Source organism: Eretmochelys imbricata, chromosome 1 (assembly GCF_965152235.1).
Source record: "Eretmochelys imbricata isolate rEreImb1 chromosome 1, rEreImb1.hap1, whole genome shotgun sequence".
Taxonomy (NCBI): Eukaryota; Metazoa; Chordata; order Testudines; family Cheloniidae; genus Eretmochelys; species Eretmochelys imbricata.
Window position 1 is genome coordinate 222078529 of NC_135572.1, and position 71826 is coordinate 222150354.

The window sequence follows — 71826 nt, forward strand, 5'->3', positions numbered from 1 at the left end:
CAGCTGAAACCCATCCTGACTGGTAGAGGGCGGTGGGCGGAGTGGTTAGAGGGGGTCACATGACCCACTTCTGGATGGGTCAACCCTCCCTGAAACTCCCCCTGATTGGTCAAATCACTTCTTGGGGCAGTCCTACCAGGGCAAAACCCATTCTGATTGGTAGAGGGCAGTGGGAGGATTTCTTAGAGGGGTCACATGACAGACCTGGCTTCTGGTCATGTGTCCAGAATGACCCCGGAGATAATACCCCATAGGCGGGACTTTTGGTGACAAGTGGGCGGGACTTAAGGGTAAAGGGGCGGGGTTAAAGTTTGATTGATGGTAGGCCACTTATACTACTTTGGTGCCATTTCCTTTTTGTCATTACTGTTTGTTTAAGTAGTGGGAGGGGAGTGTGAGGGGGAATGGAAGGGTTGGGGCACAGAGTTTCTTAAAAATAAGGAGACAGAAGGAAGGGGAAGAGGCACATAAACACTTCCCCTGCCAAGCGAGTCACTCACTGTCAAGTGTTTTTCCGGAATCACAACACAGCAGAGTCTCAAGGAGGGATTCAAAGGAGGATCAGGTGTTGGTTGCACAGATTTTCTCAGGCAATTTTCTCCATACAGATAGGTCAGCAGGGGAGAAAATGCAAAGGTAAAAAGTTAAAGACGTTTCCCTTAATCCAAGTATTTGTAACAGTTCTCTTGAGGAAGAGCAGGAGGTAGGTGTGGTGCCAGCCAGTCATTATTATGTGCTCTTCCCTTGCCTTGAGCCTGTTCCTTTAATTGTCTGTGTCCCACGAATCAAGTACACTTGTTTCCAAGGAGCCCTCCTGCTGCTGATAGCACTGATGGGCATGGTGTGTGCAGGACCTCCTGCTACTGCAAGAGAGGGTCATGGCCTACTCAGGAAGCCCTAAGCTCTGCCTCTACCACTAAGAATCATGGTCTAGACAGGAAACCCCAAGGCTGGGATGAAAGTAACATTAAGCACTTACCAGTACAGGGGCCTGACTCTGAGTCCCTGAAAATGATGGGGCCTTGGGCAGAAGGGGTGGGGCTGAGGGTCAGCCTCCCACAGCCAGCCCATCTGCGCTCCCTGGCCTGTGCTGCCCGGGGCCCTATCGGTGATTTAAATTTTAAATTGCTGGCCCCAGGGCAGCTGCCCCTTTTGTGCCTCCCTTTGGCAGCCTGAGCGGGGGGACAATGATGTTAAAGCGCTGCCTAACATAGTCTGTGTACGGGCTGCAACTGGCAGCCACTTTTTACTGGTATGTTGTACCGTCCCACTTTCACCCCTGCCCCAAGGCCTATTAATAGAAGAATTGTCAATATTTCAGATGCTGCTCAGTAATTCTTCTTCTATAAAGCTGATCTGAGCAACACAACCTGGTTCTAGTGAGTTGTCCTTGTCTGAAATTGGGCATGTCCTATACTGGGAATTGGTCTTGTAATGATCACCTTTTCCACAAGAGATTTCTTTCCTAGTTTATAAAATAGCCTGCCTCTAATGTCTCCCAGTTCATGTTTAATATGATATAGAATCTATCGGGGCGAGAAACAGCACGGATACAGTTTGTGCAGAACTTTTCCTTCCGGCTCCGGAGATTGGGGGTTACCCGATGATCTGAGGCTGTGGTAAACCTGACATCAGGAGGGGGCTCATCACTCATATATGGTGATGTTTGTTGCTTTCAAGTTTTATTGGATGTTTTAGCTGCATAAAGTCACAGGTAAAACCACTGATAATAACTAAAAAGGCAGATGGGTTTGCTATTGGTTCCTTCCCACAGCTGATGCCAGACTCTGAATCTATATATTTCCCTTCCACTGCTTTGTTGTCACTTGTCAGACACAGAGGAGCCCTGGCAGGTGTTTAGGGGCAGCCAGTACAGTGAGCGAGGGGACAGCAAGTCAGGCTGGCAATGAAGGGACATCTCTCCACTCCGGTGCTGTGGCTTCTTCTCCTCACAATTCAGGACATTGCAGGTAAGTCTCCTCAGTGTTTCACCAGGGGAGCTGGGTCAACTGGAACAAGGGTGGTAACTTTTACAGTCCACTATTTACCATCGGTACCTGGCTTGGACGTTATGACTTTTCCTTTCGGGATTAGACCTTGCCACTCTAATCAAGGCATTTGTAACCTTGAGATTGGATGATTCAAATGAGCCTAATGTGGGGCTGTACCTTAGAACCATTCAGAGAACGAAGCTGGTGCAAATGGCAGCGACTCACTGATCAGCACATCTCGCTGGGAGCATGTTACAGCCGTGCTGGAGGGTCTGCACTAGCTGCCCATCTCTGGGTGGAGGTTAAGGTGTTGGTGATGATTTATAAAGTCCTGAATGGTCTGGGATCAGCTTCCCTGAGAGATCCCCTCTCTCCCCGTGACGTACGGCCACAGCTCTGGTTAGCGGGGGCACCTGAGCTGGTTCCCCCTTTTTATAAAGGAGAGGGGTGGCTGGCAGGGTGCTGTCTGTGAGGCCTCCAGGACTCTGAAACTTCTTGTCCCCTTTGGGCCAAAATAGCCCAAATCTGGTGACCTTCTGGGCACACTGCAACAGACACTTGTTTGGGGGTGCGGGTGGGAAGGACCCAGGCTGTGCATCACATAATGAGAAAAGGGTGGGAAGGAGTTTCTGTGGGTGTCTGTCTGGCTGAGTTCCTGTTGAAATGGTCACTTCATGCTGCAGGGATTTGAGTGTTATCCATGCCGTCCGCATGCCTAGAGACGTGGCTGGGCATCGCTTTAGTAATTTCAATCCCAATAAATACCTCAATAATTTGGGATCCAACAGAAATGTCTGTTTGGTCCAGAATCCCACAGCTCCAAGGGCCAAGTCCTGGCTCCTCACTGCACCATTCACTCACTGAAGCCAGTAGAAGTTTTGCAATTTTGAAGTGAGCAGGATTTATCCAAATAAACCCAGAGCTGATTCCTCCCAGAGAAGGGGGGTGTGCATGTGTTGAGGTGCAGTGTGCAATGCCCTGTTCCCAGGGGGGTATCGGAAGCTCTGCCAGCAGGAAGATTTATCCTGCAGGAGCCCTGCCTCACTCCCCCAGGATTTCTGCCGGAGCAGAGAAGGTTTGAATCCTAGTTGGAGACTAGAGAAGCCCGACCAGCACAAGCTGCATGGCAGAGGTGCTGCATCAGGGCCTCTCACGGCAACATTGGTTTCATTCCCTCAAGGCTGCCCCTGCCCAGTTTCAGGGCTGCTCTCATTCCTCCAGCACAGAGGGGACTGCAGGCTCCTTGCCATCCTGTATCCCAGCTCCAGGAAGACTTAACAGCAATGGGGGAGGGGGGAGCAGATCATGAGGTACATCAGCATGTGCTGGTACATCTTGGGGAGTGAATCTGGCCCAAAGACTCCAAAACTGATCAGCAATAGGTTTCAAATTGAATGTGGGACCCAGATATGATTCAAATAATGCAGTGATTGGAACCTGCTGGGCTGGTGTTAGCAGCACGAGAATGATCCATGTGTCTAGCAGGGCAGTGAACTGCTCAGCAGTAGCTGGTTCATGGGAACCCGATGTGCTGCTGCGCCAGCCTGAGAAACTGACCCTGACCTTGATAATCAGCAAGGTCAGTCTCAATTATTGTCTTAGAGAAAAACCTGCCCTGATGTATATTTCACAGCTCAGTCACTGTGCAGTGAGTAGGGGGCTGGTACCTAGAAAATCCTGACAAAACCAACCATCTACCAGGTGACTTGGACTTTATATTTCAGATTCCCAAGAAGTTCCTATATAATGTGCTGGGATTAGAGCCCATGACACAGCTGTACATGACCGGAAAGCATGGTATTCCGTGGTGACTTCTGCTGATCAGACTGACATTGCAGGGGATGGACAATTATTACCACGTGAGGGATAAATTACTGCACGATTGTGGGATGGTGTCATATAGTGATGCCAAGCACATGTTCAGCTCAGTGTATTTTTGTTGGATTTATGAGCAAATGTGCATCATCCCCTGAATATTTTTTATTTTCTATGGGAAATTTGACTGCTTCACATGATGCAGACACAGTGACATGGGGAGCATAAAATACTCTCCAGCTATTTGTGGGATAACTTCATATAGTGATGCCAAGCACATGCTCAGCTCAAAGTATTTTTGTTTGATTGCTGAGGAAATGTGCATCATCTCTTTCATATTTTTTTTATTTTCTCTTGGAAATCTGAGTTTGCTTTACATGACACAGACACAGTGATGTGGGGGAGTTTACAATATAGGGGATATGACCATGTAGCTACTCTTCCATTTCCCTCAGTGCCCCAATTCTCCTCCTTGAGCTCTAAGTAGAGGCCAGGTCAATCTTTGCCAGAAGATCGTGTTTCACAATTATTGACCTCTTTACATTGTGTGGGAAAACAAACTTGTAAAATTCAGTGGGATTCAGGCCAACAAATGAGAATATATCAGGGATGGGCCAAAGCTGCAGGTTTCACTCCCAAACCCAGATCTGAGCTTCCCCAACGTTCAGAGTTCCGGGTAGGGTCATTATTCGGAGTTGGGTCACAGAAGTGGAGCCAGCATATGAGAGGTGCAGTATGTAAATGTGATTGTTATCCTGAAAGGTGCTGATGGCTGCTATTGGGGAGTCTTCGATCCTAAGACAATCACAGACCTCATGAAAGCCAATGGCAGGGCGAGAACTCTCTTTTAGGCTCAACAGACGGAGCAATCAAGATCCTTTAGGTAGTAAAAACAGCTGCAGACAGTGGGGGCTACTGCCAAAGGCACTGGGCACATGGGCAGGGCAAAGCTAAGCCAGGAATTTCCATTGTTGCCAATGCAGGGGCTAAGATACTGGTCTCAGACTGTGTCTGTTGGGGGAGAAGCCAGTAGAAGGAGTTGTGACCCGGATCTTGGAAACAGAAAAGAAACTAAGCCAGTTGGAGCTCACTGGAGGGGCAGGCTGGGGGATTTCTGAGCAAGGAAACTGCCGGCTGTTCTTAGTTTCTACTGGGTGCAGGGAAACAGAACTGTGTGTGCACTTCGCTAGAGCAGTGTTGCAGCCTTGGGTCCTGCCACAAGTGAACATCACGGAGTTAACTCCATTGAAAAAAAGCCCCTATTTTTCTTAGTGCAGACCAGCCCCGTGGGTTCCCTGTGGGACTGCACTGAAGTGAGCTGTACCTGAATAAACACCCCTGTGGATTGCAGCAAAGTGAGTGTTTTGTATTTCCTTGGCATTAAAGGAGCAGGATGGTCTGTCCACGTACTGGTGTGAACTGCACTGTTCTCTGAGCTCCAGGGAGGCTCCATAAATACGGTGTCCCTGGCTCAGCCATCCACCGCTGCAACCAGCCTGTTCCAGGGGTCACACTGGAACTCTGCATGCAGCTGTAACTCCTGGGCATTTTAACGATCCCCACACTTGCTCCCAGTCTCAGGGACAGTCCTGGCTCTTCACACTCTGTCCTGTGGACCAGTTCTCCCAGGCAATATCCCAGTATTGTGTGGCAGGCAGTGGCCCTTCCTCTCATTCCCTGTTCACTGCCTCCCTCCCAGCAGCCAGTTTTGCCTCTCCACAATCCCCAGAAATGCAAACAGCTGTAGAGACAACTGGGGGCAGGGGTGCAGCTCAGAGCTACTGGGAGAAAAGCCAGTGTCAGGGAGTGGGGGCAGAGTCTGCTTCTCATGTGGGGCAGGAGCAGCCTGTAAATGCAGGGCAGAGAGGCCAGGTAGAAAGGGGAGAAGAGAAGGGGGAAGAGCCCAGGGGAGGCGGGTGGGAAGAGACCAGTGGAAGAGGGAAATGTGTGGGGAGAGGAAACTCCTTTGGGGAGCACAAGGCTGCAATGCCAAGCTCCTCAGAACAAAAATTACGGGGTTATAAAAACCATCCAGTCATGTTACTCAGTCTGTCTTTGGACTGTAGAAGCCCCCTCTATTCCTCGGCCAGCGTGGGGGTGAGAACTACAGACTGAAAAGTCACCATTTAATGCACCCAAACTGCACGACTCCCCCTGGCTGCTCAGCTGGAGACTGTGCTTACTCTCCCCTCACCCCTGAGATGGGGAACTGCCGTCCATTGCCCAGCACTGCCTTCGCTCTCCCCTCCTGCTTCAGTTCCTCCAACAGACGAAGGGCTGACTGGGAAATAGCTGGACAGCCACTGAGCTAATTCATGCAGCGTAGTTCACACTCGCACACAGAAGTTCTGTTACTGTTCAGGGGCGAGTTACAGATATTGGAGACCTTCACACTGACATCAACCATTCACATCCACTATAATGTCACCGTAACGGGACAGGGTTGATTTAGCCGTTTAAAAACAGCAACACTTCCCAAGCTTCCCCCACCCCACCCCTGCAACTTCTTTGCCTGAGGCGGGAAAGCACTGCTCCCATTCTAGAGCCCCCTCCCCTTCTCTCCTTTGCTCCTGCCCCCTCCCACTCCTGACCCCATCCCCTGCCTACTCCAGACTCCAATACTCCCTCCTGCCCCCCTGCTCCAGAACCCCTCCCCTACCTCCTGCCTACCAGCACCAGACTCCCCCCACTCCATCCCGATTCCTCCATCCTCCCCAATTCTCCCTCATCTCCCCCTGCTCCAGGCTACCTCCCCTCCCTCCCATCCTCTGCTCCACACCCCGCCTCACCCTCTTGCTGCCCTGCTTCAGAGTCCCTCCCTCCTCTCTTACACATGATCACCCCTCCCCACTCCTACCTCCTTCTTCCCCTCTTTTTAGAACCCCTCTTCTCCCCATGCCTCCTTCTGCCCCCTCTCTCCTCTCTCCCCCTCCCCCTCTCTCCCTCCTGCCCGATTCCTCACCCCTTCCTCACTTCTCACTCCTGTCCCCCACTCCAAAACCCTCCTCTCTCCACCTCTCCATGCAGACCCACTTCTCTAAACCCCCTTCTCCTCCCTCCTGCCCCCTGCTCAATAACCACTCCAGCCCTATGCTCCCTGCTCCCCCATCCAGATCACCCTGTGCTCCATCTCCACTGCTCCCTCCTGCCCCAATTTCAGATCCCTGTCCCCTCACCTCCCTTCCGACTTTCTCTCCTGCCTCCCTGTTACCCCACTGCAGACCATCTCCCCATCATCTCACTGGCTTCAGCCCCAGTGACAGTGACAGCAGATGGTGCCATTTGGAATAAGGGAAACTCCATGAGTTGGCGCCTTCCATCGTGTTCTCACGAGACAGGTAAAAACTCCCCAAACCACCAGAGTGGGGATAAAATGGGGAGAGCTGCAGCAGTGACAGCCCTGAGTGCGAGGCCCTGAGACGTGAGAAGGTGGCGCCATGAGGCAGCTCTGGGCAGATCCCATTCTACTGGTTCTGGGTGCGGATCCCCTGCTGTCGAGCGCGGACTCTGCTGTGATAATGCTGAGGAGGGGGCTCCCTGCTGCTCTGACCCTGCTCTGTGTCTCTCTTTGAAGGTGCTGAGGAGCTGAGGCTGGTGGATGGAGGCAGCCCCTGTGCCAGGAGAGTGGAGGTTAAACACCAGGAGCGGTGGGGGACGGTGTGTGATGATGGCTGGGACGTGACAGATGCTGGGGTTGTCTGTAAGCAGTTGGGATGTGGAGCTGCTGTCAGTGCCCATGACCAGGCTCATTTTGGAGCAGGATCTGGACCAATTTGGTTTGATTACGTTGCCTGTGCTGGTACCGAGTCTGCTCTCTGGCAGTGTGGGAACAGGGGATGGGAAGTGTATAACTGCGGTCAGGGAGAGGATGCTGGAGTGACCTGTTCAGGTAAGAATCAGCCAACTCTGTCCTGAAAGACAAATCCCCTGAGACAAAAGGGCTTGAACCCAGAGGGCATCCTGTGCCTGCGACCCTAAGGAGAAATTAATAAAAAGCAGAGCAAGTCCTGTAATTATTGTTATTACTGAACTGTAATTATTACTGTTCATGTCTCTGGCCACTGAGGAGCCCCCTGTGTGACTGTGAAGCGTTTTCATTATCTCATTTCCAGTTGCTTCAATGCCACGTTGTTCCTTTCCCTTTCCCTCTGAATGGGTCTAAAAATGCAGATTTTGAAAATGTCACGTAGGCTCCTAAGTCACTGAGGCACTTTTGAAAATGTTACACTCATGCTAAAATCCAGACCCAGACACCCAACCGCAGAGGTACAGAGGCTGGGGCATGTACGTAGCCCTCTTGCCACCCTCATAGGGTGACCAAGGAATGGGCAGATTCTCCCAGCTTGGCCAGAATTAGATTTTGCCGAAAGCACTCCCCCGTCTGCTCTGTTAATTCTCACATTTTGGACCAACCAGTAACAGAAAATTTCACAATCTCTGATACCCTTTATATCAAGAGTAGAATAGAAAGCTCAGCCAAAAATATACCTCAATCCTACACAGCACAGTAATATCGTATTATGGAGGCATTTGTTGTAACTGAATCGTTAACATTACAGCTACAGACCCATTATAAGTTTTATTTTTAAGTTCTCTCTTCTTAACAGTAGGAATAATATCTTCCCCTGAAATAGCACAAGGTAGAGTGGAATCTTTTCCTATAGTTCCAAAAGTTTTAGCAGCTCCCCTTGGCGATGGGAGCTCAGGGCAGTGTTTAATCTCAACCCTTTCCTGGAGTTTGAGTATTTCAGTGACACACCTAAATATTCTTTTCACACGGTTCGCGGGAGTGTGTGTGTATGTGTCACCCTCCTGCCAGGTGGAGCCAGCAGCAACCAGGGCTTGGTTCAATACCCAGGGGTTCCTTTTCAACAATATGACACAGAACCAGTTTGAGCCCCAACCCAGTAATCTGGAAAATTACACACCGCCCCTGGGTGCCTTAGAGAGGCAATACTTCCCCACTCACAAGCAAAGTCTGCGTGTAGAAAAGAAACTTTTAATGAAAGGAGGGAAATCAGCTGATTTTAATTAGGGAAAATGCTGCAAACAGGATTCATAAACATAAAACTGTGAGCAGGGCACCCACCCCAAAGTGCACGGGACTGTGCTTTCCACCTCATGTTCTTGAGTTCTACAACCGAAAGATCCTTTTCTGTGCCCCTCTCTGCTCTCTCATCACACCCTAGTCACAGTGGTTGTCCTTGGTCGGTGAGGACCCAGAGTTCAGAGGTGCATCTGTAAAAATTCATCTTCTGCCCAGGGAAAAAGGCACCTTGTTTGCTCTGCCACCTGAACACTTGCTCTAGCTAGATAGTTTACTAGCCACTGTTCCTTTCTGTTGGATACCTGGTGTCCATACTATCACCTGTGCGTATCAGTGTTTTGAGAGTTCACCCAGATCTTAGTGATTATCAGCTCTCAGTAAAGCAGGCTGGGTAGAAATACTACCCCACCACAAAAGTTTTTAGCTCTAATAAGCACTTAACATAGTCAAAAACTTCTAATAGAACTTCTTTAGCTCTATTTTTAAACAGTAGAGAGAAATAGGTTAAACCAGACCAAGAACCCTTCAGAAGAATCCACACCCTCTGGTTAACACACCTGTCTTTGATTTACAGAGGTCTAGCATTCAAGTCCCTGACTTAACAAGTTTCTTTCAGCTGAGGGTAACCCCCTCATCTGGGACAGGTTAAGCACAGTTCTGCTCCCCTTTACTCATACAGTAAAGACAACAACACTGATAACAACATTTCACTACCCCTGCATTCAGTACTAAGGTGATTTGTAACCCAACACTCACCAAGTTGATCACTTTGAGCAACATGGCTCTATCTGCTGATATCTAGGCAGAGGAGGTGTGTTCATGTAAATACAGTTTGCTCCCAAAGTCTCTCCTCCTCCCAGCAGCTGCTAGGGGAGAACTCATTCAGACCCTGCTTACAGCTGCCATTTCCGAGTATTTTTAAATAATAAAAAGCTGGGTTGGGCAGGAACTTTTCAAAAATGAGCTCCATTGTCAGGACTTTGAAACTGCAGGAAACAGATCGACCTTCACCAATGTAAACCCCCTAACCTGGAAATAACAACTACACAATGCCTTGTGCTGCCCACCTAGCAAGTACTTAGTAAAGAGTTCTTCTTTTCTAAATTTTACTAGAAGGATGAGGGAGTTACACACAAATAAAGGGGTATTACAGCAAAAGTTCTATCTGTGAATCTTTCTGTAAAACTGTATCTGTATCTCAGCTAGAGTTGTATGCTTGTAGTAAGAATAAAGCTCAGGTTTGTAACATGGCCCTTGAAGGGCTATGATTGCTGAGTGGTTAGTGCTCCTAATTTCCAGCTCTTTGTTTTGACAGTCAATTTGTCTTAATCTTTTGGGCAAGTAAACCTAGGTTCTTTCTTTCCACCAGGTCCTAGCCCATGGTCCTGCATGTCTCAACCCATGAATAGGGAAGATCTTCCAACAGAGAATCTAAATCCCCTTCCCTGGGCTATTTCCTACCACTGTCCTTTTTGTTTGGAGCCTGGTCCATCTAGTTCTATTTGCTAGGTGGTTTGCATCCCATAGCACCCTCTTGTGGATCTTGGGTGGCATCATGCTGCAGTCTCAGGCTCCTTCAGATGGGGAAGCTGTAAGTTTGGTGAGACTGAACCCCCACCACGTCTCTGGGCTTCAGGGACCCAGTTACCTCAGTTGCTGGAGGCTCCTAGGTCTCCTTCACAGTCCCCCTTGGCTGGGGAGACTGTGATTACTCCCTGGTGGCTGCCCCAGCTGGCAGGCTAGTGACCCTTCCCCTCAGGTAGGGAGGCGGATAGCTCCTGTCTCTTCTCCAGTCAGCCCTCAACTGAGCCAGGCTCTCTCCTTTTCTCCGCCCAGGCCTGGCATTGGCTGCATGTACAGCGGTGGTGGGGCTAGCTGGGCCCAAAAGCTCCCTTTAACACCTGCCGTGCTGGCAGGGTAGCTCCACATGGCCTTATATAGTCTTTCTCTTGTGGTTGGTAACCCCCTTGTGCTCCTGTGTAAAATCCCCTCCACAAGATGGAGTTTGCAGTCACCTGGGCAAGTCACGTCTATGAATGATTCAGCTTTTTGCAGGCCAACGCCATTGTTTACACGTTAGTTTGAATGTTCCCAGGAAAGCTCAGATGTGGATTGGTGTCTCCCAAAGTCCATTGTCAGTTAAGTGTTTCTTGATTGGGCACTTACTGAGAATAGTCCTTTCTCCAGAAGCCGACCAAATGCTTCACTGAGGCTACTTAGAATCAAATAAGTACATAGCCAATATTCATAACTTCAAATACAAAAATGATACACACATACAGGCAGCGTAATCATAACCAGCAAACTACAACCTTCCCCTAGACAATGATCTATACGGTCACAGTTCATGACAATAACGTCACAACTGTAATGTGAGTTTGCTTTGTACAGACTGAGTAGAAACAGAACAAAGGACTCAAGATTGGGTCCATTCAGAATTATTCCAGAAATAACCAGTCATCTGTCGACAAACTGCCCTGTGCACTAGATATCACTGAGAACAAACACCTACGGGAGCTGTGATGGTTCTGCACCAAGCGATTTTTGAGAGATGCTGTCCTGACAGAACACTCGAAAACTTCCCCAAAAGTGACAGTCGTCTTCTGATATGCAGCGTTGCTGTAGCCGTGTTAGTCCCAGGATATTTGAGAGACAAGGTGGGTGAGGCAATATCTTTTATTGGACCCGTTTCTGTTGGAGAGAGACAAACGTTTGATCTGACAGAGAAGAGCTGTCTGTAAGCTCAGAAGCTTGTCTCTTTCACCAACAGGAGTAGGTCAAATAAAAGCTATTACCTCAGCCACCTTGTCTCTCTCAACCCCTTCTCGTCCAGCTTTCCCTTCTCATTTCTGGTTGGATTAATACCAAACTTGGCCAAAACATTCTCCTCCGCCAAGGTCCCTGCCACAGTCAGTGCACAGGCTGGATGGTGCCCAGGGAGTGAATCAGGGATGCACAGTGAAAGAGGCTGTTGTCTGTAGGCCCACAGCCTCACTGGTTGCAGCAGCAGCATCGTCATCATTGGCGATCCCTCCATTCCAGGATGATCTCCACCACAGTTTTACATATGGGTCCTGAGACGACTCAGGAGTCCGATCCTGGAACCATAGATCTGCCCGCAGTAGGTACAGATGTTTCCTGATGGGTCAGCTGCCTGCTGGGAGAAAGTTCTTTTTCTTTCCTTCCTTCCCTCTCTCTTTTCAACTTCGAGGGCAAGGCACTTCTTCTTGAAGCTGGCCACTGCCTGCTGGAGGATATGGCATCATTGAGATCGGTTGGTTGCTTGCTCCTACCAGCTTGTGATGTCCACATGAGTTTTCTTGTGTGGAAGAAAACGAACTCCACTCTCAGGTTGGAAGCAACAAAATTAGAGACAGCTTTTTTCAAGCAATTGCAAGGGAAGAATACAGCTGGCAGAGAGCATCTCTGCCTCAGTTTCTTCAAAGTACCAGCAAAATCAAACAAGCATTTATACCTCTTTGTGACGTGCATAAATTAAAAATATCTACATTTTATTTATGCTATTTACTATCTATTCCAGTATTTTCTCACTTTCTCTTCTCAAAACATCGTTATTTCACGGCTAGGTCACACTGACTATTCTGCTGTTTCCCACTCGCTTCTGACATGAGCCCTGCTTCTACAGGTCTCGCGATATTAGGCTGAGAATTAGCTCAACTGTTGCTCTGTCTCTGACACTTAAATGCCTGCACTTAAATCCTCTCTTTCTTTCCCTGCTTCCACACTCCCCACTTTTCTGCTTCCTTTAGCACAACTAACATTCTTAAACCTCCAATTGCATGAAGCCTTCTATTTCTGTTTCTAGCTCAGGAGGATCAGAATCAGCCCTATAAGTCTTAACTGGATATAACGATCATGCATGATTAGTATGAACATGAAAGGCATTTTTGTTAGTACATCCCTTACAACAACAATAACATATTCCTAGACTAAGCAAAAGCAATACAAGCATTAATGTCCCCATTGTAATAATATGCTGGGGTTGTTTCATTGCCTTAGTTACATAGCAGATTACATCATAATTAGTACACAAAGTAGACACTCTATAGGCTGTATGAAAAGCATGTTTTTCAATTTGATATATATATTCTGAAGCACATGGATTTGACCCTGTAAGTCAGAAATTTTCTGAACCTCTGGTAGGAGTGAGCGTAAATTTTGAAACCGGTCAGGTATCAAAGTGGTCCAATTAAAAGAAATCTGATACTCAAGGTCCAATTGTAGGGTTTTGTCTGCAGGCCAAGAAATAATGTGATTTCCTGGGGCCCTAGTGAGATTAAAATATAAGTCTTGCAAAGTGGCAGCCTTAACATATATACAGCTATCATTAGCTTGGAAAATTAACTTTCCTTTCAGGGTAGTTCCTTGTCCCATACCTTCCCAACAAACTTTGTTAAATACTGTGACAACTTCCCTTGCTTCAATTTCCTTACGCACTGAAACTGCAGGGGTTATAAGGGACATAATGTCCACTGATTCCCTATTCCAATCCAAATATCGGGTGTTATTCCAGGAGCACTAACAACAAATCAGCTAGGCATACCAGGTAGTCTAATCGCCCAGACGTCACGGTGAATAATCGAGTCCCACATGCATCCTCCCCACGGACCAGGCAGGATTAGGTATGTAGGAGCACACACCCCTCCTACCAGCCCATATGCCTGGAAGGAGCACTGCGAGTACTTGCAACTCCATCGTGAAAATCTCCAAGTATGTCTCCATGGCCACAAATCAGATGGTACTGCTGAAGCACTAGTAAGGGCAGTGGGCCAAGCCTGATGCTCAAGATCACTCCAAATGGCCATTAGCTGGTCATTCAGGAAATCCAGCAGCTCTGAACATGCTACATCCCACTGCAATTCCTTTCCTGCCTCAGTGATATTCAACACCATTCCTGTCAACAGCCCCTGGGTCATCAAACTAAGGCGGAAATAATATGTAAATTCACCAACTCCAGCTTGCATCTGGGTCAGTTGTGCTCCAGTAATAAGACCAGTGGCTGTCTCTAGTTGTCCAAATTTCTCATCATGTTGTTGGCCCTTAAGAATATTCCAAATTGCTGCTGCACTATTTGCACCATCCCATAAGTGTCCAGCTAAGCCTCTTTTCTTCCTAGAGGAGACCCATGCTCTTTGCTGTTCAAGCTGGATAGCAGCTCCCTTGGAAAAACTGGGATACATGGAAGTGATTTGAAAACTGGATAGGGGCAGGGTGAATTTCACAGTCCCAAATGTGGCATTAATTATGGTTATTTGATGTCCTAGTACATCTCTTTCGGGGATAGCATTATACCACATCTGTTGTTTAACTATTTTCAAATACTTTTGAGTGGCATTAACATCAATAGCATAAGAAGGGGTATATTGTAAGATGGTACAGGTTAAATTGTTAGTTACTGGGATCATTTCAGTACAGGTAAAATTTCCAGTGGCAGAACATACTCTCTGAGTATGATTCTGGTTATTTACTAATTGGGTAACTAAATAACAAGGGCCCCTTTCTCCCAATACACTACAGACCCTTGGAATGGCCATCATATCAACCCCTTCATAAAACCCATCTATCTCAAATTCAAATTCCCTAGAGTCATTTGTGGTAATGTCATATACTTCTATTTCTACTGATCCGTTTGTTCTCCATTCATTTGTTCGCTCATATGATATGTCCTGAACCTTAAAAAACAAATTTTCCAAACAATACTTAAGTAAATCACTAACACGTGAAGGCCTTGGCCATTGAGTTTCATCAGAATAGATAGTATTGTCTGTATCTGGCTATGTTTCAGGAGTGGTAGTGGTAATGGAGATAATGGCAGGGGTAGTGGTTGTGGCAATAAGGCACTTTTGATATTCTTCATCTGAAAGCCAATTAGGGAGAGCAGTGCATTCCCAGGGTACTTGTCCAACAGCACAGGTCACAGTCGATGGAATAAACCCCAAAATCCAATGAACACCACACTCCCAAGACTGGTCACAGTTTCCTCCCTGCCAGCCTACAATACTCCGTTTCTTCCACAAGGGCCAGTTCTTAATGTCCTTTGTAGTCAGGAACTCCTGGGCTTTGGCAGGTTCTGCGGAGCGAATGTTTCTTTTTCTTCTTTCCTGGAACAGTCGTGTTCCAGCTTCATACAGGGGAGACATTACCAGCACATCACCCTGTAGTGCTGTGGTTTCTGTAGCAAATGCTGATGACACAATGATTTCATCAGCGGACAAGAGAAAGGTTACTAACACTTCACCTTGTCCTTTTCTCCTGCCATTCAGGAGGAGGAACAGAAGTAGAAACAAGCTGATCAGCAGTTGATGTCGAATCATCTCACGGCAGAGAGGTCTTTTTGCAGTGAGAAGCATGGGTCCAGGCAGTCAGTCCTTGGCACTTCACAGCGGTGTTGGTAGTCAACAGGATTTGGTAAGGGCCTTTCCAGCGTGGAGCCAGAGCATTCTTTCGCTGGTGGACCTTTACATAGACCCAATCTCCTGATTCCAAGGAGTGGCAAGGCTGTTCAGGGTCCTTGGGTAATGCTTCCTTCACCTGTGAGTAAAAAGACTTAACACATTTCATTAGTGCCTGGCAGTAATTAACATCATATCATCCATCAAATGAATGTCCATCTGAGCAAGGGCCAGTGGGGTCGCAACTGGAAGTCGCATCGGGCTCCCTGTCAAAATCTCATGTGGGCTAAGTCCAGTCTTTTGGTTGGGAGTGGCCCTCATGCTCATCAATGCTAACGGCAAGGCATCTGGCCATTTGAGGTTTGTCTCTGCACAAATCTTAGCCAGTTTGTTTTTCACAATCCCATTGTGACGTTCCACTGTCCCAGCAGATTGTGGATGGTGAGGGCAGTGGAGGTTGTGTTGAATCTGCAAGTCTGCACATAATTCCTTTACAATCTGTACAGTAAAATGAATGTCATGGTCACTGTTGATACACCCAGGTATACCAAATCTTGGTACAAAGTCTTTGAGCAAAATTTTCACAACAGACTTGGCATCTGCCCTCCTGCAGGGGAAGGCCTCAACCCAGCTTGAAAAAACATCAACTAATACATATTCATAATTACAACATGTGTGTCTGTGTGTCCGTGTGCGCTCTCTGTCCCCCCCAAATACAGCAGTCAAACTACGCCTGTGCTCGACAGGGCTCTGAATCAGGGTTGGTTGTGGCACGAAGGAGGCTGGTCTGTGTAGGACCCTGCCTCATTGGTTGCAGAAACTGCAGAGTGTGCTGTGTGTGAGGCAGGGGATTGCAGAAAGAGAAAGGAGGGTCTCTTGTTAAGGCAGCTGAATCCTGCCCTGGGGAATGGGATTCTCTCCCTGCCTTTGCCACAGAGATCCTATGTGATGCTTGGCAAGTCTCTGAAACCAAATATTTCACAGGTGGTCATTAATTGTGTGTTCCTCATTTTATGGGTGGCCCCCTTGTAACCGTGGGGGTCTGGTTGCAGAAGTGCTGAGCATATGCTGCTGTAAACTGAAGTCAGTAGGTCAGGGGTGCGCAAACTACGGCCCATGGATCGGATCCGGCCCCTCAGGGCTTTGGATCTGGCCCGCGGGATTGCCCTCCATGGTGCCACAGGCCCCACAGAAGCAGCCAGCACCACGTCCCTGGGACCCCGGGTGGTGGGGGGGGGGCGGGGCAGAGGGCTCTGTGCATTGCCCTTGCCTCTAGGCACCGCTCCCCACAGCTCCCATTGGCCGGGAACGGGGAACCGCAGCCAATGGGACCTTCGGGGGAGGTACCTGGAAGTGTGGCAAGGGCAGCGCACGGAGCCCTGTGCACCCCCTCCCCCAGGGGCCGTGCAGGGATGTGGTTCTGGCCGCTTCCCAGAGCGGCGCGGCATGGGGCCAGGGCAGGCAGGCAGGTAAGCGACGCCAGGCCGGAGCCCGATCCCCTCCTGCACCCCGCCCCCAAACTCCCTGCCTGCACCTCGCACCCCTCCTGCACCCCAACCCCCTTCCCTGAGCCCCCTCATACACCCGCACCCCTCCTCTGCCCCAATCCTTTGCCCTGAGCCCCTTCCTGCACACCGCACCCCCTCCCACATCCTACACTCCCTCCCGCACCCCAACCCCCTGCCTCGGCCCTGCATAAAATTTCCCCACCCACAGGTGGCCCTCGGCCCAAAAGGTTTGACCACCCCTGCAGTAGGTGTTCTGCTCTGAACATACTAAGTGCTGTATAATGCTAAGGAATCTGAAAAATCAGGACCTGGGTGTCTCAAGTTGGGCACCCAAAATCAGTTGACACTTTTGATCATTTTGGCCATAGTGTCTCTGGGCTTCATTTCCCAATATGTAAAATAGAGATAACAACATTTCCCTGCCTCCCAGGGGTGTTGTGAAGAGAAATTCTTTAATGTTTGTGAAGCACTCAGCTACCATAGGAATGAGCACCATAGAAAAGCCCATGAGTAAATGAACATTTCTGTTTCGGGAGTTCAGTTTGGATGACGTGCAGTACATAAGGGCTGGGGCCAAACATTGCACAATGAGTATAAAAAGAACGATTGACCATCCACCCATTCAGTCAGCACCACGTGTCCTGTGCACTGAGTGAGGCAGGGATCCTGGGGCAAAAATAGCATTTGATCATGTAATTAAAGTCTGTATCACAATGGAAATACAAAAGGGACTAATTAAGGTTACAGAGGACAACACGAGTCTGGCATTCTGAATGTTTGAGTGCTTGACTTCCTTTTAGATACATAGCTTTATACATTTTAAGGGCAGAAGGAAGCCTTAGATCATATAGTCTGGCCTCCTGGGTAACAGGCTACAGAATTTAATCCAGTTACTCCTGAACTGAACCCAATAATTTTTGTTTGGCTAAAGCACATCTTCCAGAAAGGCATCCAGTCTTCATCTAAATACTTCAGGAGGTGAATAATCTGCTTCCCTTTTTAGTTTGTTCCAGTGGTTAATTGTCCTCGCTATGGAAAATGTATGGCTTACTTCTAATATGAATTTCTCTGGCTTTAACTTCCAGCCATTTGTTCTTGTTTTGTCTTTTTCCACTAGAATAAGGAGGCCTCTACATACCAGTGTTTTGTCCCTGCGCAAGTTCTTCTACACTAAAGTACTTATACAGTATAATCACATCATCTCTTGGTCTTCTTAATTAAAAATAAACAGACAGAGCTCCTGGAATCGCTCACTACAAGGCGTATTTTCAAGCCCTTAAATCATCTTTGTGGCTCTTCTCTGCACCCTTTCCATTTTTTTTAATATCCTTCTTAAAATGTGGACAACACACTGGATGCAGTATCGGTCTCACCATACTGTATACAGAGGTAAAATCATGTCCCTGGTCAGAAATTATCCAACAAAATAGAGCTTCATTGGAAAATGCTGGTTTGTTGAACTCGACATTTCCCATGAAAGTGAGTCGGGTGCAAGGATCTTTCTCTAGACCACAGGCAGGGTTGTGGCAGAAACCTGCATGGTTAAGTGCCAGCTGGCTTGGGGAGCTCCAGCCAGCCCTGCCATGCAGACTGCCTTGGGGCCAGGTACCCCAGTCCTCTCAGGTCAGCTGCTCTGGGATAGCTGCACCCTGTAGACTGCCCCAGGACCAGAGACCCTGGTCTTCTATAGTCTGCAGCTCCAGGGAAACACTGCCATGGAGAAGGGAGTCCCAGCTTTAACCAGGGCTCAGCTCCCAGCTCCACAGCAGGGAATTTAGAAATCCTGGGATGGGATCCTGATTCCCAAGGTCTGCGGCTCTGAGGCAGCCCTGTTTTGCAGACTGCCGCAGACCGGGGACCCTAGAGCTTCGGTACTCCCAGGCCAGCTGGCTATTTGGGACACCAGCTGGCATAGGAGTCTGGAAGCCCAGGGGTCCCCAGCCCAAGGCAGTCTGCATGGTGAGGCTTCCCAAGAGCCACAGACCCTGGGATCCCCAGCAGCAGCTGAGAGAAATTGACATTTTTGTTTTTCTCTTAGCACTGGAGGTGAAACTGACAAGAATGTCAGTGTCACTCAGAATTTGCTGGTGTCCCTGGGAACAAATTTCATGTCGGACACACCATGTGTTGGTCTTTCCAGAACAAATTTGAGGGGATTTCTGGTTCACAGGAAGTTTTGAACTAGCAAAATTTCCTGTGAGCTGGAAATCCTGCGTTTCAGCCAGCTCTTCTCACTGCTCCCCTGTTTAAACCGCCAAGGATCACCTTAGCCTTTTCACATTATCACCCTGGAAGCTCTAGTTCTGTTGCTTGTCCACTATGACCCTGCCTAGACCATGGGAAATATCTATATTGTTATGTATATTATGTGTACTTCTGTTTCTTTTATTGCTGTTTTGCCATTTTTTACCAGGTTCAAACAGTAACTCCTGCTGGAGCTCCCCACATGTCCCAGCAAGGCAGACAATGGCTGCAGAGAACCCAGTCACTGGTGCTTAACTGACAATACGGGTGTCAAGGCCTTTGAACTTTTGCCTCTGACCAAGCTGGGCACCCCTCCCCCGCTAGCTTGGGAGAGGGGAGGGGCCCTTCAAGTGGGAAAATTAAACAAAGAGCTTGGGAACTATGAAAAGGGGAGCCCTGATGAACAGAGAGGGAGAGGCAGGGTCTGCAGGGAAGGAGATTGAAACCCAGTCCCCAGAAGCAGGGGTACCTGGGATAGGTTGGGCCAGCCCAGGTTTCGAGGGAAATGCTGAGGATTACATAAGACATATGCCCGTTGGCCTTTAGTTGCCTTAACACTTTTCTCTCTGGTCACTGTGTTCCTATGGATACAGAAATAATATCACTCTCCTGGACCTGGTACTATTCAATATATTCATTAGTGATTTGGATGATGGAGTAGAGAATAAACTCATAAAATGTGTGGATGACACAAACCTGGGAGGGGTCACAAGCTCTTTGGTGAGAGTATTAGAATTCATAATGACCTTGATACATTGGAGAATTGGTTTGAAATCAGTAAATTAAAATTCAGTAAAGACAAGTACAAAGTATTAGACTTAGGAAGGAAAAATGAAATGCAAACAATCCAAAATGGGGAATAACTGACTAGGCAGCAGTACTGCAGAAAATGTTCTGGGGTTATACTGGATCACAGACTGAAATGGGTGATGCTGTTTTGAAAACAGAAAATGTCATTCTGGCTTTTATAAACAGAATTGTCATATGTAAGACATAGGAGGTAATTGTCCTGCTGTACTCAGCACTAGTGAGGCCTCAGCTGGAGCAGTGTGTCCAGTTTTGGGCTTTCTCTCTACAATGGGTAGGTAGGACAAGAAGTAATCCATTTAGATTGCAGCAAGGGAGAGTCAGGTCAGATATTAGGAAAAACTTTCTAACTATAAGGATAGTTAAGTACTGGAACAAGATAACAAGGGAGGTTGTGGAATCCCTGTTGTGACATTGCACTCCATATGTTTTATGGAAATATGCTTATGAGTGTGAATATGATGTAACTGGAATATGCTTTATGCAAAAGGTCTCATGTAAGGTATCAAAACAGAAGTTATAACCTACTGAATATATTCCTCCTATTTGTATGTATGTATCATTCTTGTATGTGAAGCTAGACATATGAAGTATGACTCTGAGGTCTAATTGTAATTATGCAAAGTGTGGGCCATTAATGGTGGTTTAGAATCTTGATGGCTCCCATTGACTACGACAATTGGTTGTAGATGGTTTATTTACCTGCACGCCTTCCTGTGTACGTGTGGGCCAGCCTGTGGGTAATGAACAATGAGGTCTCACAGGACATCCATCTTAAATCCATCTTAAATCTGGTACTTTTCCATTTAGAAGGAGGGGTAGGGACAAAAGATTCCTACCTAGTGCCAAAGCTATAAAAAGAGGTGGCGCAGGACAGACGGGACTGTCAGTCATGAGAAAACCCCTGTTTTCCACCTCAGATGTCTGGTGGAACTAATAAGGACTGTACAAGGGGTCAGGATTGGGCTCAGACTAGAAAGGAGTCTAGTCTGTGAAAGAAGCTTATTGGAACATCTCTGAGGGTGAGATTTTACCTGTAATCAGTTTCTGAATGTATTAGCCTTAGACTTGCATGTTTTTTATTTATTTTGCTGGATGACTTACTTTGTTCTGTCTGTTATTACTTGAAACCACTTAAATCGTTCTTCTTATTCTTAATAAAATCATTTTTGTTTATTAATAAACCCAGAGTAAGTGATTAATACCTGGGGGAGCAAGCAGCTGTGCATATCTCTCTGTCAGTGTTATAGAGGGTGGACAATTTATGAGTTTACCCTGTATAGGCTTTATACAGAGTAAAACGGATTTATTTGGGATTTGGATCCCACTGGGAACTGGGTGTCTGGATGCTGGAGATAGGTGACCTGCTGAGCAGTTTTTGGTTGAAGTCTGCAGCATTCGGGGTGTGGACCAGATCTGGGTCTGTGTTGCAGCAGGCTAGCATGTCTGGCTCAACAAGGCAGGGTTCTGGAGTCCCAAGCTGGCGGGGAAAATGGGCTCAGAGGTAATTTCAGAATGTGAGGTGACTGTCCCAAGGGGGTGTCTGTGACCGAACCCGTCACACACATCATTGGTGACTTTTAAGAACAAGTTAGACAAACATCTATCAGGGATGGACTAGGTATACAAAACCTGTCTTGGTGTGGGGGGATGGACTAGATGACTTTGTGAGGTTCCTTCCAGTTCTACATTTCTATTTATTCCAAGATTTTATAAGATATTCAGGCCTGATGATTTTTTAAAAAAGTCTATCCCTACTAGATACTGTTTAACATCCTCCTTAGTTACCAACAGACTGCAGAGTGGTTCACCCTCTTCACATACTTTGAATACACATCCTGCTTCTATTCAAAACTGGAAATGTTTATTGAACACTTGTGTCTTATTTGCATCATTATAAACTATTTTACCATCTCCATTTGTAATGGGCTACACCTTTCTTAGGATTTGTTTGTTTGTTTGTCTTTACTCGTAATATAATGAAAACAATGGTCATTATTGTTCCTAGCCCTGCCAACTGTGGAGTTTTCCCTGATAGCTGTAGCTTCCCTTATCAATTTTCTACATCTCAGAACTTCCAATGTATATCGATTGCTATCGAACTCCCCTCTCTCCATTTGTTGTACATTTTTTTTTTAAAAAAATGTCTAATTGCTGCCTGCACTGTCCCACTGCACCAGGACGGGCTTTTGGCCAAAGTTCTAAGGCAGTGGAACACCTAACTCCCTAAGGCTCCTTTGTCATTTTCATCCTTCATTGGCTTTCTAGGACACATTGAGCTCCAGCTGGTTGGAGGGAACAGTGCCTGCTCAGGACGTGTGGAAGTAAGACATGGAGACACCTGGGCTACAATCTGTGATGCACACTTTGATCTCAAAGCTGCCAGTGTTATCTGTAATGGACTAGAGTGTGGAACAGCTCTATCTATCCCAGGAAGAGCTCATTTCCGAGAAGGACATGGACCAATCTGGACTGAGGAATTCCAGTGTGTAGGGAATGAGTCACACCTCGTGTACTGTCCCAGGATATCACACGGAAGTCAGACGTGCTCACATGCAAATGATGCAAGTGTCATATGCTCACGTAAGAATTTGGCACAATGTCTCTAAAATCCCAGTCGTGTGTATTCAAGAGTAGGGTGCAGCAAAAAAAATGATCTCACTCTGTAGGGAGCTGGGATAACAAAGCTGCTATCAGCTTCCAGTAAAACCTAAACAACTCAATATAATGGGAATGGGTTCAATCCCCCCAACTTTCCTTTTCTTTATTATTTAATATAAAATATCTTAAATGCTCCCTCTCTAAACCCCTTCTCCCTTCTCCCCTGGGCACACAGGGTTCCGGCTGGTGAACGGCAGCACAGCGTGCTCAGGGAGGGTGGAGATCCAGGTTCTTGGTGCCTGGGGAACCCTCTGTGACTCACGCTGGGATTTACCAGACGCCAACGTGCTCTGTCGTCAGCTGGACTGCGGATTTGCTGTATCAAACCCAGGAGGAGGGTATTTTGGGAAGGGAACTGGCTCTGTCTGGACAGACACATTTCACTGCAAAGGGACTGAAACCCATTTGGGCCATTGCCCTGTTACTGCCCTGGGGGCCTCTCAGTGCTCACACGACAATGATGCCAGTGTGATTTGCTCAGGTAAGTGCAAGAGAGATGTTGGATTAAGGACACCTGCCCCTCAGTGTGTGGTGCTGCCCAAGAGCAGGGGAACCTCAGGACACAGCAAGGGGAGGGGGAGCTAGATCCTAAAGCTAGATCCTAAAGCACAGAAAATAACAGTAAATGTATTAAAGATAACATTTAAGTCAATGATATCATCAGAAAAGAACAATTGTGACTGGGGAAAGCCCTGGATTCTCCAGTAAAAACATCAGCAACTCTGTCCTCACTCAGGGCAGCGGAGCAGGGGCAGCACTTTGTCCTTCGGGTTACATCAATGTCACCGATTCATTGTCCCCAGCCTTCTCCAATACTAATTAGAGGGGGAGCTGGTAGTGACTCCCCATATGGAGCTTGCTTCACACTTTCTATGATAAAACATTCTCAGCACCTTCTTGAGAAGCTCTCGCACCTTCCTTGATGGCTGGAGCCTTTGCAATTTGGGAAGGGGTCAGTGCTGGGGCCAGGGAGGTGCCTTCTCCTCCTGCAGTGAGATTCCTTCCAGGTTTGGCTGAATTATAAACTGCTGACAATCAGCATTTCCTTTCTCTCACGTGAGTTCCTGGGGGTATTTTTGGTAGCCCACCACAGAGAAAGTAGTGCTTTCACTCACTGAGGTTTTTTTTACTTTTTTCACACCTTTCCAATTGAAAAACTCCAAAGATTTTTTCCCCTGCTTTCTTACACATTTTTACCTTTTTCTAACTTTTTACAGTGGAAGAAAAGATGAGCAGGGGATTGGACTAGATGACCTCCTCAGGTCTCTTCCAGTCCTAATATTCTGATTGTGTGAAAAAATAGAAAGGGGGAGGAAGTGGCAAACCTGTACATCCAAAACCTGGAATGGAAAATTGAATGTTTCATTTACCAAAAGTTGAAATGAATCAATATTTTAGTTAGAGTCCAAACAAAAATTGTCATTCCATTTCCACATCCCAGTATCTCAGATCTGTTTAAAAATTGAAATACTGCACTCAAAATACTTCACAGGAAAAATTTTCGGTTGTTGACCCTCTCTAATATTTAGCTTTTATAAAAATAAATAAACAGCATTATTTAGTTCATTTAGTCAAAGCCAAAGGCACAAGAATTAGAAAATACCAGAATTAAGGTTATCTATATCATGTTAATTCAGTCCCCCACCCTCCCTTCTGCATATACATTATGATACAGTCTAATTGCATCAACATATTCTATTATTCTCACCTCCCCCAGCTCCTGCCTCCTTCAGTGCACAGGGAGGATGGTGCTCAGGGAATGGAGGAGCTGTAGAATATTTCTTTTTATCCTCCTCATTCAACCCGTGACCCAGGGCCTTATTCACTCTACAGACCGTACAAACACTGCACTGAATACAGAATTATTAATTTCTTCATTGGCTTTTCTATTGTGCTCATTACAGTAGTGTGAGAATGCCCCACAAACATTAATGAATTTGTCTTCATAACACCCCAGGAGAGAGCAGACTCTTATGAGGTCCATTTCAAAAGTGACTTAGGCACTTAGAAGCCCAAGAATAACATTTTCAAAAGGCCTAAGTGACTTAGAGACTTAAATCCTATTTTCTCTAGTAACATAGGAGCCCAAGAACCATATAGACTTCTCCCTCTTGCTGCCTAAGTCACTTCTGAAAATGGCACTTAAGCTCCTACATCATTTAGCTGCTTTTGAAAATTGTGCTTACAACGATTAAAGCCCAAATTCCCAACTCACGACTTATTTGGGGTGATTGGGCTGCAACCTGAGACCCTCAGGGCCTGATTCTCCAGAGTACTCACCATTTCTGCAGAGTTTTATGTGTTCAGAGTACTCTCCAGACATTAATAAAGCCTCACCAAACTCCAGGGAAGTAGGTGGGGAAGTATTATTATTAGATCCTGTGACAGGCTGGATCACAGAAACCCCTTGGGGGCTGCCACCTGATGTGCCAAGACTACTTCTGCCCCTGCTTTCCCTGCCAGCTTAGGACTCCAGCACCCTGTCTCGCTGAGCCAGACATGCCAGTCTGCTCCAGCACAGACCCAGCGTCTGAAGCACGTGCCCCAAAGCTGCAGACTTAACTGAAAGCAATTAAGAACTGTTCCCGTCTTTAACACTCAGATGCCCAACTCCCAATGGGGTCCAAACCACAGATAAATCCGTTTTACCTTGTATAAAGCTTATACAGGGCAAACTCGTAAATTGTCCGCCCCCTATAACACTCGGAGAGAGATATGCACAGCTGTTTACCGCCCCCCCCCCAGTATTAATACATACTCTGGGTTAATTAATAAGTAAAATGTGATTTTATTAAATTCAGAAAGTAGGATTTAAGTGGTTCCAAGTAGTAACAGACAGAACAAAGTGAATTACCAAGTAAAATGAAATAAAATACGCAAATCTAAGCCGAATACAGATAAAATCTCACCTTCAGAAATGTTTCAATAAGTTTCTTTCACAGACTGGATGCCTACCTAGTCTGGGCACAATCCTTTCCCTGGAACAGCCGTTGTTCCAGCTCAGGTGGTAGCGAGGGGATTTCTCATGATGGCCGCCCCCTTTGTTCTGTTCCACTCACTTATATATCTTTTGCATAAGGCGGAATCCTTTGTTCCTCTCTGGGTTCCCACCCCTCCTTTTCAATGGAAAAGCACCAGGTTAAAGGTGGATTCGAGTTTAGGTGCCATGATCACATGTCACTGTAAGACTTCATTACCCACTTGCTGGTATACAGGAAGACTGAGAAGTAAAACAGAGCAATCCACAGTCAATTGTCCTGGTTAATGGGAGCCATTAAGATTCCAAACCACCATGAATGGCCCACACTGTGCTTAACTACAATAAGACCTCAGAGTTATATTTCGTATTTCTAGTTTCAGATACACGAGTGATACATTTGTACAAATAGGATGACCACACTAAGTAGATTATAATCTTTGTAATGATACCTTACAAAAGACCTTTTGCATGAAGCATATTTCAGTTACATTATATTCACACTCATCAGCATACTTTCACAAAAGCATACAGAGTACAATGTCACAGCTCCATTTTACAAACGGTAAAACGGAGAAGAAAAGCCAAGTGACTTGCCCAAGGCCACTGAGTGAGTCAGCAGCGGAGACAGGATAAAACTCAGTGTTTTGACTCGCAGCCCTGTGCTCGTTCCACCCGACCTCGCTGCCTGACTGCAGAAGAGTGGAGCAGCCACATCTTGTCTTGAGCCTAGCGGCAGTTGTGAATACTCAGTACTTCTGCAAATCAGACCCCATAAAAACTGGCTTCAGAGACCTGCACAGTATCACCTGTGAAGTCTGCAGCAGAGGCAGGAACAGAACTGAGCTCGACTGAATGACGGTCACTGCTCGAAACAAGAGCATCCTAGTCCTTCCTGCACTCCCCTCCTCGTTCTCCACAGGCCTTCCAGTTTCTAAAGTGAATGAGGCAGGGGTCATACAAGCAACAGCCTAATGCTGCACAACCCCGATTTATCCATCCTGGGCACTGGGAAAATAATTCACGAGAAAATTAATTTTAATGGCCAGCCAACCTGGTTCCCTTGTGCCTAAATGGAGCCCGTCTTATGGGTCTATAGATGCATAGAGTTTTAAGACCCAAACAGGCCATTGTGATCATCTGCTTCTCCTCTCACCATGGGGACCCCTCCTGCTTAATGAAGTTTGAGCTCCCCTCTCTGCCCCATCTTCTCATCCATGTACAGAGTCTCCATAGGGCTTCTTGCCTGGCTGGAACTGGGGTCCTTACAGAGAAACCTACTGCAGAAGCCCTGGATTTCAACCTTCTTCCTAATAATGGACACATAGCTTCCAGGACTGTCCCCCACAGAGCCCAGAGTCTCTGGTGCTGTTCCACACCATGACTAAGCCTATGTGGCCCTGCCCAGAACTCTCAACAGACATCTACTCTCCTCTTTACAACTGATACCTTTGTACCTTGCGGGTAATTCACCTGGCAGTTCTCCTGCTTCTCACAGAGGCTGCTACCGGCATTCCTACCTGAATTCCCTGCAGCCCTGCCCTGCCTCTCCTAACTAGCTACCCAGCCCAGACCCTGGTTCTCGGAGGGAACTCCTCAGCAATTGCTGGAAGGAGAATTCCTTCTAAGGAAAAACACCTGGTCCCTTCCATACGAGCTCCATCTGCCGTGATCCCATCCGGCCTTCCTGCGGAGCTGTGGTACCCAGTTATATCCATGAGCCTCCTCGGAAAGCCCCAGATCTACTCTCTACCCTCACACTACACTAGTGGCATACCTAGGACAGGAAACTTGGGTGGGCCCCAGCTTTCCGGGGTGGGCAGTGACGCGAGGAGCAGAGGAAGGGGTGCAGGAGGAATCCGGTGCCCTGGGAAGGGGGCAGGAGGGAGGGGGGCTCTCCTCCCTCCACCCCTTCCAGCCGAGCCTTACCGCTCAACAGGCACCCAAAGCTGAGGCTGCCCGGGGCACACAGGCTGCAGGGCGTGCCTAGGGTAACCAGATAGGAAATGTGAAAAATTGGACAAGTGGTGGGAGGTAATAGGCGCCTATATAAGAAAAAGCCCCAAATATCAGGACTGTCCCTATAAAATCGGGACATCTGGTCACCTAGGCGTGTATTTTGGGCAAAGTGGGGTCCCACTAGGGCTCAAGCTCTGCTCACCCTTCCCGACCCTGGCTCAGTGTCCGTCAGCCCAGCCACATCCCTTTCCTGCTGGTGCCGGGAGCTGCTGCCCTGGTCTCCGGCCCCAGCACTAGCCCCACCCAGACCTGCCCTCATGAGGCACACCCCCTGTGGGGCTAGTGCTGGGGTCAGAGACCAGGGAAGCAGCGCATGGCGCTGGCAGGAGAAAGATGCGGCCAGACTGACGGACACCGAGCTGGGGGTAGGAGTCCCAGCCTGTGGATTCGGGGGATCCAGCCCTGATTTGGGTGGGCCTGGATGATCACTGGGTGGGCCACAGCCCACCTGTGGCTACACCCCTGCACTACACTAGCTGCATGCAGGCAGTCTCCTGGTCCAGTCTTAGGGTGAACTCCTGGCTCTGTTGAAGTCAATGGAGGTTTTACCATTGCCTTCAGTGGGGCCAGGATTTCACTCTTACCCTTGAAATGTTATTTGGCTACCAAGATCCTTGAGCTGTTTGGATCCAGTGCGCACACACTGCACCTGTCAGGTTGCCATACTAGTACATACTGTACCCGGCACAGCCAGTGGGTGTGCCCTGCACTGACTCTGCTGTTGTCTTTTAACATTGTCAGTCTCTCCTGGCTGCACCTGGGTCTGAACTCGGGGAGTAATTCCTAACTTACCACGCTGATGTCGGACTCTCTGATTCTGAGACACACACAAAGACTGAGATTCACATCCCAAGGGAGTCACAATATTCACCAACAAAGCACGTCCCCTTCCCCACCCCACACACAACCTGCTTCTTGTGCTATGAATTGATCAGCTGGAATCTTACATTGGACTCAGAGATGACACCACACTTCAGGGGACAGCTCCAGTCAGAACCACCAGTTCCGGGAACTATCTAACACTAGGAGCTCCTGCACTGGATCCACGTGAACCAAGAAAGTTGCCACCTACTGAGCAAAGATCAGGGGGAACTAAGGGAATTTACCAACAATAACCTGTTCCTGACCACCGTGAACCCTGCTCTTCCATTGGCCAAACTTCCTGAAGGCAAACTTGGCTAAATCATTCACGTCCCACCTGCTAAGTGCTTGTGCAGACACCGTTCACTGGCTTCCAGGCATTTAAGCCTGGATAAAGTGACTACAAACCTCAGCAGCCATTCCACCACCACACACAGAGACTATTTTCCCAATCAGTAGTCGGCAGGAATTCCCTCGCTCACACATTTAGAGAGTCCGTTGGCAAGCCCTTGTGTATCAGAGTTTTACAATCTTCATAGCACCTTCCACTTATAGATTCATAGGAATAAGTGTCTTCTGACAGAGTTTGTTCCCTTTAACACCGTGACACACTCTGATCACTGGCTTATACCTTCTTTTTGAGAAATAGTCCACAATTTCATGTGCATTATTTCTAATGTATAAGACAGAGTGTTATTCAGTGTGTTTCCCATCTCTCCTGAGCCCAGGTCACTCTGAATCACTCAGACTCCTGAATGGAGAGAGCCGGTGCGACGGGAGAGTTCAGATTTCCCTCCGTGGTGTGTGGGGCAGAGTGTTGGATGACCAGTGGGACATGAACGATGCCAGCGTGGTGTGCAGGGAGCTCCAGTGCGGAGTCGCTGAGAAAGCTTTTATCCTCCCGAACTCTGAGAATGGAACGGGCCCTGTGGGGCTCAGAAGGGTTCAGTGTGCAGGAAATGAGACTCGTCTGACTCTCTGTGACATCTCCACGTCTGAGACAGCCCAGGCAGGAATTGCTGAGGACGTCGGTGTCCTTTGCTCAGGTGATTCATTTCCAAATCTCACAAACATTTTCTGTTCAGCAGGAAAATACATATTAACAGCTGCGATCTATCCCTGCAGGGAGCCGGCCAATCAGACTGGTGAATGGGACAGGTCGCTGTGCCGGGAGAGTGGAGATTTATTACAATGGCAGCTGGGGGACGGTCTGTGATGATTCCTGGGATCTGTCAGACTCCGATGTCATTTGCAAACAACTGGGATGTGGACGTGCTATCAATGCAACTGTCTCTGCTCATTACGGGCAAGGATCCGGGCAGATCTGGCTGGACGATGTGAACTGCTCTGGGAAGGAATCCGATCTCTGGGCGTGTCCTTCCGGGGGCTGGGGCCAGCACAACTGCAGACACAAAGAGGACGCGGGAGTTCTCTGCTCAGGTCTGTTCTGGGAATGCTCACGTGAGTCTGGTTACCAGGGGATTAAATGGAGCGGGCAGATGTTTAAGGAGATTACTGAGAATGACACTCTCCCTGACTGTCTCTGCCTCCCTTTCCCTTGTGTAAGTACCGACCAGGATCACCATTAGAAAGTCCTCAGCTCCCACAGAGAGGTGTTGGAGATATTGCAAGATTTCCCTTAGAATGCTAGAAGGCTGCATCTAAGGTATCTAAAGGAGATTGTATCATGGAAAGCAGTGACTGAAAAGGATGTAGGGTCCTAGTGGAGAAATAACTGAACATGAGCTCCCAGTGCCGTGTGTGGCAAAACGGGCTCAGGCGAAGCTTGGATATATAAACAGGGGAGTAGTGAGTAGGAGTGGGGACTAAATTTTACTGTTGTACATGGTGCTGGTGAGACAGATACTGGAATACTGTGTCCAGTTCTTATGTCCACAAAAATTGGAGCAGAGAAGAGCCACAAAAGTGATCTGATGAATAAAAGCCTTACGGTGAGAGATTTCAGATGCTGAATCTGTTTAGCTTGTCAAAACCATCAAGAGGTAACAGGATTACAGGGCATAAGTCCCTTCACAAGGAGAACATACCACTTACTAAAGGGCTCTTTAATCTAATACAGAAAGGCAGAACAAGAGTTGATGGCTAGAAGCTGAAACCAGACAAATTCAGATCAGAAAAAAGGCCCAGGTTTTTAACAGGGAGGGTGATTAACCATCAGAACAAACTACCGGGGAAATGGTGCGTTCTACATCTCTTGAAGTCTTCCTGTCTAGACTGTATGCCTTTCTGGAAGCTATGCTTAGGTTAAACTCAAGTTTTAGGCTCTATGCAGCTGTTTTACAGAAGGTCAAATTATTTGATCTCATGATCCGTGTCACACTGTCTGGAGAGACTCACGGCACTAAGTGCCCACCTCAGGGCAGATGGTGAGAAAGGCAATACCCCAAACTGCTGGTGTGTTCTATAAGTAGATTTCACCAAGCCAGTAACAGATGTGAACTCCTGGACCAATGTTCCCTCTACTTTTTACATCCATGTGCAGAATGAATTTTGTTCTGTGCACCAGTCTAGAGGTGATGTGTGGTGGGGTTGGGGCTGAGGGGTTCAGAATGTGGGAGGCAGCTCAGGGCTGGGGCAGAGGGTGGCTGTGCACAGGGTGAGGGCTCTGGCTGGGGGTGCGAGCTCTGGGGTGGGGCCAGGAATGAGGAGTTTGTAGTTCTGGCTGCCCTGGGGCTGCAACGGGAAGAGAGGACTCCCCCAAGGCCTCTCTTGCTGCAGCAGCCTGGGGCCAGGGGAGAGGCACCTCTCCCCACTGCGGCAGCTCTGGGGCTGGGGAAGAGGTGCCTCTCTAGTCTAGGCCCCTGTGGCTGCTTGCCTATGCGGCCTTTGATAGCCTTCTGTGCATCCATATGGCCACACAGCTCAGAGGGAACTTAGTCCTGGATCACTGTATCTATCTTACCATGGAGTCACAGACAGTCCCCTTAGACTCTCCAGTCTATTGTCACCCAAACAAACTGGACTTAGGGATAAGTTGTCACTTAACACCGAAAATCACATCACATTCAGGTTTCTTCCAATCCCAAGAGACCAGCCACTTACTCAGATCACTTTGTACCCTGGATCTTACACCAAAGACAATGCCTGAAGCCAATCCTGTCATAAAGTATATACAGGTTTATTCACTAGGAAAAAGAAATAAAAGGGTTGTTTACACGGTTAAAGCAAGCAATCACCTACACACAAATGAGTTACTATTTATATCCTCGGAGTGACAAAGTTGTAGTGATCTGTCAAGTCCAAATGTCCTTCAGCGCTGATCCAGGGGTAACCCCTTGCGGTCTCGGGCTTCAGTTTGGTTTCTTTAGCCCTGTCACAGTTCAAACAGCCAAAAAGATGAAAAATCTTCCCATCTATTATTTTTATTTCCCTCTTCCAGCCTTCAAATCAATGGGATAAGACCTTCTGCATGTACTACATGCAGGGGATGGGCGGCGGGGATCATTCCCGTGCCTGAGTTCACAAGTTCAGAGCAAACATTTTCAGTTATAAAGCAAAACATACATATGTTCTTGTTGCATGGACCACAGACATTACAAGTGAGATTAATGCCTGCAGCAACTAACCAGCATTTCATAAAGTCTAAACACTCAATACATTCTTCCAACACTAATACCTGTTTTCAGCAAAACTAACACACATGTGACCCTGCCTGGTCTCCACCTACGAGATTGTAAGTTCTCAACTAAGGCCTGCAGCCTGGGCAAGAGCTGGCATCTGGCCTGCCAATGTCATAATCCTTCCCGGCCTTCGTCTATTACAATCTGTATGTAGCTGCTGGTAAATGGTGGCCTTCCAGAGACGCCCACTGTATTTCTATGGAGCCTGTAGTGTCTAAAAGAGTCTCTTACTCCTGGAGTGGTTCTCTAGCAGTTGCTCCTGCAGAATGATGCACAGGATCGTTAGCAATTGCCAGGATTTCACTCTTCACACCCCAGTTCATTTCAGAATCAAATGATTTAAATTCCCTTTTTCTGCATTTTCTTCTAGAGTTCACAGATCTGAGGCTGGTGAGCGACAGTGACTGTGCTGGGCGGCTGGAGGTTTTCTACAATGGGACGTGGGGCAGTGTTTGCTCCAATCAGATGTCTGGAGTCACCCCAGCAATTGTCTGCAAACAGCTGAACTGTGGGGACGGAGGGCAGATTGCAAGTGACTTTGAATATGGAGCAGGTTCTGGTCCCAGGTGGCTGGACCACGTTGCATGCAGTGAGCAGCACAGCTCCCTCTGGCAGTGCCCGTCAGAGCCCTGGGTTCCAAACTCATGTGATAACCGAGCAGAAGAGACCCATATTTCTTGCACTGGTAATTCTGAAACTACCTGCATGCGCGTGTGCACACACACGATCGCGATGTGTTTAATTAATTGAAGGGTTAGGAGAGAACTTCTGTTGTTGTTCACGTCTCAGTGTAGGCAGATCTAAATTCTCAACACAAGATACAAACATATTTTCATGATGTTTTATAGGAACAAGCATTTGTCTGACTAACAACAAACATACATACATTCATCTTAAAAGAGACCGGTGTTAGACACTGCGATAAGGTAGTCTGAGAGCCAAGAAAAGTCTCTCCCTAGAGACGGACATTAGGGAGCTCTGTGGTTATTTATCCTTTTGGGATGAATAATCAGAGGTGGGCCCAGGCTGTGCAGTTTGGGTCAGAAATGGAATCCCCCATAAGTCTGGGTGCATGCCGGCCTGTGTGTCTAACAGCTGAATAGCAAATTAGTTAAGTATTAAATGACCCAGAGTTCACATTTCAGTTTATACAGTGCTGAAATTAAGGGGTTAAAATACAGATAAATTCTACTCCCACATCATACACACAACCCAGTGCATTCACCTCAGTTTTTTCTCTCCATAGAAAAAAAACCAAAACCAACTCAGATCCTGTTTGCCGAATGCCCAAACTCTCCAAGCTGCACAGGTATCTCTGTTTCTCACTGTCTCCCTCTTAGTCCCTAAGTTGTCCCAGTAACATGTGAGGTTTCTGCATTTCTAGACCAGGACAAGTTACGCGTCATGGGAGGAGAGGACAGATGCTCGGGGAGAGTGGAGGTTTGGTACCGTGGCTCCTGGGGAACAGTTTGTGATGACTCCTGGGACATGGCGGATGCTAACGTTGTGTGTAAACAACTGGGCTGTGGATCTGCTGTATCTGCCCCGGGCGAGGCTGCATTCGGCGAGGGGACTCGTCCCATCTGGGTGGAGACGTTGAATTGCAGAGGGACAGAGTCATCTCTCTGGGACTGTCCTGCCAAGCCCTGGGGTGAAAGCAACTGTGGTCATAAGGAAGATGCTGCCGTGAATTGCTCAGGTGAGTGACAGGAGATGTTTCTGCTACATGCTGTAATATTCAGGGAGAAGGATGGTTTAGCCCACCCATCCCCTTTGGTCCCAGGCCAGGCCCTCCCATCTCCTGTGTGCTGGAGCATCCTGGATGTTGAGGGGTGGAACCTTTGTGGGGTCAGACCGGCTCAGGCACCAGCCCACATAGCCCCTGCATTCATCATAGGCCCCGCTGTGCTGGTTTGTTATGAGAGTCCTCATTGCTGCACAGAGCACAAGGGACTTGGGCCCTAAATCACTAACAAACAGCCCCAGTGCTGCTGTGAGGGAGTTTGTGGAGGTGACAGCTGGAGACAACCAGGGACTCTCAGAGGTGAGGATCCCCCCGGGAACAAACAAGTCACCTCCCCCTTGCTACAGGTTCATAGGCTCCCACGACTCTCACAGGCTAATCTCTCCCTGTCGCTTGTTCATTTCCATCCAGCTCCCCCGCGCCGCCCTGCGACCGACAGTGGGAGAGTCACGGTGCCCGTGGTCATCAGCATTATCCTGGGGGCCCTGCTCTGCCTGGTCTTAATCATCCTGGGTGCGCAGGTGCAAAGTGCCAGGGCACAGCGCAGAGGTGGGTCCTGATTGGTGTCACTGTGTGAAATGTTTCTGCAATAGCAAGGGGGCTGCAGGGTGTCAGGGTGAGGGGAGATACCAGGCTGGGTGGGGTGGCCAAGGGTGCCTGTTAACGCCTCTCTCTTTTAGTATTTCATTAACTGTCTGGCAGTGGAACAGCCCAGCCATGAAATCTAGAGATGATACTGGCTAGGGACCTTTACAGTTTCAGAGAAACGGCATCTGTATCCCCCCGCCCACCCTCCAGTGATCCACTCCAGGAATGCCTACTCAGGCCTCCTGCTGTCACGTGTCTCTGGGTGGGAACCCCCTGTCCCATCTCATTGCGGCCAGGGGGTTTTAAGACTGCACAGCCCCCTGCCTTCCACTGTGATACCCCCAGCAAACCAGTCTGCCTACAGGCCAGCCCCCATGCTGTGCTTTCTCCCCAAGGGCTATGAGCAGGGCATTGCCAGCAGTTACAAGTTACCACCCAGCTCTCTCTCAGCAGATTACAGCTTATTCCTAGGATAAAAGTGTCACAGAGAAAACATTAAAGCAATAAAAATTCCTCCACACTTGCTGAACATACCAGAATTCACCCATCTTCCTCATGGGCAGCCTGGTAGACCAACATCCCTCCAACGATTCAGTGTTGGGATCCCTATGAACAGAAGGTCCTGCCCATTTGCAGAATCAAAATGAAGGCCCTGAGTCTTTTTAAACTCAGCCTTTCATATCAGAAGCCCCCCTTTGTCTCTTGGTCTCTGGTAACCCAGTTTGAACCAGTCTGTATAAACCACCCTGAAGGTTTTTACCTTTCTGGAGTTGTTTACAATCTCAGTGATTTACCTTAATCATCCACCCCCCCACCCCCCGCCCCCCAGACACACACACTCAGTGTTTTTTCTTCCTGGAGGAGCTGTGGTAACCCTCCGAAATGCAGTAGAACATAAACCATTCATAGCTTTAATACAGTGATTCCCAAAGATACTGCCTGGAGCTGCAGTATCTGCCACAGGGAGGGGATCTGAATATCATGAGGAGAGACATCATGGAAAAGGGACCTAGAGAAATTGGAAATATTGTCAAGGAAAAAAAGTGTATAAAAATAGAGCTGTGGTAAATAGTTGTGAAGAGAGTGATCCAGTAGAAAAGACAATCTTAGGAAGGAAAAGTGTGGGAAAGGAGCATTTTACTGTCTTGTACTCAAAGCTGGCACTTGTAGGGGATTTTACATCTATAACACACTTTATACAAACATTAGCTACCAGCTCCTTGGCAAGAAGATAGAGGATGGGACTACCATCAACATACATGTAACAGTCACAGCTTTGCAGTAAGACAATGACTATAATCAGATCTCATGCTTCACGGCTTCAGCCAGTCTCCTGCAGGGGTCAGGAAGGAATTCTGGGAAGACCCATCTTTGTGTTTTGTTTTGCTTCGTTTTGTTTCTTGCCCTCCTCTGAAGCATCAGGCATTAGCTACAGAGGGATATGTGTCACTGAATGGGCTGGAACAGTCCTCTGAGGTGATACACAGAAACCTCTTTCAAAGATAGGTGGGTGGTGTGTCTTTTCCACATGTTCAGGGTCAAACCAATTGTCAGATTTGGGGTCAGGAAGAAATTTCCCCCCAGGTCAGATTGGCAAAAAGGGACCTTGGGGGATTTTCCTCTTCCTCTGAAGCATGGAGCGTGGATCACCTGCCAGGATTATCAAGGCATCTCTCAAGTAATCAGTTCCCTGCCACTGTGGGGCCCTTGGGCATTGGTGGTACCTTACTCGCTCCTGCTTTCTGCCTGTGGCACACAATAGTTTATTCTCCTGAGGACTGAAATGCTTTACTCTAAGTGCATCTTTGGGCTCAAACCTAGGAGTATCTGGGTGAAATGCAGTGGCCTGTATTATACAGGAGGTCAGACTAGATGTTCTAATGGTCCCTTCTGGCCTTAAACTCGATGAAAAAAAAGAGGTTCTCACCATTTTGCAGATAAACACCTGCGTGGAGGAAGAATTATTTAAGCTGCTCCAAAGGGGAATAGCCAGAAATAATGAGATGAGACTAAAAAACATTTAAGATGAATGTGAGGAAGATTCCTGACAGCGAATTAGCCCCGGGAAGCACCATCAAAGGGCTGTTGTGGAAAGAAACCCTGTCACCTGGCTCATTTAAATTCCAGCACTGGGAATGTGCGGAAGGGTTCAGGCTCACACTGGGTCCATGGGGAGAGGCTGGATGATCCCATAGTATTTCCCATCTCTGGTTTCAATGACCCTGTGCAAACCCTGCCCTTTGTTTTCAGGCTCCAGAAGACCCTTGGATCCCTTCTCTGAGGCTGTGTACGAGGAGATTGATTATAATCTGATGAGAAAAAAGCAGGAGATGTTCAGTCGCTCAGGTGTGTGGGTCTCACTCTTAACAGGGAGCAGCTATCTAATGCCCTGTCCATCTGAGGCCCTGACCCAGAGTTAAATCACTACAGCTTCAGCCCTGTGAGCTTGTCACTGGAGCTGGGCACAAGTCTCCGTTATGAAATGTTTTGGTGAAAAATGCAGATTCAGAGGCACCGAAACATTTCACAAATTCCTGTCAATTTCACCCAATTGTTCCAAATACACACAGAATGATTCATTTCATTTCGACACTTTCTAAAGAAAGCATTTTGTTTTTTTCAATTAGATATTACTTTTCCATTAGAAATTTCCTTTAATATTATCGGAATGAAAACAAATAAACAAAAATTAACAAATGTCCAAAAGAACACCAAATGGTTTCATTCAACCTTAAACTTTTTTTTTACTTTTGCATTTCCCAAAAATTGCCAAAAAAAAGTCATTTTTGGCTCAACTCAAAACAATCTTATGTTTTGCTTTTTCCCCGTAATGGTCAGAAAACCAAACCATCTGGTTTTTTTACCAAGCTCTAGCTGTGGGAGCTGGGTCTGTGGTGAGACCAGAAGTTACTCATGTAGACTGAGAGAGATGGGTTTCCTTCCCACCGTACACTGAGTGTCCCAGTTCTAGGGACAATTAATTTCCCATCTGCCCGTCCTGCAGCCTTGGCGTGTAACCAGTGAGGGGTCAGGAAAGCGACTCTCTGGGGCAGGCTAAACTATCATTTGAAAACTTCTTTGGAGCACTGGAGCAGGGGATGTTCTTTGCCCCCCTCCCACCGCAGCCACTGGTCTGTTGTGTCAGCTCCCTCCTGCCCCTGGAGCAGAGAGATCAGCCCAGGAGAGCCCCATGAGTTTGAATCCCAGCCCTTTTATCCTTTGTGCCATTTTGTCTCAATGTCTGATGGGAACATCCTGCCCAAGGGCTCTGCTGTGGTGGAGCTCTGAGAACATGCTCAGGGCATCTCCCAGCACCATTGCCAAGATGGTTACAGTGAATAACAAAAAGAAAAGGGGTGCTTGTGGCACCTTAGAGACGAACAAATTTATGAATCACAGACTCTGCTTTGGGCCTTTCTTGGTTTAATCTGGAAACACCACGGAGAGCTGATCGACTGATTCATGGGGGAGGTGGGTATTTACCCTTAAGAAGGAGGAGTTCCCTCTGTGGCTGAGGAGGCCAGGAGAATTGTGGAACTTCCCTGGACCAGCAGCCAGAGACGGGCCTTTCACTCACCACAGCATCCTTCAGGTCAGATTGTATCATCCCCTCAGTCACATTTACCACAATAACATGGAGATTTCTCTTGGGGAGTCTGTGTCAGGCTCTCACTACTCGGAGTTGCTGTGAGTCACCATGTCCTGTAGAGGAAGGTATAGACTGAGACTGGATATCCTGCTCCAGGCCCCAGATGTGTTCCCAGTCCCACAGTTGTGCTGTTTTCACTGTGATGAATTTCTGGTTCTCGTCTCTCCAGTCTCCTATTCAGATGATTCAGTGACGAAGCTGCAGTATTACACCGGGGACAGCGAGGGGGAAAATGATGCTGGATCAGAACAAGGTAATGGGGGAGGGGCAGACTCAGGCCAAGAGACCCAAATCTGGGCAGAGAAATGAATTTCTATCACACTTTCTGCAATCGCAGCCACTTCCCCTCACACGGTTCCCATTTTACACAGTCGGGTCTCATCCCATTGAACAGGATTTCTGTCAGAATCTCAGGACGGGAACATGTGACCATCTCCTGAGCACACTGAGTGGCTCCCAGTGACCTCCCCAGGTGAGGAGCTGGAGGAGACGGGTCAGTCTGTTTGGGTGGAGGCGTCAGTGCCCAGCAGGGCTAGTCTCTTGTCCCCAAGAGAGAGAGGAATCAATCATAGAATCATAGAATATCAGGGTTGGAAGGCACCCCAGGAGGTCATCTAGTCCAACCTCCTGCTCAAAGCAGGACCAATCCTCAACTAAATCATCCCAGCCAGGGCTTTGTCAAGCCTGACCTTAAAAACTTTGAAGGAAGGAGATTCCACCACCTCCCTAGGTAACGCATTCCAGTGTTTCACCACCCTCCTAGTGAAAAAGTTTTTCCTAATATCCAACCTAAACCTCCCCCACTGCAACTTGAGACCATTACTCCTTGTTCTGTCATCAGCTACCACTGAGAACAGTCTAGATCCATCCTCTTTGGAACCCCCTTTCAGGTAGTTGAAAGCAGCTATCAAATCCTCCCTCATTCTTCTCTTCCGCAGACTAAACAAGCCCAGTTCCCTCAACCTCTCCTCATAAGTTATGTGTTCCAGTCCCCTAATCATTTTTGTTGCCCTCCTCTGGACTCTTTCCAATTTTTCTACATCCTTCTTGTAGTGTGGGGCCCAAAACTGGACACAGTACTCCAGATGAGGCCTCACCAATGTCGAATAGACGGGAACAATCACGTCTCTTGATCTGCTGGCAATGCCCCTACGTATACATCCCAAAATACCATTGGCCTTCTTGGCAACAAGGGCACACTGTTAACTCATATCCAGCTTCTCGTCCACTGTAACCCCTAGGTCCTTTTCTGCAGAACTGCTGCTGAGCCATTCGGTCCCTAGTCTGTAGCGGTGCATGGGATTCTTCCGTCCTAAGTCATAGAATCATAGAATCATAGAATATCAGGGTTGGAAGGGACCCCTGAAGGTCATCTAGTCCAACCCCCTGCTCGAAGCAGGACCAATTCCCAGTTAAATCATCCCAGCCAGGGCTTTGTCAAGCCTGACCTTAAAAACTTCCCAGGAAGGAGATTCCACCACCTCCCTAGACAACGCATTCCAGTGTTTCACCACCCTCTTAGTGAAAAAGTTTTTCCTAATATCCAATCTAAACCTCCCCCACTGCAACTTGAGGCCATTACTCCTCGTTCTGTCATCTGCTACCATTGAGAACAGTCTAGAGCCATCCTCTTTGGAACCCCCTTTCACGTAGTTGAAAGCAGCTATCAAATCCCCCCTCATTCTTCTCTTCTGCAGGCTAAACAATCCCAGCTCCCTCAGCCTCTCCTCATAAGTCATGTGTTCTAGACCCCTAATCATTTTTGTTGCCCTTCGCTGGACTCTCTCCAATTTATCCACATCCTTCTTGTAGTGTGGGGCCCAAAACTGGACACAGTACTCCAGATGAGGCCTCACCAATGTCGAATAGAGGGGGACGATCACGTCCCTCGATCTGCTCGCTATGCCCTTACTTATACATCCCAAAATGCCATTGGCCTTCTTGGCAACAAGGGCACACTGCTGACTCATATCCAGCTTCTCATCCACTGTCACCCCTAGGTCCTTTTCCGCAGAACTGCTGCCTAGCCATTCGGTCCCTAGTCTGTAGCGGTGCATTGGATTCTTCCGTCCTAAGTGCAGGACCCTGCACTTATCCTTATTGAACCTCATCAGATTTCTTTTGGCCCAATCCTCCAATTTGTCTAGGTCCTTCTGTATCCTATCCCTCCCCTCCAGCGTATCTACCACTCCTCCCAGTTTAGTATCGTCCGCAAATTTGCTGAGAGTGGAATCCACACCATCCTCCAGATCATTTATGAAGATATTGAACAAAACCGAACTCTGCACTTGTCCTTGTTGAACCTCATCAGATTTCTTTTGGCCCAATCCTCTAATTTGTCTAGGGCCCTCTGTATCCTATCCCTACCCTCCAGCGTATCTACCTCTCCTTCCAGTTTAGTGTCATCTGCAAACTTGCTGAGGGTGCAATCCACACCATCCTCCAGATCATTTATGAAGATATTGAACAAAACCGGCCCCAGGGCCGACCCTTGGGGCACTCCACTTGATACCGGCTGCCAACTAGACATGGAGCCATTGATCACTACCCGTTGAGCCCATTAATCTAGCCAACTTTCTATCCACCTTATAGTCCATTCGTCCAGCCCATACTTCTTTAACTTGATGGCAAGAATACTGTGGGAGACTGTGTCAAAAGCTTTGCTAAAGTCAAGGAACAACACGTCCACTGCTTTCCCCTCATCCACAGAGCCAGTTATCTCATCATACAAGGCAATTAGATTAGTCAGGCCTGACTTGCCCTTGGTGAATCCATGCTGACTGTTCCTGATCACTTTCCTCTCCTCTAAGTGCTTCAGAATTGATTCCTTGAGGACCTGCTGCATGATTTTTCCAGGGACTGAGGTGAGGCTGACTGGCCTGTAGTTAGTTCCCAGGATCCTCCTTCTTCCCTTTTTTAAAGATGGGCACTACATTAGCCTTTTTCCAGTCGTCCAGGACTTCCCCCGATCGCCATGAGTTTTCAAAGATAATGGCCAATGGCTCTGCAATCACATCTGCCAACTCCTTTTGCACTCTCGGATGCAGTGGATACTTGTGCTCATCCAGCTTTTCTAAATAGTTCCGAACCACTTATTTCTCCACAGAGGGCTGGTCACCTCCTCCCCATGCTATGCTGCCCAGTGCAGTAGTCTGGGAGCTGACCTTGTTCGTGAAGACAGAGGCAAAAAAAGCATTGAGTATGTTAGCTTTTTCCACATCCTCTGTCACTAGGTTGCCTCCCTCATTCAGTAAGGGGCCCACACTTTCCTTGACTTTCTTCTTGTTGCTAACATACCTGAAGAAATTCTTCTTGTTACTCTTAACATCTCTTGCTTGCTGCAACTCCAGGTGTGATTTGGCCTTCCTGATTTCACTCCTGCATCCCCGAGCAATGATTTTATACTCTTCCCTGGTCATTTGTCCAATCTTCCACTTCTTGTAAGCTTCTTTTTTGTGTTTAAGATCAGCAAGGATTTCACTGTTAAGCCAAGCTGGTCGCCTGCCATATTTACTATTCTTTCTACACATCGGGATGGTTTGTCCCTGTAACCTCAGTAAGGATTCTTTAAAATACAGCCAGCTCTCCTGGACTCCTTTCCCCCTCATGTTATTCTCCCAGGGGATCCTGCCCATCAGTTCCCGGAGGGAGTCAAAGTCTGCTTTTCTGAAGTCCAGGGTCCGTATTCTGCTGCTCTCCTTTCTTCCCTGTGTCAGGATCCTGAACTTGACCATCTCATGGTCACTGCCTCCCAGGTTCCCATCCACTTTAGCTTCCCCTACTAATTCTTCCCAGTTTGTGAGCAGCAGGTCAAGAAGAGCTCTGCCCCTAGTTGGTTCCTCCAGCACTTGCACCAGGAAATTGTCCCCTCCCCTTTCCAAAAATTTCCTGGATTGTCTGTGCACCGCTATATTGCTCTCCCAGCAGAGATCAGGGTGATTGAAGTCTCCCATGAGAACCAGGGCCTGTGATCTAGTAACTTCCGTGAGTTGCTGAAAGAAAGCCTCGTCCACCTCATCCCCCTGGTCCGGTGGTCTATAGCAGATTCCCACCACGACACAACCCTTGTTGCTCACATAAGATTGTCCTATGTTATAATTACAGATGGGCTCAGCCCAACTCACTGATCCAAACCCACCAGAACTTTGTGGGAGGGGGGATTTGCAGATTCTGACCCCAGCTTCGGATCTCAGTTTTGGGGCTGGCACCTGTCGCTATAACAGGCTGAAGCAAAATCCTGAACCTGAACTTCCCGGCCTGGCCCCATCTCTAATTATAAACAGGGCGGCATTTCTACCCCAGCTGCTCTCAAAAGAGTTCATGATTTGGGCCCTGTGGGAGTTTGACCTGGGGCTGGGTGGGGGAGACACTGAGCAGATGATCCAGTTCTGCTGAGAAGCTGGAGCGCTGCCAAGCTGAGCCCTGGGCTGCCTGAAAGGCTAATGGAGAGCAGGAGCTCACAAAGGATCAGGCCAGTGATCTCCCAGTGGGAGCTTTAATTCCTACAGAGGAGAGGTTCCCCCTCCCCAGTGAAACAGGAAAATTCAAACCTGTCTGCAGAGATCAGCTGGATTCACACAGGCCGGCTCTGGCCTGGCAGTGCCTGTGTTCCAACCTGTTATCTCAGCACAACCCAGATCCTGCTCCCACTGAAATACATAAAAGAGCTGCTGTTGGATTCTGCAGGGACAGGATTGGCCCCTTGTTATTTCTGGGACTCCTGTTTTACTGTAGTTCTCTGACTTGTGCCCTTCTCAGCATGGGCCCCCTGCAACTTCCCCTCTCACATGCCATGATACACAGCTCTAGTTAGAAGGGCCACTTGCACTGAAGAGACGCTGCTGGTGCCATGGGCTGAGTGTGGTGTTTGCTGTTCCAGAGGGAGTTTCCCCAGGGGGGTCTCAGTTGGATTACGATAACACGGAGGAGCCTGACTTGAACGACGTCCCCCAGACTCCAGATGGCCGAGGTGAGCAATGAATCCACCTCTTGGAAGCAACATTACCATGACGAAAATCTAACTGTATTTCCCAGTAGGGACAATAGTGGTTTGTTAAGAAAACCAGGAAGTTCACCCACCAGTATTGTCTATTGGCATAACGCTGGGGGCGCTGACCAGGTGCATGACAAGAGCTGTGTGGAGGCCCAGGGGTAGGGAAGCATGTGATATCCTAGGTCATGACAGAGACCCATTGCAGGGATGGAAGGAGCAGTTCGCTCAGCAGCTGTCCATGCTGTACTTGACTCAGGTCACTGCCTTGTGACCCTCACTGCCAGGAGCACGAGGGTTCCTCACTATTTATAAAGACAACCCAAATCAGAGATCTCTACAGTACAGCAATGTTTCCTGCAAGCCTCTGGCAAGCAGCTAATGCAGCTTATATACATCTGTGTCAGACACGCTGGGACAGGGGGTGGGTGGGACATGGAGATTTTAAACCCAAGGGCCCATGTCCCACCCTTATTAGCTGGCTCAGCTCCCAGTGGTGTCAGCACGTTGGAGACTGATGGCAGTTTATGGGGTAAACTTTATCAGGAGAACACATTGAAAAGACATTTTTAAGATAATGTCAAGTTTAGGAAGCCGGGAACAAATTCTGGGCAATTCCAAGTCATTTACATTTGTAATTATTATAATAGCATGCCTTGTGGAGCAATGCCTCTGGACTAGATCCCAGTCACCTCTTTCTATAACTCCCCCTCTGCCTCGTCATCTGGGAGCTCTAGGATCCACTCAACCAGCAATTGAAATGTATCCGATAAATGTGATACGTGAAATCCCCCAGTCTAAGGGTTCCAGAGGAAGGCTCCTCTTCCCATCCTGAGGGTGGAAGTGCTGAGAGATCCCCAGGGACCAGTGAGGCTGGTGCATCTGTCACTTGTAGTTTATTTCTATCTTCACTGTGACTATTCTCTTAATTACTTCACATCTTCACATCAGATGCCCCTGCGCTGCCAGGGGATGGTTATGATGATGCCAGAGAAGTGTCTGACCCTGAAGGTGACACTGGCTTGGGGCAGAATGATGAGGAAGGCACTGAGGCGAGTGAGAGGAACGGGGATTCACAAAGAGGTGAGTTTGCAGTTCACACTGTCTCTGCAGAGTGGGAGGGCTGGAAATGTGAGGTACGCAGCAAGGGAACAAACCCGGCCAACCCAGTGCCTGTGAGAAAAACTCTCCTTCTCTCTTCTTTTCATTCCCTCAAAGCAGAGGCTTCAGTGCCTGCAATGGTGACAGGAAAAATGGGGTCCTTGCTGTATGATATTTCATGGTCAAACCAGCAAGATCCCTCAATCTGTAGGTTCAAATCCTTGTGTGGCTGCCACACCCTGGATTACTGGATTGCTACCAATTTACTGCGCGTGTATCTTTTGGGCAGAATCTTATAAACCAAAGTTCTGTTAATGCTGCGCAAATATTAAAGTGCTTGTGACGCTTCCTGTAAAATTCGGGCATTTGCCCATTATCCTTGGCCAATATCTCCCCTCCCCTCCCCATTGTGTCATCAGCAGAGACACCACCAGCCACCCCAGAGGAGGTGCAGTGGTGATGAAATGTGCATTGCTTCGTACTTGATAAGAATTATGTGTTCATGTTTGTTGTTAGGGCAGAGTGAATTATACAATGTCCTTAACGAAGAGCTCCTTGCTCGTAAGTGATTGGGTTTTGTACATGAAGTGACAGGTAAATACAGTTGTCACTTGGCACCTTTAAATGGTCTGGAAACCAAGGGTTTTACTTCCAAAATACGTACAGAGGTGATGGATTAAAACTTGTCATGGACCCAATCAGAAGAACGAAGAGGGAACATTTTCTAACCCATACTGCGGAGTGCGCTCCACCCTTGCTATGCAGCCAGACCTCGCTATAAAATGGATCCACTGACTGTATGTGTCTCCCTTGGTATTTTCAGGTTGGAATCTGCACTCACTAAGGAATGAAGGTGTTTCTGGGATGGAGAAGGAAACCCTGTTCCTGCCTCCTGGAGACACAACTTACGATGATGTGGGACACGGTGACTCTGGGAGATCAGTATCAGAACAATGTGATTGGACAAAATAACCTTGTGATGATGGAAAAGATTTGCCTTTTTCTCTGAGAAATGTTTCCTTTGGCCTGATGCCCAGAGACAGACCCTGCCTGGTAGATAGACAAAGCAGGTATTTTTTTAGAATTTGTGAGAAGTTGCAGGAAATTCAATGGCGAGTAGGAAAAGATTCACAAATTTCCTCTGTATAACTTCCCACTGATTGGCCAGGATGGACTTTTCCTGCTTTTTTATCCCTGTAATTTCTTCAGCTTCATTTTGTGCCTTTTTCTTATTAAATCCTTTCTGAAAGTCTTCCCCATAGTGGAAGTTTTTCTTGCCAGATGAATTGTGCAGTTTCCAGTGTTCATGATAGGGAGAGGCTGAGATTGAACAAACCAAGAGACAAGGGTGTGCCACCAGTGGGTATGGCCGGCTGTTTGATGGGAGGTGAGTTTACACTGAATGTTCCGTCAGGCATGTGGTAAAAGTGAGAAACCAGCAAGAGAACATTCTGAGATAAGCAACAAGGTTGTTCCTAAACTGAATTCAGATTTGAAACTTTCATTGAATCCAAGGAGATAAATGGGAAATGCTCCTTGGATAATTCACACCTGAAATTAAACAAATGGTGAAAAGAATTCCCCATTAGCGATAAATACAGAGGATTAATATTTCTGCTCTGATGATAAATGAATTTTATAGACAATAGTGACAAGGGGAAGATTAATCAGAGTCTGGATTTCCACTGAACCAATAAGGCTACAACAAGTAACAAGTCACTGAGTTCTCACTGGAAACCCCATTAAAACTAATCATCTTCGCACAGTGGCATGTTCATTTCCATGACAATCTACAAATACAGTTTACAATCAATGCTGAGCTGAGTACTGACCAGTGCAGAAGCCAGAGCGTTCAAATTAATCCTCAGTGAAGTAAATACCAGAATGCTTGCAGAGTACATCGCTATTTCACAGAGGTGTCTGTCTTTTCTTCGCCACAAATCCTGCATTCAGCTTGGTCACTTCATCTGTACACGGCTACAATGGAAATAGAAAAGGTCCAGTCGAGAGTGAGGGCTGTTCAGGCCAAGTGTCTGGGGTGCCTCTCCAGTCCAATCTCTAGTCAAGCAGGAGGAAGACTTGTCTGTGCCTGCCATGGCTCAGATCTCACCTCCACTGGCCCTGGGCAACACAAGTTCCCCACTCTGTTTCTCACAGGCCCTGCTGTTACCACACAGCTTAGAGGTAGGTGTACACTAAGCCTCGTGCCCTCCAAGCGTCTCCCTGCAGTGTCCAGCTCAGTGGCAGATTTAGAGTTAGTGGGGTCCCCCGGCACTGTGCTCAGTTTCATTTTGGGGGCCCCTCCTTGGGACCCAGCCAAGAAAAAGGACATTCTCTCTTAGCTCCCTCCTGTCCCCATTTTTCTTCCTCCTCCTCCTATAAGTAGTAGGAAGTAAATGAAAATAAAGTGAGGTATCTTGATTGTTTTTGTAGTCTAACTTATTTTTCCACAGGCCACTTGAAAATTGCAGAGGGTCTCAACGGACCACTTAATGATCTTTCTAAATATTGTTTGTACCATTAGCTAACTATTGTAAAGCGCTTTGGATAAGAGTGCTTCATCAAAAAAAATAATGTAAAAAAACATTGGAGTGCAGGGTCTGACCAGGACTTAGGGTGTGGGAGGGGGCTCAGGGCTGGAGGTGCAGGGTCTGGGAGGAAGTTAGGGTGCAGGAACAGGCCAGGGGTTGGGGTGCAGGGTCTGGCAAGGAGTTAGGGTGTGGGAGGAGGCTCAGGGCTGGGGTAGGGCGTTGGGGTGCAGAGCTCTTACCTGGGGCAGCTCTTGTTTGGTGCAAGGGGTGCAGGTGGGGATGTGGGGAAGGTGCAGGAGTCAGGGAGGGCAGGGGGCTGGGGGTGTGTGACGGGGTGCAGGAGTCATGGCTGGGAGTGTGTGAGGAGGTGCAGGAGTTAGGGCTGGGGGTGCAGGGTCTGGGAGGGAGTTAGGATGCAGGAGGGGGTTCAGAGTTGGGATAGGAGGTTGCGGTATGGAGCGCTTACCTGGGGAAGCTCCCATTCGGTGCGAGGGGTGCAGGTGGGTATGTCGGGGGGGTGCAGGAGCTCCCGTTTGGTGCTCAGGTTGGGGAAGGGGGGGTGCAGGAGTCAGGGCATGAGGTGTGGGGGGGCTGGGTATGTGGGGGGGTTACAGGAGTCAGGGAGGGAAGGGAGCTGGGAGTGTGTGAGGGGGGTGCAGGAGGCAGGCAAGAGGCTGTGGTTGTGGCGGTGAGGTCATGGGGGTGCTCCCAGCTCCCTGCCCCATCCCACTCCAGCTCCCTGCCCCATCCCACTCCAGCCCCCTGCCCTGAGCAGCCCATGGCACGGGACTGGGGGGGTATGTGAAGGGGGAGTACAGGGGCCCTGCCTTTGCTCCGCCCTGCCCTGATTCCAGCCCCTGCCCCAAGGTCCCGCCCCCACGTCTTCTCCGCCTCCTCCCACGAGGGTGCTGTGGCCCCTCTCCTCCCGCTCCCTCCCAGAGCGACCTGAGTGCCGGCAAACAGCTGCTTGGTGGCAGGGGAAGCGCTGGGAGGGAGAGGGAGGGGCAGGAACGCAGCACGCTGAGGGGAGGAGGTGGGAAAGAGGCGGGGGAGGGGGGAGCCTGGCTGCCGGTGCCTGCAGAGTCTGCAGCAGGAGCCCCAGGAGTCGGCAGGACCAAGCGTCTGCCCCCACAGCTGCCTGGCCCTGGGGCCCCCTGTCATTGGGGGGCCCCATGCCAGGGCACCCTGTGTTTTACTGTAAATCCTCCTCCGGTCCAGCTCCTCATCCCAAGACACTCACAGTATTCATGGATTCATTGCTTTAAAAGAAGCTGTGGAACCCAGCTTAGCAGTTACACCTCCGATCACTGCTCCACTTATCATACAGCACTTAGATATGCTTCTAGTTAAATCAAGTGTAAGTTTATTTAACAAAGACAGAGATTCAAGCAGTAGCAAGCAGAAGTATTGCAAAGAAATTATGTATAAAACAAAATTGTAACATTCCTTCTGCAGCCCAGATTTAATTAACAAGACACTCTCATGTCTTGTAGAATAATCCTTACCCAAAACACTTGCAGCGTTTTACAGCCTCGCTGGCTGTGACCCTCCTTTCATGAGTCAAGTACACTGGCAGCTTGCCTCCAAAGTGAAGGATCCTGTGTGTTCCTTTGCCCCCCTAAAAATATACCAGTCCCATCCTTTGTCTTGATTCATAAAAAGGACACCCCCTGCTCTTTTGTTTCTTCTTGTAGAAGTTCTCTCTTGTAGATTTTGCAGACTTTCCACTTCCTCTGGCTCAGAAGACAAATAGGTTTCCATTGTGAGGAGTGCAATACAGAATACAAACGACCAGACAGGGAGATAGGTGTCTGTTACCCGCTGCTTGAGAGGACCATTTCAGAGGTATGTCACCTCCTGGTAACCTGCCTTAACTCCTTAGGTATCATCTGTACAGACATTCTGCAATGGTTATGACAACTGCTGGGCTACTGGCTCTTGGTAGATGCCTCATATGCCACCCATTAGTGAACTATGCTGCCTATATCTGACCCAGGGAATCCTTGTGAAATACTGTGCACCATCGGGTTCCTGGCTCACACCAGTTCCTTCCTCCGGCATTGTGACCTGGTGCATGGGCCGCAGAGCTACTTGGTTTTGGTCCTGCTGCCCCTCCATCACCTGTCATTATGAATGGGTGTCCAGTCGAAACCTGAGAGGTGCTGCAACACCGTGAGTCAGGCTGCGATGCCACTTACTCAAATGTGGCCCAGCCACCCCCTTGACTTGATGGAGGAGAGGCCAGGGCACACCTGGGAGGCCCTGCATCCCCATGTGCCAGGTCACAGTGCCCAGAGCAGGGAGCTGGGCCCAGCCCTGCAGGACGGGAACCACCACTGCAGACTCTCCAACCCCAGAACCCGCCCCACCCGCCCCACCCCTCCTGTACAGGCCAGGATTTGGATTGTGGTGCCAGCGTGGAGGGTGCATATAGGTCGTGGTGGGTTGCAAGAAAAGCAAAGTGCAGTTAGTGGGTTGTCTTAGCAACAAGTTGGGGAACCGCGGCTCTAATCTACCAGCTCAGGTACCGGAGCAGTGACAAGGGGCAGCACAAGTTTCAACGCAGGCTAGTCCCACGGTAATTACCCAGGGTTCTGGGTGGGCTGGTAGAGACGTGATGAAGCACATGATGCCTGATACCTGAGCTAGCTACATTAAAGCTGATGCTGGTACGTCCACTCAAGCTGTGATCACACTTTGTGACTGCAGTGTAGACGTACCCTCCACAGTGAAAGGAAAGCAAAAGGCAGTGAATAGCGTAGCTGAAGTCGATGTACTTAGATCTACTGACCACAGTGTCTTCACTGCGGTGAGTCGACAGCAGACGCTCCCCCGTCGACTCCGCCTGCGCCTCTCACTCCGGTGGAGTACCAGATTCGACGGGAGAGCGCTCAGCGGTCAACTTATTGTGTCTAGACTACATCGACCCCTGCTGGGTCGATTGCTGCCCATCGATCCAGCGGGTAATGTAGACAAGCCCTCAGAAAAGTCTGCAAAGAAGGCTGGACATAAGAGCAACATCAGACATCTCTATGAAGCTGAACTGGGTGATTTCAGATGATCTTAGCCTAGACCCCAGTCTGTTGTTGAAGGAGTCCAGACTAGTCATCCCCACATGGGGGTGAAAAAGGACATTATGCATAACCTGCACGGGGGCCACCAAGCCAGACCAAAATGTGCAGAAACAGCTCAACAGTGGCCCTCACTGAGCAACAAGTACCCGAGAGAGAGGTGAGAACTCTGAGACCTGCATTCACATGAGAACCAACCAACCAGAACCATCATTTCCTTCCCTCTCCCAGACACACCATGGTGGAAAGATCTTCTCCAGCTGGCTAATGGAACCTCCCTTCCATTCACTGGCTGCTTGTCAAGATTTATTGAAATAGCCAGGGTACTGACCACTACATCACAGACAGTGGGGTCAGGAGGAAATCCGTGTTTGACTGCAATGGAATCCCACTGTAAGTCTGCTCTGATAATGATCCTCAGTTACTATCAGACACTGTTAAATTTACAAATCCCTGCAGTTTCACTCATTACAGCAGTTGCCAGTTTTCATAAAACCATGGGGAAGCACAACTCTCCGTGAAAACAGTGGAACAAATTCTTACAATATCTGGCCTTGTTCCCCTGCTTGCCAGCATCTCTGGCAAATGGATTCAGGCCCAATGAGGAGCTGAGTTGAGTTCCATCATCCCAACCATCCCTTCACTATTAGATCTTAGTTGGACTGAATTTCTAATGCTGCGAAGAAAAGAAGAACAATCTAAAAGCCGTCAGAAGAGAAACTTTGTCAGGAGTCACAGACTCAGTCCCATGAGGGAGCTGAACGCAGGAGATCGAGTGCGGTTGAAAGGCTCTGCAGAAGAAGGAATAGGACAGGCACAGCTGAACACCCCTCAATCTTACCCTGTTCGGGTTCTGGAATATCATTTCACACCAGGTTTTTTCAGCAGGTAAATCTCACGAACCATTCAGATCTGTACTTCCGGGCTGAACCTGTGAGTAATGAGCCCCCTGCTCAAATAAACCATCCACCATCTCCTCCAAATCTGACTGAAAGGAGATAGCCAGCTAGATCTAAGAGCCTCCCTCCTTCCTGAAAGATTAGGTCAGACCATGGATACCTGAGGAACTCAGGGATTTAGTAGCCAAGTGCTTTACTTGGGCAGAACAATCCCCTGGCACGAGACTGAAGGGTCAGGCAGTCTTCCCAGCCTTCACTGGGATGTTTTTAATAGTCTGTGTTGATGTTTAGTGCATGGCTGGATCGATGAATGTTGTATTTTCATTCCCTCCTCACAGAGCAGGATTTTGTTTAGGGACACTTTTTAGACAGGCCACTAGGGGGCCTTACAGAAGAAGTACACAGCTGCAGGCAAGGAGGAAATAAAGGTTGTTCTGTTATTCACCCTCCCCTTAGTGTCCTCCGTGAATTCAGCCAGCTGGGCTGGAAGGCTGCACAGCAGCAATGAGATTGATTCAGGTCACTGGGATCAGGGAGGAGTTCAGATGCTAATGGCTCACGCTGCTGAAACTCATGCAGGAGGCTCTAGCTGTCTGCCACACCATCCATCTCTCCTGCAGGGAGCTGAGACCCTGCATTCACTATGGCACTAACCAGCTGTTGGCATCAGCACATCTGTGACACTGGACTAACACTGTGAACTTCCTGAGCCAAGCCTGGATCTGTGCTGTCGGTCACATGCACAGGAGGGGAGGGGTTCTCCAAATGCAGCCGGAGAGAAAAAATCATGATAAAAAAGGCTCACAAATGCTGAACCTCTTGTGGGAATCAGGCAGGCAGTGATGTAGTGGTAAAAAAAGGAGGTGGGAACTCCCAAACTAAACTCCGTATTCCCCAAAGGACACCTGGATAAACACTGTTTACCCTCGTTTACTTCCAACTACACGACTGCAGGCCGGTGCCGAAGGATCAACTTGGATGCCTAATTCAGGCTGCTGGTTTTGAAAACCAGGCATTGAGCGTGTTCCTAACAGAGTTTGCAGGTCAGGGACTCTCTTTTATTATGTATTTGTACAGCCCGCAATGTACAATGGGGCCCGAATCCTGACTGGGGCTGTTGCCCCTTTTCCACCCGAGCAGCTCATCAGTGTTTGGGGCTCTGGGGATTTTCCAGCTGGAAGCAGAAATTGTTGGTGTCTGGTATTTTCTTTGGTGCAATCTTGGTTGTTTCCAAGGAATGTACAAAGTCTGAACACAGGAGGGACTAAGAACAGAAGGAGCCGTTTTTTAGTTTACTAGCCCTCAACTTCCTTAGCTAACGGACCCAAATGCTCTCTTTAGCACAGGGGTCTGCTCTGTGAAGGGCCTGTCCAGCCAGGGAGCAGGAGGCTCTGGCCTAAGGAGAAGCTCAGCAGGCAAGTGTAGGGAACCAGCTGATCCAGCTAAGCAGCAGCTAATGAGTGGCTCCAGTTACCAGCTGGAAGATGTAAGAGAGGACCCAGGCCTGGGGGGAACAAAAGACAAACACTTCCCTGAGCAATAGGAGGAGGAGGAGGCTGCAATAGTGCAGGGCCCTGTAGCCCCCTGAGGCAAAGGGAGGGCTGTGACTCTTGAGCTATTGGGGCTAGAGGACCCTGAAGTATCAGCCCAAGTCAGGACTATCACTTGTGTTACTTTTCCATATGCCTTGTCTTTGTGTGGCAGAGGAATAACCGAGGTGACTAAAGCAGAGTTGGGTGGGGCTGGTTGTTTTGCCCCCAGGCCGGTGGACAGGCCCAGCGGAAGGGTGGAGAATGCAGGCTGTGTCTGCCACTGCCCAGGAAACCATGGATCTTGAATCCTCTTTACAATGGAGGGGGGAGCAACTGTAGCTACAGCATCAGCAGCTGCAGCAGATTGTGACCCAGCAGCAGCAGTTACACCAGAAGCTTCAGTTACAACAACAACAGTGCCAGCAAAAGCATCAGGGAGCAACAGTGATTTATGCTTCATCTGGAGAATTGGAGCCCACAGGTGAGTGCGGGGCTGTGGTTTCCTGTGTGGGAGGGAGAAGCCCTCACCAAAATGGGGACAGAAGATGTTCTTGAGGCCTTCCTAGGGACTTTTGAGCAGCTGGCCAGGGCATACTATTGGCCCTGGGAGGAGTGGGCCACTAAGATTGCTCCCTACTCAGCAGGAGAGGCCTAAGCAGTGTGTCATGACCTGGCGGTTGAGATGGCAAAGGACAATGGGACACTGGAGCAACCCTACTAGCCTGTCTAGGACTTAGTGGAGAGGGCTATCATCGTCCATTCAAACATGAACCCATTGGCTCTAGATTCCCATCGAGGGCTGCAGCCCAACGCTTCCAGGATTTGTGTTCTCTTTGGCTGAAATCAGAGACTTATTTGCCAGTGGAAATGGTGATGTTAGCACAGTTTTGCCAAACTATCCTGGGGTGGCCCAAGTTGTGGGTTGGCTGCCACCGGGTGACTTGCCTGGAGGAGGCAGTCTGCCTCGTAGAGAACTTTCTGGAGACTGAATTGCATTGTGAGCCTCTGGGAAAACCTTGGCAATCAAACGCCCACAGATCTCTAAAGGGGCCAAACTGGTCTATGTAGAGTGTATTCACTGGGATGTTTGGTCCTACCCTGTGGCTAAAGTCAGGTTAATGGTGTGGAGCAGCAGGTTGAAATGTCAGTGGCGGTGGCCTGACACCTAGCTTAACCGATGGTATTGGGCTGGGACTGGGGACCTGTAACCAGTCTTGTGAAGGTAGCTGGGAAGGCGGGGTTGGCACTTAACCTCCTCTTGGCATCCCAGGTTAAGCTTAAAGAAATTTTCCCCTTTTCTGACCCTGAGCTGTTCGGTTCCAAACCAAAGTGCCGTTGGGAGCACTGTCAGGCCAGAAGGGTCAGGGTGCAGTGTAGTCTGGAGCTCCCTGAAGAGCAGCCACAGGCAAAGCCTCCTCCGACGGACAACCCACTGGCCTGAGAGGAGGGGCCCAACTTCATAGAATCATAGAATCATAGAATATCAGGGTTGGAAGGGACCTCAGGAGGTCATCTAGTCCAACCCCCTGCTCAAAAGCAGGACCTATCCCCAATTAAATCATCCCAGCCAGGGCTTTGTCAAGCCTGACCTTAAAAACTTCTAAGGAAGGAGATTCCACCACCTCCCTAGGCAACGCATTCCAATGTTTCACCACCCTCCTAGTGAAAAAGTTTTTCCTAATATCCAATCTAAACCTCCCCCACTGCAACTTGAGACCATTACTCCTTGTCCTGTCCTCTTCCACCACTGAGAATAGTCTAAAACCATCCTCTCTGGAACTACCTCTCAGGTAGTTGAAAGCAGCTATCAAATCCCCCCCTCATTCTTCTCTTCTGCAGATTAAACAATCCCAGTTACCTCAGCCTCTCCTCATAAGTCATGTGTTCCAGACCCCTAATCATTTTTGTTGCCCTTCGCTGGACTCTCTCCAATTTATCCACAACCTTCTTGTAGTGTGGGGCCCAAAACTGGACACAGTACTCCAGATGAGGCCTCACCAATGTCGAATAGAGGGGGACGATCACGTCCCTCAATCTGCTCGCTATGCCCCTACTTATACATCCCAAAATGCCATTGGCCTTCTTGGCAACAAGGGCACACTGCCGACTCATATCTAGCTTCTCAGCTTCTCGTCCACTGTCACCCCTAGGTCCTTTTCTGCAGAACTGCTGCCTAGCCATTTGGTCCCTAGTCTGTAGCTGTGCATTGGGTTCTTCCGTCCTAAGTGCAGGACCCTGCACTTATCCTTATTGAACCTCATCAGATTTCTTTAGGCCCAATCCTCCAATTTGTCTAGGTCCCTCTGTATCCTATCCCTGCCCTCCAGCGTATCTACCACTCCTCCCAGTTTAGTTTAGTATCATCCGCAGTTTAGTTTAGTATCATCCAAAGTCAGAGGGAGGAGCCAGTCTTGAGTCTTCCGTATGGCCAGTTCACTTGGGCACATGTATTGTCGGTTGCTCCTGACCAGGATGCCCAGTACCCCCATTTTGAACTAAAAGGGGATCTCTTGGTGTGTGTGATCTGGGACAAAAAAACCAGGGCCTGCCAAACCCAACACCTGGTCCTTAAGTTGTATTGGAACTAAGTGTTAAAACTGGCCCAAAATGTACCGTGGTCCTGTCACTTGGGAGTGGAAAAGACCCAAGGGAGGATTCTGGCCCAGTTCTTTTGGCCCTTGGATTTTTGCAACCTGAAAAATTATTGTTCATCCTGTCCAGAATGCCAACTGGTGGCCCCACAGCCAGCCCACAGGGCCCCTCAGTCCTCTTGTATTGCTGAGCAGCCCTTTTGCCACCATTGGAGTCTACCTCTTGTGGTCCCTGGAACCAAGTTCAATCTGATGCCAGTTTATGCTGGTGACTGTTCATTATGCCACTTGGTAACCCAAGCTATAGCCCTGTGCTCAGCAGTCTCCCAGACACAATAGCTACCCAATTAATGGATGTGTTTGCAAGAGGTGGGTTTCTAAGAGTTTTCCTGACAGACCAGGGGACAGCTTTCATGTCCCAGTTAATACCTCAGTTTTGTGGTCTCCTAAAAATGTACTCAGTTAAAACCTCTGTTGCCCGCAAACAGATGCTCTGGTCGATCAGCTTAACCCTACATTAAAAAAGATGTTTCAAAAATTTGTAACTAAGGTGTAACACTCTGCACCCTATAGTCACCATAGTAATATCATTATGAATATGGTTATGAGACGGTTGTGGTATGTTTCGGAGAAAGTATGGCTTGAGAGATATTTAAAAAGTCTTAATCTGTTACAATTTAACAGGATATTAATGTTTCTGGGCTATCGTTATATCTAGAATTATGAAGTTTTGCTCAGCATCTGTCACTGAAATATGTTGTGAAGTTAAAAACACCCAAAACCAGCCTTTCAAGTACAACAATGAAAAGGCCAAACACCGTTAATGGCCTATTGAGGGAAATATACTCACAAGAATTACCCCAGGAACCGGGTACAATAGAAACCTCTCAGAGATAGCACTACGCAATGAGGACTGTTTCAGTCAGGTCACAGCAAAAGATCTTTCCAGGAAGATGGAAGAAGCTGTAAAAGGGGGAAGTGATATCACTATGGGGCCTCACTCTCCCCCTACAGCACAACACCTGGAAACACCTGAGGAGCAAAGACTGCACTGGGAAAGGGGGGTCCCAGGCAGGAAAGAAGGAAGCCTGCCTGTGTATGGAAGCTTGGTGGACTACTTGTACTATCCAACAGGGTGAGACACAGCTTGATTCAAATCCTTTCCAGTTTAGAGAACTTAGATTGTGTTTTTTGTTTTATTTCCTATGGTAATCGACCTTGATCTGTATGCTATTACTTATAATGACTTAAAATCTATCTTTTTGTAGTTCATACATCAATTTTATACTTTACCTAAAAGCTGTGTGGTTTGAATGAAGTGCTTGGGGGAAAATCTCAGCTCAGTTAACAAAGGCGTGTGCATTGTCCTTTCCACATTGAGGGAGGGGTGGATTGGGTAATAAACTCATATACTGATCAGGCTTTTGACCAGAGCAGGACACTGTAGTTCAGGGGTTCTCAAACTGGGGATTGTGACCCCTCAGGGGGTCATAAGGATTACATGGGGGGGTCACAAGCTGTCAGCGTCCACCCCAAAACTCCCTTCACCTCCAGCATTTATAATAGTGTTAAATATTAAAAAAAAGGTTTTTAATTTAGAAAGGGGGTCACATTCAGAGGCTTGGTATGTGAAAGGGGTCACTAGTACAAAAGTTTGATAACCACTGGTGTAGTTCGTGGGCACAAGGCTGGGGAGCTGGGGGTATTTTGTCTGGAGTTTCTCGCTATTGTTAATTCATGAGTGTCTCTGGGAGCATTTATGCAATCTAGCTGGGTGTGGGGCTTCACATGCTATTGTGCCGAGTGATAGTAGCACCTGGAGGGGTCTACTGCTTGTCACTAGCAAGGCATTATGAGAGACAGCGCAGGCTGGAGAGTTAAGGGAGCACAGCGGTATCCCAGTTCCAGGCTGCACCGTGGGAATGCCCATCACATAAGAAATCCCAGAATTGGGACAAAATGTCCCTGAATATGTAGTTTGCAATTCAGGAGGACCCACAATCCTCCACCAGCTTTTCACCCTTTCAATTGCTGTACAGCAGACAACCCCGGGGGGTACTGGATCTTTCACAGGAGTCTTGTCAGGAACAAGGCACATCTAGCCAGAGAGTAATCCAGCATGTCCTCAAGTTGAGAGAGAGAGATTGGATCTGGTAGGGGGCTTTGCCAGGGAGAAGCTGAGAGTGTCGCAGCACTCCCAGGAACAAGAGTGCAACAGAAACACCAGCCTCTGGGTTTACCAGCCGGGGGATGGGGTTCTCCTGCTGCTGCCTCTGCAGAATGCAGACTGCTGGGAAAGGGGCAAGGGCCTTTTGAGATCGTGTGGGGTGAGCTACAAGTTTCAATTGGTGGGCAAGCACCGGGGGTCCCAGATATATCATGTCAAGCTGCTGAAATCCTGGAGGGCCCAGAATGAGTGTCTTGCCCACATCCCAACACCAGAGGCAAAATTGGGTCCCCAGGGGTCAGAGACCGGGTCATGCACAGAGATGCTTCTCGGGGAAAACCTGTCCCTGGTCCACCAGGAGGAGGCCAGAGAATTGGTCAAGCGTTTCACAAATGTCCTTACTACTAAACCAGGGTGGACCCACCTTATCAAACACCCATACATCTGAAATCTGAGAGCCATGTCCACAAGGGCTGCATCCAGGGACAGGAGAGGTTAAAGGGCACAGGCAAGAAGGAATTACAAATTGTGTTGCAATTGGGTGTATCTGAGGAATCAAATAGCGACTGCTGCAGCCCAGTTGTGCTGGTCCCTAAGCCAGACCACAGCATTCACCTTCACATTGATTTTCACAAATTAAATGGAGTACCAAAGTTTGATGACATCCTATACCACGGATCAACGAGATGCCTGAAGGCCCGGGGAAGGCTCATTACATCACTGCTCTTAGCCTTACAAAGGGCTAGTGGGAAATCCCCTTGTCACCTAACTCCAAGGAGTTTACTGCATTCGCCATGCCCTGTGGGCTGTACCACTTCCAGACCTTTTCATTCAGGCTCAATGGAGCTCTTGTGACGCTTCACAGACTCATGGATAAAGTACTTCTGCCCCACAAAGCATATGGCGCTGCATACGTAGGCCGTGTCTGCACTTACAAGTTTACAGCAGCACAGTTGTACCGATATAGCTGTGGTGCTGTAAAAGCGTCCGTGTAGCCTTGTTATGCTGATCGGAGAGAGCTCTCCTGTCAATGTAATAAAACCAGCTCAAGAAGCTGTGGTAGCTACGTTGGAGGGAGACACGAGTGACATGAGCGCTTATGCCGGCAAAACTTACGTCACTCGGAGGGGTGAGGGACGGGTGGTGTTTTCACATCCCTGAGCAACAAAAGTTTTGCCAACATAGGTGCTAATGTAGACATGGCCTGAGATGATGTAATGGTCTATTCCACCACCTGGGCAGAGCACCCCCATCCTGTCTGTGCAATACTCCAGTCCCTTTGCGCTGTGAGTCTCACAGCCAGCCCGGCCAAGTTCCAGACTGGCTGCACGGAGATGAAGTACCTAAGCTATACACTTGGGAATGGGAGGATCTAACCCTTAATAGGGAAGGTAAAGGGCCTCATAGAATGTCCTGTCCCCACCACAAAGTGGCAAATAAAATCTTTCCAGGGGTTGGCTAGGAGCCACCAGTGCTTCATACCGCACATTGCTATGATTACAGCCCCACTGGCATAGCTATTGTGCAGCCAGGCACCCCAAAAGATGCTGGGAACCTCTGCGTATGCGGCTGCATATGGTGAAATAAAGCAAATTCTCTGCAGTGCCCTGGTACTTCACAGCCCAGACTTTACTAAAGAGTTCATCTAACAAATGGGTGCATGGGAATGGTGCCTGGGGCTGCACTCTTCCAGGAATTGGAGGACAGAGACCATCCCATTTTGCACTTGAGAAAGAAGTTGCTGCCCCAAGAACAAAAATACACAGTGATAGAGAAATAATGCCTTGTGGTAAAGTGGGCCACTGAGGACCTTAAATACTATTTACTTGTACTATTTATTTTACTCTTACCACACACCAGTCCCTTTTAAAATGGCTGCATACCAGGACAGACACAAACCCCAGGTTGCCCAGTGGTACTTGGCTCCGCATCCTTCTGCATTTACACTTCGCCATCAAGGCGGTGCCACACATATGAATGAGGACTTTTTTCACGAGATGCGGGAGGGGCTGGTAAGATCAAGAGAAGTCTCCAAGTCCATTCCAGGAAGAGGCATGTAGCATGGCAGTCTACCCTTTAAGGGGCTGAGGAGCCAGGGAGCAGAAAGCCCTGGTCTAAGTAGAAGCCAAGCAGCAGATGTTGGGAACCAGCTGATCTAGCTAAGCAGAAGTTAATGAGTGTCTCCCGTGTCCAGCTGGAACATATAAGTGAGGAGCCAGGTCTGTAAGGTGGGGGCACCAGGACAGACACTTTCCTAAACAACAGCAGGGCAGGCTGGCAGGCCAGCTCTCTGGTCCCCCTGAGGCTAAGGGAGGGCTATGAGCCTTGAGCTACTGGAGAGTAGAGAACCTTTCTTACGAAAGGAGACTCAAGGAGCTTGGCTTGTTTGGCCTAAGCAAAAGAAGGTTGAGGGGAGATATGATTGCTCTCTATAAATATATCAGAGGGATAAATACCGGAGAGGGAGAGGAATTGTTTAAGCTCAGTACCAATGTGGACACAAGAACAAATGGATATAAACTGGTCATCGGGAAGTTTAGACTTGAAATTAGATGAAGGTTTCTAACCATCAGAGGAGTGAAGTTTTGGAATAGCCTTCCAAGGGAAGCAGTGGGGTCAAAAGACCTATCTGGCTTCAAGATTAAACTTGATAAGTTTATGGAAGAGATGGTATGATGGGATAACATGATTTTGGCAATTAATTGATTTTTAAATGTTCATGGTAAATAGGCCCAATGGCCTGTGATGGGAAGTTAGATGGGGTGGGATCTGAGTTACTACAGAGAATTCTTTCCTGGGTATCTGGCTGGTGAATCTTGCCCATATGCTCAGGATTCCGCTGATCACCATATTTGGGGTCGGGAAGGAATTTTCCTCCAGGGCAGATTGGAAGAGGCCCTGGAGGTTTTTTGCCTTCCTCTGTAGCATGGGGCATGGGTCACTTGCTGGAGGATTCTCTGCTCCTTGAAGTCTTTAAACCACGATTTGAGGACTTCAATAGCTCAGACATAAGTGAGAGGTTTATCGCAGGAGTCGGTGGGTGAGATTCTGTGGCCTGCATCGTGCAGGAGGTCCGACTAGATGATCATAATGGTCCCTTCTGACCTTAATATCTAGGAATCTAGGAATCAGTTCAGGTCAGGACTATCACTCTTAGTTTTCTATATACCTTGTGGTTTTGGGACAGAAGAATAACAGCACCTGTGCAGAAAGCTAAAACAAAGTTGGGTGTGGGTGTCTGTTTTGCCCTCCACCTGATAGACAGACACACCAGACTACACACTCTGTTTGGATTTTGCCAGGGTCACATTCTTCTCATTCACAGACTACTGCTTGGCTCCCTTGCCTTTTGTCTGTGCCGAACCCACTCTTCTTGTCTGTTCTCAGTTTCTAAGTGAACTCTCTTCTCCCAAGGCCCTTTGTAAAACACTACTCAGCCAAAAGCTCCCGGGTGGTGTGATGTTGCACTCCATATGCTTTATGATTATATGCTTATGAATGTGAATAAGATGAAACTGTAATATGCAAAAAGAAAAGGAGTACTGGTGGCACCTTAGAGACTAACCAATTTATTGGAGCATAAGCTTTCGTGAGCTACAGCTCACTTCATAATATGCTTTATGCAAAAGGTCTCTTGTAAGGTATCATTACAAAGCTTATAATCTACTGAGTGTGGTCATCCTATGTGTATGCTTGTATCATTCTTATATCTGAAGCTAGTAATATGAAGTATAACTCTGAGTTGCTATTGTAATTATGCAAAGTGTGGGCCATTAATGGTGGTTTAGAATCTTGATGTCTCCCATTGACTAGGACAATTGGTTCTAAATGGCTCTGTTTACTTGCAAATCTTCCTGGGGATGTGCAGGCCAGCCCAGGAAGAATAGAGGCTGAGGTCTCAAAGGACATGTGATCATGTCACCTGATCCTGGAATCCATCTTAAATCTGGTACTTTTCCATTTAGAAGGAGCGGTGGCGACCCAGAGAGACAAAAGATTCCCACCTTGTGTCAAAGCTATAAAAAGGGGTGTAGCAGGACAGAGGGAGGCTGCCAGTAGTGAGAGTGCCCCTGCTTGCCACATAAGATGTCTGTGGGAACTAACAAGGACTGTACCAGAGGAAAGGATTTGGCCCAGACTAGAAAGGAGCCTAGTCTGTGAAATAAGCTTATTGGAACATCTCTGAGGGTGAGATATTACCTGTAATCAGTTTCTTAATGATTAGGCTTAGACTTGTGTGGGGTTTTTTGCTTTATTTTGCTTGGTGTCTTCCTTTGTTCTGTCTGTTGTTACTTGAAACCACATCAATCCTACTTTTTATACTTTTGTTTGTTTGTTAATAAACCCAGAGTAAGTGACTAATACCTGGGGGAGGAACAGCTGTGCAGATCTCTCTATCGGTGTCTAGAGGGCGAACAATTTATGAGTTTACCCTGTATACGCTTTATACAGAGTAAAATGGATTTATTTGGGGTTTGGGTCCCATTGGGAGCTGGGTGTCTGGGTGCTGGAGCTAGGTGACCTGCTGAGCCGCTTTCAGTTAAGCCTGCAGCTTTGGGGGCGTGGCCCAGATCCTGGGTCTGTGTTGCAGCAGGCTACCATGTCTGGCTCAACAAGGCAGAGTTCTGGAAGTCCCAAGCTGGCAGGGTAAATGGGCTCAGAGGTAATTTCAGCAGGTGACAGTCCGAAGGGGGTCTTTGTGACCGAACCCGTGACAGGTGGATTCACAGATACCTTTTGTCTTAGATGGGGACTTATGCTGACTGTTATGTTAACAGAAAGGTGAATTCATACATATCAGTGTCCAGGGGGATTTAACTCAACCGATGATAAGGTTTCACGCAGTTCATATCAAGGACCTTCTGAACACTACGCTAGTACAAATAATGATAAATAGAATGCCTCATTTTAAAGAGCTATGGATATTCTACAGCTCAGACTGTCTGGCCTATCTCAGTGCAATGGGTTTTGCAGGTTTTCATAATTTATATATCAAAAACAATATAGCGCCACCCTCCCAATACTGCAATATCTTGGGTTGCAACATCTGTCACATCCATTCTGTAAATTCTCAGAACTAGGCAAAATCCAGACATTTTCTCTGTGCTTTCTAAGAGCACATCTGCAACCAACATCTTCTAAACATCTAGTGTCTGCACCAAACCCCACAAGTGCTATTGGTGCTCAGGATAAGGTGGTTTGGGGGGTTGTTTTTTGTTTTTGGGTTGTTTAATAATGATATAAATATATAGTTTATTTTTGTGCTCACAAACAGCTGACTCATTTTCACTAAAAACAAATGTAAAACCCCTTAAGTAGAGAGCAGTTGTGGAAGAATTCAGCCTGAAACATAAAAAGCTATAAGGAGCTGAAAAGGGACCCTTTCAAATGGAAATGCTCAGGCAACATTGACCATAGCCTGCAGCGCAGGGGTTGCTCGGCGCTCCATCTACAATACACACAAGATGACCGCCATCCCGCCATACAGTTGGATGTGGCTATCAATGGTCAGATCTTGGAGTGAATTGTCTCAGTTTCGGCAATTCCTGGGATAAATTTGATTCACTAGATCTGGTCACCTCAGTGACCTTAATTTCTCCCAAGTGGAGGCTTCCTAGTGGAACTGTTTGAATAAGGAAAAAGATTTACATATCATCTCAGACAAACAGCTCCAACTCCATTTGCTGTTGTTCATGAGGTCAGGCCACTATTCAGGTGACTGCTTGGGACTCTCCCAATTACTTCCCAATCTCATGAATATCATGAATTTGTCCTGGAAATACATTATTGGCAGGGCCATTCTTAGGATTTATGGGGCCCTATACAGTATTATTAAACCGGTGTCCCTATGCCAGTATTATTAAACTGGTAACCCAGGCTCAAAACCCCAGAGGGGGGTGGGAGGGACGAGGCAGCAAAGGATACCTAGCTGCCCAGCCCACCTTCCGGGGGTGGAGAGTCACATTTCCCCACAGAGACCCCCGTACCCTCTCCCTCATGCAGAATGTGCAGCACCGACGCATACCACTCTGTGAATACGGTCCCTGCCTAAGGAGACTGCAGTGAGCACTGGGTGTGCGGGAGCCGACCTCTTCTTACCTGCTGTCATGGGTGGTGGGTGAAGCTGCCGCTTGGGGAGGCTAGCTCCCCAGCCCACATCTTCTGCCCGTGGCCCCGCCCATACTCCACCCCTGCTCTGCCCAAGGTCCCACCCATGCTCTGCCCAGGCCCCGCCCTCTCCCCACTGTCTCCCGCCTCTCTTCCCTCCCCATCCCTGATCACCCCCTTCCAGCGAAATCCCTGAAAAACCCAAATGAAGCAAATTACATTTGAAAAAAAACACTCTTCTGCAATTTCTTATTAAAGAAAATGGAGCATGTTTGCCACTGCATGCCAGAAGGTGAAGCCTGGACATGCAGAAGGTACCTAATTAAAAGCACTAAATTTGGGGTAAAAAATGTCAGTCCTGGGTTTTTTGATATACCCTGAAGTTTGTCAGAGATTTATCTGCAAAAACTGTGTAGTAAGGGCAAGTCAGCTGTCCTGCTGAATACAACATTAAATATGGAATACGTAACACAGCTCTTCTCTGTTTTACATTTTCTTAATCAGTATTTCTAAAATGATTTTATATTTTAAATGTGCTCTTAAGCCTTCATAAAGTAATCATTCCAGATTGCTACACATTTAACTCACTGAAACAAAGATATTGTTTTAAATTAATCAGTCAGAGAGGTTTAGTGTGTTCATAACAAGGTTCATTGCTTTTGGAAAAAGGGAACACTAATTTACTTTGTGTGATCTCCATAACGATAGACATGTTTATGAAATGTCACCAACTTTAAAAAATGTGTTTCCAAAGATTTTTGGCATAACGAAGGATTTTATATCTTACTAAGGTACTGATTTTGCTGGAGGGTTCTCTTAAAACTAGTTCAACAAATAGTCCGAAGTAAAGAAAGGGAGACTCGTTTGTCCAGCTATCTATCAGGAAAGGGGTGTTGTCCCTTTAAGGGCTCTCTTCAACAGGAGGGTGAAGGAAGAAAGGGATGGGCAGAAAGGACAGTGTTACAGGGCGGCCCAAGTTTCCTTCTCCTTGTCCCTGCTTCCTGTGCTTGGGCTGGCCAAAGAAAGGGTCTCAGACGTCTCTTGCAGGTGCTTCACCCGTGTTTTTTTATTTACAGTGGCGGTACAGCCCCACTTCCCCCAACACCTGTCCCCGCTCCGACCCCTCACTGGGTCCTCTGGCCTTTGAGGCTTGTGTCAGCCAGCAGAGTCAGAGCCTCAACCCTCCTATCTTCCTCCCTGGCTATCCCCCTCCCTGAGCTTTTCCCCGGGTTTATACGCCTGCCAGTCATCAACCCAGCTGGTTCCACTCAGCTCAGCAGATCACCCTGAGCCTGCCCTCATTAGGGCCTGCAGCTGGGCTCCCTGCTAAGGGTCTTGGCCCACACACCCGGCCACCCTACAGGGAAAGAGGAAGAAGCCGGGTCTTTAGCAGCGCACCCAAAGGTTTTATACCTCTGCCCTGCGACAGACAGAATTACTTCTCTTCTCCTGCTAATACATCCCAGAATGATGTTTGCTTTTTATGCAATAGCATTACACTGTTGACTCCTATTTAGCTTGTGATCCACTATGACCTCCGGATCCCTTTCCGCAGTACTCCTTCCTCGCCATCATTTCCCATTTTGTATGTATGCAGCTGATTGTTCCTTCCTAAGTGGAGTGCTTTGCATTTGTCCTGATTGAATTTCATCCCATTTACTATGTTACCAGATTTGCCTGTTACTTTGGGGTATGCTTATTTATTAGCGTTTCTCTTCTTGGGCGGAGGGAGGTGTTTCTATAATTCTATTAATGTACTGTTTGTGTCACTTGTGTTTTTATATGCAGCTCTACCTTTCCCTTCTGCAAGTACCCTCCCAATGGAGGTATCCCGCAGGACCTAGGTTCCCTAGGGCTGGGTTCCTCCAGACCCAGAACTGGATGAACTCACACACACACACACACGTATTAACAGAGTAAGTCTGAGTGGACTGAGTCAATCAGCACTTTCAAGCTGTCACCCTTATATGTCCCTGGACTCAATGGGACCACCAGGTCACTGTGCTCTGGAACTACCCTCCGGCCCTCAAGGGAAACTTGATCCAGGACATGCAAGTCCTCCCCCCACTTCCAAGTACAAATAGTTACATGCCACGGATGGGGCAAGCTGATGGGCTCCCAGTGGGCTCTGATCAATTCTGAGGCTCCTGATAACTTCATAGATGCTCAAGTTGCTCAAGTGCTACAAATCCCTCTCTGTTTAAAGCTTACAGCATTTCTCGTAGAAACGATATACAGGTCCCTCCTGTCTTCAGGGCCAGTGATACAGAGACAGTACTGCTAGGGACCCTAATTCAGGGCCATTGGGAAGTGCTACAGTTCAATGTGATCTATTCTCCACTCCTCCCCCTAATTCTCTACTTCACCTGACTGGAGCAGCATAAGCCTTGCATCTCCTGGTGAGAAAAGAGGATCAGCTTCCTCTCTGAATTCTGACAAAGGGTCTGACTGCATGCACCTAGCCCCAGCCTTCTGGTCTGGGTCTCCTGCAGCACATTTGAAGTATCTGTGTGGGAACTCCAGTTCATGGTGGCTAGACTGAAGTGGTCACTCTCAAGCCTCAATCCCCATATCCCTGAAAAGTATTGGGATTATGCAGACATTTTTAAAAGAAGAATACAGACATGCTACCTCTGCGCTGGGACTATGACTGCCTCATAGACCTGCAGTCCATGGCAAATGTCCCTAATGGACAGATCGATGTGATGTCTGAGCAAGAATTAGCAGCCCTTCATGTGTACATCCAGGAGAACCTGGCCAATGGCTTCATCTGGTACTCCACCTCCCGAGAAGCGGGGTGTCATAAATATAAAGGAAAGGGTAACCACCTTTCTGTATACAGAATGATAAATCCCTCCTGGCCAGAGGCAAAACCCTTTCACCTGTAAAGGGTTAAGAAGCTAAGATAACCTCCCTGGCACCTCACCAAAATGACCAATGAGGAGACAAGATACTTTCAAAGCTGGAGGGGGTGGGGGGGAACAAAGGGTCTGTCTGTCTGTGTGGTGCTTTTGCTGGGAACAGATCAGGAATGCTCTTCATAACTTCTTAGAACTTCTGTTAAGTTAGTAAGTAATCTAGCTAGAAATGCGTTAGATTTCCTTTTGTTAAATGGCTGGTAAAATAGGTTGTGCTGAATGGAATGTATATTCCTGTTTTTGTGTCTTTTTGTAACTTAAGGGTTTGCCTAGAGGAATTCTCTATGTTTTGAATCTGATTACCCTGTAAGGTAGTTACAATCCTGATTTTACAGAGGTGATTCTTTTGCTTTTTCTTCTATTAAAATTCTTCTTTTAAGAACCTGATTGCTTTTTCATTGTTCTTAAGATCCAAGGGTTTGGGTCTGTGTTCACCTATGCAAACTGGTGAGGATTTTTATCAAGCCTTTCCCAGGAAAGGTGGTGTAGGGCTTGGGGGGATATTTTTGGGGGGAAGACGTCTCCAAGTGGGCTCTTTCCCTGTTCTTTGTTGAACACGCTTGGTGGTGGCAGCATAGGGTTCAAGGACAAGGCAAAGTTTGTACCTTGAGGAACTTTTTAACCTAAACTGGTAAGAATAAGCTTAGGGGGTCTTTCATGCAGGTCCCCACATCTGTACCCAAGAGTTCAGAGTGGGGAAGGAACCTTGACAAGGGGCCAGTCCTTTGTGTTAAGAAAAAGGACCGAAAGTGACATCTTTGCATAGTCTATCAGGCCCTAAAGTGGGTGACAGTCTGAAACCTGTATCTCCTGCCCTTAATCTCGGAGTGTGCAGTGTGCAGATAGTATGCAGCATGCCTGAATTTTCAGCAGACTGGACCTCTGTGGCACGTGTAAACTAGTTTGCATCAGGTCAGGAGACGAATGGAAGACTGCCTTTTGATCCCATTATGGGCACTTTGAATATTTAGTAATGCCATTTGGGCTGACCAACACTCCTGCGACCTTTCAATACTTCACGAATGACATATTTAGAGACGTCTTAGAGCAGTAGGTAGTCATCTATCTCAATAACAACATTATGTTTTCACCTAATCCTGAACAGCATTGTTACCATGTTCATTCCATCCTGGAAAGACTACAGAAGTATGGCCTCGGAGAAGGGGTCCAGATGGACCCCCAGAAGGTATTCATAGTAGAAGCCAATGCCTCTAATGTAGCCATTGGGGCCATAGTCTCTCAGAGCCATGGTGCACAGCAAGTATTGCATCCGTTTGTCTACTACTCCTGAAAACTCATCCCTGCTGCATAGAATTAGGATCTATAAGGAACTACTCACAATTAAATTGACCTTCAAAGAGTGACAAAATTATCGCAAGGGAGCCCAACACACAGTGCAAGTCTTTTCTGACTGTAAGAACCATGACTATCTGCATAAGGCTCGAGCCTTGAACTAAAGACAGCTCAGGTGGGCATTATTCTTCTCTTGGTTTGATTTCATCATCACCTATCACCGGGAACCAAGAATGGGAAAGCCAATGCCTTATCCTGAAAGGGGGAGTGCTACCAAGAGGGTGAGGAGCCTAACAAAGAACCACCCTGTCTCTGAAAACCTCACAACTTTCTTAGTGCCACACTATACTAAGACCTGCTTGATCTGATCTGATCTGCTTCGTGGGGAAGTCCATTATCGCAGGAGGTGACAGAACAGCCTGAGCAAATGAGAGACAGAACCAAAATGCAATGTTCCACACATGATGGGATCACTTACCTCGATGGGTGCATATTCATTCCACCAGGATGCCCCGGCTAGAGGTGCTCCATCTCTGCTCTGACCTTTCATTGGCAGGCCACTTTGGCTACCTTAAGACTTTCCACACAGCTTTCCACTTCTTCTGGTGGCCCCACATGTGAACTGAAATCTGTGATAACATTGATTTTTGTGACCTGTGCGTGCACACCAACAGGCCGTGTACTGAACCCCTTAGTGCCCTAGTACCCTTGGAGACTCCACCTAGATCAGAGGTTACCACCCAGTCCGTTGCGATCTCTGGAAGCTAAAAGTCTGGCGGTGTGGCGGGGCTGCCGCTAAGGCAGGCTCCCTGCTTGCCTTGGCCCCATGCTGCTCCTGGGAGGGGCCAGCACACCCCTGCAGCCCCGGGAGAGAGGGGAGGCAGGGGTCTCCATGTGCTGCTTCTGCTGGCAAGCACCACCTCCGCAGCTCCCATTGGCCAGGAACAGGAAACTGTGACCAATGGGAGCTGCAGGGGTGGTGCCTGCAGAGGGGCAGTGCATGGAGCCACGTGCCACCCCAGGGGCCGCAGGGACACATTGGCCCCTTCCGGGAATGGTGTGGGGCCTGGGCAGGCAGGGACCCCGCCTTAGTCCTGCTGTGCCACCGCTTGGAAGCAGCCCAAGGTAAGTGTTGCCCAGCTGGAGCCCACACCCCAACCCCCAGCCCTAAGCCCCTTCCTGGAGCCAGCACCCCATACCCTGTCCTTCACCCTGAACCCCCTTCTACACAGCAAGCCCCAGCCCTGAGCCCCTTCCCAGACCCAGAACCCTATACCCCCTCCTTCACCCCATACCTCATCCTGCACACCAAGCCCCTGCCCCAGCCCTGACAACCCTCTCAGAGCCAACACCCTGTACCCCCTCCTGAACCCCAACACTCTGCCGCAGCCCGGAGCCCCCTCCTGCACCCAAACTCCATCCCAGAGCTTGCATCCCTCAACCCTCCTGCACCCCAACCCCCTGTCCCAGGATCAGCCCAAAGCCCTCTCCCACACTCCAAACCCCTCAGCCCCAGCCCAGAACCCACACCCCCTCCCGAACCCCAACCCCCTGCCCCAGCCTGGAGAAAGTGAGTTAGCATGGGGGAGAGTGAGCAGCGGAGAGAGGGGGTGGAGTGAGCGGCTTCGGGCTTTTGGGAAGGGGCAGGGCCCAGCAGAAGTGGCAGGGTGGATCCTGGATCCTAAATTTAATCCTCTTTAAATTCATAAAGTGATCTTGTGCATAAAAAGGTTGGAGATCACTGACTAGACCCTGGACCTCCATCACCTTGGACTTTCATGGTGGAACTCCCTGACTCTCATAACCACACAGTGGTCTTGAGTGTGGTGTGCCATTTTGATCAGTTGGTGTACTTCATCCTCTGTAACAGCCTGCCCTCTGCTGACTCCAAATTGTTCATGTGATCCATCTTGATGGACTTCCAGAGTGTATCACATTGGACTGAGGCCCACAGTTTGTCTCACACTTTTGGCCTGAAGCATTCAGGCTAATGGATATCTCGTTTTTAACTCCTCCATGTACTGTCCCCAGATAGATGGGCAGACAGAGCCGGTGAACCAAGTATTAGAGCAAAACCTATGGTGCTTTGTTAACTACCATCAAGATAACCGGTTCTGCCTCCTTCCTTAAGCTTAGTTCTCCTACAACAAGCTGAACACACCTCCATGGGCACAGTCAATTCTTTGCAAATTACGGGTTCCACCCTAGTTTCCACCTGGACTTGACAGCAGCCTCCCCGAACCCAGCAACTGCCGACTGGATCCAACAAATTCACCATATCCAGGAGGAGCTTAAGGACCATTTCCAAGATGTGAAAAGGGACTACAAGCCATACGCAGATCGTTGACACCAGGAAGGCCCAGCTCTCAGGGTGGGTCAAAAGGTCTGGCTTTCAGCAAAACACCTCCATATGAACCAGCCATACTGCAAGCTAGACCTCCAGTTCCTTGGACCCTTCCAGATTTGTCAGCAAATTAACCCCATCACCTTCAAATTGCAGCTCCCTCGATCACTTAACTTACATCCCGTTTTCCATGTATCCCTCCTGAAGACTTACACAGAGGACCGTCGCAACAGCCGCCCCTGCAGGTCCAGGTCCAAGGGTATGAGGAATACATAGTCCATGCTATCCTCCGCTCTAAACTGCAGAGGGGGAGACTGTACTATGTAATCAATTGGGAGGGCTACGGTGCTGAAAAATGCTCCTAGGAACCCACTGCCCCTGTCCATGCCCCATACCTAGTAAAAAGGTTTCATCAAGACCACCCAGATATATCAGGCCCAGCTCCCATCCAGAGGAAGGGTGCCCTGAAGAGGGGGTGATGTAAGAATTCATTGACTAGAACCCAGGTCTGCAGAGCCCGGGACAGCTGATGTTCCCACAGTACCACTGGGAGGTCCTGTGAGCCACTGCCAGGGACCACTGTGGACAGTAGGTGCCGCAGGAAGTATCACCGAAGGGATCCAGAATGACAGTACCCTGAGGTCCTCTTATTGGCCAAGTGCGTTATTTAACCCTGGAGGGAGCCCCAGGAAGTCCCTGACCTGTGGATCCCATCCCAGCAGTGACCGCCAGGCCAGACCACTTACACCTCAGCCCCTAACAATGCTGCTGGGCTGGAGGAGCGATGAGGAGGGAGGGATGGGGAGCAATGGGATGTGGCTACTTCCTGTGTGAAGTTGGGGGGCCCATTCCAGCTCGCTTGCCTCTCTGGAGGCTGGTGCATGTGCACCCCTTGGGAGGTGGTTCTGCCCTGCCTGCGCAGGCTGTTGGGCGTGTGTGCTGGGGTCACACCGGGTCTGGAGGAGTCTGTGGCCTGTGGGTGGTTTGGATGAGGGAGTTCCATGGGTAACACCACAAAAAGGGGAGCCGATGGGCTGTTTTTGTCCTACTCGGGCTGCCCACCTGGGGCATGTCCCAAGCAGGGGGTTCTCGTGGGCTGGGAGCATTAAGGTATCCCGGCTGATGTGGGGTCCAGGGCCCCAGGCATCCATGATGTTTCTGCTTGGAGGGAGGGAGGCGCCTGGGGGGCATGGGTCTCTGAAGCAGGGTGGGAATCTCTGGGCTAGTGAGTGTCCAGGATCCATTTCCAAGGACCTAGTTTGAGGATGGAACTGAGGAAGAGTCTGGAGAAGGAGCAGCACAGAGCCAGGAATTGGATTCACAGCGTGGTAAGGATCAGATCTGCTCACCATCTTTATTATTACTTTTGGGGAAAGTGTAGTGTAAGAGGGAGGGATTTCTGTGTTGTGACCAATACAGTTGTTGCAATGGAGGATATTGCTGGCAGTAGGATGGGTTTAGCTTCGCCTGAGGGTGGAAGCCCCAAAATTTCCCTGGCAACCATTTCCTCCCTTGCCCTGCTTGTCCTTCTTCTTCTGTATATTTGCGTCATGCTGTGTGGGCTGGAGTGGGAGGGGGAAGGAGGGAGAAACTGCTCTGTTACCTCTACATCCTAATTCAGCATCCTGGTAATGTTGGCCCTAATTTTCCCCCACTCAAGGCAGGTGATGCCTGCAAATATTTCATCCAGGAGAAATTCTGGATGGTCAGTCAATTTCAGGCACAGCATAAAAACGCAAGAATGGCCATACTGCGTCAGACCAAAGGTCCCTCTAGCCCAGTATCCTGTCTTCTGACAGTGGCCAATGCCAGGTGCCCCAGAGGGAATGAACAGAACAGGTAATCATCAAATGAACCATTCCCTGTCCCCATTCCCAGCTTCTGGGAAACAGAGGCTAGGGACACCATCCTTGCCCATCCTGGCTAATAGCCATTGATGGACGTATCCTCCATGAATTTATCTCATTCTTTTTTGAGCCCTGTTATAGACTTGGCCTTCACAACATCCTCTGGCAAAGAGTTCCACAGGTGCATTTTGTGAAGAAATACTTCCTTTTGTTTGTTTTAAACCTGCTGCCTATTAGTTTCATTTGGTGACCCTAGTTCTTGTGTTATGAAAAGGAGTAAATAATACTTCCTTATTCACTTTCTCCATACCAGTCATGATTTTATAGATCTCAATCATATCCCCCCTTAGTTGTCTCTTTTCCAAGCTGAAAAGTCCCAGTCAGATTCATCTGTCCTCATACAGAAGCTGTTCCATACTCCTAATCATTTTGTTGCCCTTTTCTGAACCTTTTCCAATTCCAATATATC

The 71826-nt window shown here is 48.3% G+C and overlaps 1 protein-coding gene across 1 annotated transcript; it reads left to right on the forward strand.

Annotated features, from left to right (window-relative positions):
• Positions 1-1906: 1906 nt before the first annotated feature.
• Positions 1907-45028, forward strand: LOC144268860 (antigen WC1.1-like). Its single transcript, XM_077824142.1, has 15 exons — positions 1907-1970; positions 7381-7695; positions 22094-22413; positions 22658-22967; positions 29072-29389; positions 29469-29783; positions 32355-32669; positions 33231-33293; positions 33369-33687; positions 34084-34277; positions 36567-36662; positions 38135-38218; positions 42845-42934; positions 43907-44038; positions 44880-45028. The coding sequence occupies exons 1-15, from the start codon at positions 1907-1909 to the stop codon at positions 45026-45028; spliced, it is 3084 nt and encodes a 1027-aa protein (XP_077680268.1).
• The last annotated feature ends 26798 nt before the right edge of the window (positions 45029-71826 follow it).

Coding starts and splice junctions, on each gene's coding strand:
- LOC144268860 (XM_077824142.1), top strand. CDS start 1,907: ATGAAGGGACATCTCTCCACTCCGGTGCTGTGGCTTCTTCTCCTCACA. Junction 32,670..33,230: donor GACCCATATTTCTTGCACTG/GTAATTCTGAAA, acceptor TTCTCTCCATAG/AAAAAAAACCAAAACCAACT. Junction 33,294..33,368: donor AAACTCTCCAAGCTGCACAG/GTATCTCTGTTT, acceptor CTGCATTTCTAG/ACCAGGACAAGTTACGCGTC.